The sequence below is a fragment of the Ailuropoda melanoleuca genome, chromosome 4 (assembly GCF_002007445.2).
Source record: "Ailuropoda melanoleuca isolate Jingjing chromosome 4, ASM200744v2, whole genome shotgun sequence".
NCBI classification, from domain to species: Eukaryota; Metazoa; Chordata; class Mammalia; order Carnivora; family Ursidae; genus Ailuropoda; species Ailuropoda melanoleuca.
Window position 1 is genome coordinate 8,460,657 of NC_048221.1, and position 72,089 is coordinate 8,532,745.

Consider the following 72,089-nt stretch of genomic DNA (forward strand, 5'->3'; position numbering starts at 1 on the left):
ATAGAGCTACCCCATGACCCAGCAATTGCACTACTGGGTATTTACCCCAAAGATACAAATGTAATGATCTGAAGGGACACCTGCACCCCAATGTTTATAGCAGCGATGTCCACAATAGCCAAACTATGGAAAGAGCCCAGATGTCCATCAACAGATGAATGAATGAATGAATAAAGAAAATGTGGTATATATAGGATGGAATATTACGTAGCCATCAAAAAAATGAAATCTTGCCATTTGCAACAACGTGGATGGAACTAGAGGTTATTATGCTAAGCGAAATAAGTCAATCAGAGAAAGACAGTTATCAATATGATTTCACTCGTGGAATTTAAGAAATAAAACAGAGGAACACAGGGGAAGGGACGGGAAAAATAAAACAAGATGAAATCAGAGAGGGAGACAAACCATAAGAGACTTTTTTTTCTTTTTTCCAAAGGAGGCTCTTTTTTTTTTTAAGATTTTATTTATTTATTTGACACAGAGAGAGAGAGACAGCCAGCGAGAGAGGGAACACAAGCAGGGGGAGTGGGAGAGGAAAAAGCAAGCTCCCAGCAGAGGAGCCTGACGTGGGGCTCGATCCCAGAACGCCGGGATCATGCCCTGAGCCGAAGTCAGATGCTTAACAACTGAGCCACCCAGGCGCCCCTCCAGAGGAGGCTCTTAATCACAGGAAACAAACTGAGGGTTGCTGGAGGGGAGGAGGCCGGGGGGATGGGGTGAGGTGTATTAAGGAGGACGTGTGATGTAATGAGCACTGGGTGTTATATACAACTGACGAATCACTGAACTCTACCTCTGACACTAATAATACACTATATATTAATTGAGTTTAAATTAAAAACTTAAATTACATTTAAAAAAAAGAAACCCTAACAGGAAGCTCAAAAAATTATCAAAACTGTTATTTGGGGGCACCTGGGCGGCTCAGTTGGTTAAGAACCTGCCTTTGGCTCAGGTCATGATCCTAGAGTCCCAGGATGGAGTCCTGCATTGGGCTCCCTGAGCAGCAGGCAGTCTGCTTCTCCCTCTGACCCCCCCTTCTCATGCTCTCTCTCTCTGTCTCATTCTCTCAAAAAAATAAATAAAATCCTAAAAAACAAACAAAAAAAACCCCCACAGAACTGTTATTTGGGATGGCTAAGTTAACAGTGCTGGAGGATTTATAAGCACTATGTCTTAAGTTAGACATCCTATCTTACAGATTTATTTAAAATAAAGGCATATTTATATTCTTTATTTTTAATTTTTATACATAAGAAGCCATTCTAAGGGGCGGCTGGGTGGCTCAGTCAGTTAGGCTTCCAACTCTTGATTTCAGCTCAGGTCAAGATTGCGTGGTCATGGGATCAAGCCCAGGATCCACTCACATGACGGGCTCCAGGCTCAGCGCTGAGTCTATTCCAGGTTCTCTCTCCCCCTCTCACCTGCACCACCACCCCCTCCCCGTTTCTCTCTCTCTCTCTCTGAAATAAATTAATTAATTAAATCTTTAAAAAAAAAAGCCATTTTAAGATTTAATTCCTTGTAACACTAACGGATACAAAGTGTAAACCATACAAAATGAAAATCCCCAAGTCTCTTTCTAACATGACATGGGGCATTGTAGTTTGTCCTTCCCCTAAATCACCACTTGGGATATTTTCTATTTTCCGGGATAAGCAGCATATTCTAATGCTTTAGGGGTTTGAGCTTAGATCCTTAATGCACTGGATTTTCAAAGACCTATTTACATAAGCTTTCAGTAGTTTTCCTCACATCAATTAAAATTGGAATTCAGGGGCGTCTGGGTGGCTCAGTTGGTTGAGCATCTGACTTTGTCTCAGGTCATGATCACAGGGTCCTGGGATCGAGCCCCACCAAGGGGCTCGTCACTCAGTGAGGAGTCTGTTTCTCCCTCTCCCTCTCCCTCTGTCCCTGCCCCCACTTGTGTGTGTGCGCGTGTGTGTGCGTGTACGTGCACATGCAAGCATACTCTCTCATGTAAAATAAAATTAAAAACAGCAAAAAAAAGGAATTCCATTGCTTTAGCCTGTTGAATGTCAGAGTTCTCTAGGTACACATGCAAACAAAAGCTGATCCAAAAATGAAAAACGACCTGAGAACTTAAACAAATGCATCTCACATCTCACACAAATTCTATTTGGTTCCACAATTTTCTAGCTTTCCTCACGCCCTATCTCCCAATCAACTTACAGTTTAGCAGCCCAGGTGCTAAGGGAAAGGAGAGCCAACGGGCTACACTATTTAATCAATAAAGGAATCCAAAGGAAACAAACATCGGACTCAGCACAGAGGAGCAGCCTGCTTCCCCCAGGATGGAAGGAAAGCCACATTCTGAAGGTTTCACATTCTAGACTCTCCCGGTGGTGACAGAAGCCCTGGAGTGGGTCAGTCCCTGGGGAGGGAGGGCAGGGACACCTGAGCAGCCACAGGCATGAACTCTGGGAGCCCCGCACACCCTCCCCCTCCCTGGGGCATAATGGAACCGCTCCCTCCCTCAGGCTTCCATTCCATTCTCCCAGGTGAGGAAACTCTCAGCAGGATTCAGTTCAAGCTTCTGACCCAAATAAACTCCCAGTCACTGACCCTAATCCAGAACACAGAACTGGCCTTCACAGACTTTCTCAACGTAAACAATTTACACTCTGAGGCGCACAATTTACACACTGTGGATGCAAAACTCCAATTTATGTCTAGAAAAGGTCCAAGGGCACAACAGTCACAACCTCAGACAGGTTTCCGTTGCCCCTTCGCCTGAACACACCCACCTCACATGTGCGTTCCCAGATCTCCAGGCCTCTGTAACTTCAGCATACAGAGCTCATTCCGTGGGTTAGGACTCCAGCAGGGGAGGCTCCCCAAGACCAAGGAGGCCTTCAACTGCTTCCCTTTTCAAGTTGGGCGGGGGGGGGGGCTTATCTTAGAAACACTGACCTCAGGCCTCTGCTTCCCCCTGGAGGTGCTCTGGACCACCACTGACATTTTAAGTGACACAAGCTCATTGTTTGAACAATCCAGCAAAATTACTCAAACCTGGCATTTTTATAAGGAGAGAAGAAAATTGCAAGGCACTCTGACAGCTCAATATGAAACCCCACAAGTAATTTTTAGATTAAAAAAAAGACTAAGGGCACGTAGGTGGCTCAAGTTGGTTAAGGGGCCGACTTAGGCTCAGGTCAGGATCTCAGGGTCCTGGGATTGAGCCCCATGTAGAGCTCCCCGCTCAGCAGGGAGTCTGCTTGTGCCTCTCCCTCTGCTCCTCCCCCTCCTTGTGCACTCTCTCTCAAATAAATAAATAAAGTATTTATTTGCTTTGAGGGGCAGAGCTAAAGAACCAGGACTGATCTCAACGGAGACAAGGAGGGCCAGTTTTCAACCAGTACTCCTCACACAAAGGGGACACTGCAGCCAGTGGTATCGTCAGTCAGTCACCTGTATAACAGAAGAAAAGGTCTTACTCCGCTTCAAGAACCAGGAGATGGAGAAGATACTTCCATTTCAGGATCTGTTTTTCATCATCCCTTTCAAAACTATCTGGAAAATAGCTTGGGAGCAGGTTCCCAGGAAATCACTGATTTCCTAAGGTTAGGAACACCTTTGTTTTTTCATTTTATCTGCTATCTCCTCGTCTCCATCTCATAAGATATACTAAGAATGTGCATTCACCGGAGATGTGTAATCTGCTCCTCTCACACCACTGGGCTTCAGGAAGATGGTGCTGAGAAAGCTGCAGTTCCTCTCTGCATGCCCCTGCCCTGCTTTCACTGGCACGGGTGGGAATGGCACAGTTGCAGGAGTGGCCCCATCTGGACAGAAAAGGCTGATGTGCTTCCTGCACAAATAATCATGAATCGCTCTACTTCTGAGGGTGCCTGGGTGGCTCAGTTGGCTAAGCATCCGACTCTTGAATTTGGCTCAGGTCTTGATCTCAGGGTTGTGAGTTCAAGCCACATGATGGGCTCCATGCTTGGTGTGAAGCCTACTTAAAAACAAAAAATATACGGACACCTGGATGGCTCAGTCGGTTAAGCCCCTGTCTTCGGCTCGAGTCATGATCCAGGACCTTGGGATGGAGTCCCGTATAGGGCTCCTTGCTTAGCGGGGAGCCTGCTCTCCCCTCTGCCTGCCGCTCCCCCTGCTTGTGCATTTGCTGATATAACTTAAATTTATATGTAAATATATATAAATATTTATATATATATTTTACAATATACAAATTTTACAACATATATTATAAAATTATATATTATATTATAGGATATTAAATTATATATTAAATATTATATATCAATTATTACTATATATAAAACGAACTGTTCTGCTCAGGTAACAATACAGTCTGGTCCTGTCCTGAGGTCACATCATGATGCTCTCAAGGGCCCTTTTATCACTGTGGTTGGCGTACTAGACATGGTACCTTTTTCTTTTTTTTTTAAGATTTTATTTATTTGACAGAGAGAGAGACAGCCAACGAGAGAGGGAACACAAGCAGGGGGAGTGGGAGAGGAAGAAGCAGGCTCCTAGCAGAGCAGGGAGCCCGGTGCAGGGCTCAATCCCAGGATCACGCCCTGAGCCAAAGGCAGACGCTTAACAACTGAGCCACCCAGGCGCCCCCAAACATGGTATCTTGAGGTTGTGCTTGGTAAGAGCACGCGGTTGTTGCTGACCTATAACCATGGCACATGAGGGCCAGAATGTACTCAAGGGTGTTGGTGCGTCCGCCTGCAATGAGGAAAGCCTGTGAAAACTCAAGGCCCATTCTATGGTCTCCTAAGCCAAACAAAGGTCTCCACTTACAGAACTCAGGGAATTCTTTGTACATATAGAGGTATTTTTTCCATGACATTTAGCTATGCCCCTAGCGGAATGAGTTACCCAGCTTCAAGAAGTTGCTCTCAGCTCTGAATAAAAGACAAGACAGTTCTTATGGGGGAAAGTATGATCTTTAAATGGAAGAACATCAAGATATAGATTTGTATTTTGGGGTGCGAGGGTGGCTCAGTTGGTTAAGCTGCTGATTCTTGATTTCAGCTCAGGTCATGATCTCAGGGTCCTGGGATCCAGCCCTGGGTCGGGGTCTGCACTAAGAAGGGAGTTAGCTTGAGGATTCTCTCCCTTAGCCTCCTCACCCCCTCCTTTTATTTTTTTTTAAGATTTTATTTATTTATTTGACAGAGACAGCCAGCGAGAGGACACAAGCAGGGGGAGTGGGAGAGGAAGAAGCAGGCTCCCAGCGGAGGAGCCTGACATGGGGCTGGATCCCAGAATGCTGGGGTCACGCCCTCAGCCAAAGGCAGACGCTTAACGACTGCGCCACCCAGGTGTCCATCCATCACCCCTTCCTTTTAAAAAATATTTTATTTGCCAAAGATAACACAAGCAAGGGGAGTGGCAGAGGGAGAGGGAGCAGCCGATCCCCCACTCAGCAGGGAACCTAATATGGAGCTCCACTGAGACCTTGCATCAGGGGCCCCCTAAGATAAATAAATAAATCTTAAGAAAAAAAAAAGCTATGTTTGGATGTTATTATTTTGTCTTCTAAGTAGGCTCCTTGGCCAACGAGGGGCGTGAGCTCACAACTTCAGGATCAAGAGTCGCGCACTCTAGGGACTGAGCCAACCAGATGCCCCTAGGTTTGCTTTTTTTTCTTTTTTTTTTAATTGTTTAATTTTTAATTGTTAATTTTTTAAATTGTTTTAATCCTTTTTTTCCCTTTTTTTTAAAATTGTTTCTTCATGGTCTGTTTGAAATACTGACATGGTGTCTGAGGTAGTAGTTGGAGGGAGAATTGACCAAATTGTTCTATCTGATGGAGAAGGCTTGAATTACCAAAAGCGAGCATCCCAGCAGGTACTTAGGGAAGGTTTCAAAGTATGGGAAAGCACCACCCAAAGAAATCGAAACAGTCATCACAAAATGGTATTAAAGACACTATCTGGGGGCGCCTGGGTGGCACAGCGGTTAAGCGTCTGCCTTCGGCTCAGGGCGTGATCCCGGCGTTATGGGATCGAGCCCCACATCAGGCTCCTCTGCTATGAGCCTGCTTCTTCCTCTCCCACTCCCCCTGCTTGTGTTCCCTCTCTCGCTGGCTGTCTCTATCTCTGTCGCATAAATAAATAAAATCTTTTTAAAAAATCAAATAGAATTGAGAATTCTATAAAAAAATAAATAAATAAAGACACTATCTCCAGGAGTTACACAGGCCAGGTGCACTCTTCCATGTCCAGGGACATCAATTCATCTGCAGTGTGAAATGTCATAGACACCACTCAAAGAAGTTTTGCTTCCTGATCTGAAGTCTTTATAGAGACGGTGAGGACACTGACAATGGGAGTAGTAACAGGAATGCTAACACTGATGACAGACACACCAGGGAGGCTCACGAGGTGTTAGGCACTCCCCTCAGCACTGTGGGTGGATCGGCTCGTTACTCTTCATCTTCACAGACTCCTTAGCAAGGAAGTGCTACTATGATCCCACTTGATGGGAGAGGACACTGAGACGTCTCACAGGGCAAAGCGACGGGTCTCACATTACAAAGGCCATCAGTAGGGCTGCCAGACTCAGACCCAGTTTTGCCACTGAACACACTTCACCTCTGGTTAGGTAATTGGGACAAATGCATTTATAATTGTTCCTATTCTCTTCCAAAATGAGTTTTATCTTCAAGGAGGTTCATACAAAGGACTTTAGGACAAATACAGGTTTTCAGATCTTTAAGATCAAAACTGAAATGGGTTAAGAATTTCCAGAACTAAAAGGCTGCATTCAAATTAAACAAGAATTAGTAACATGGGACTAAATAAACTAGAAAGATGCTTTTTCAAAACATTGCTGATTCTCTAATGTTTGCTCCCCCAGATTAACGAAACTTTCTCTTAAGACATACAGAAACATGGTAAGGTATTCATTTGTAAACATTGAAGCATTTAACTTTTCTCTCTACCTGAACCCTCTGAAATTCAAAAGGTCTCATAAGTATTCTTTCTTCCATGGCAATTATAGTCATTTGCGTAAGTTCAATAAGAATCTGTTCTCCTTGTAACAGGACATCACTGAAAACATTGGTTATTTTACCACAGCTTTGACTGGAATGTCATATTTGAGAGAGACATGCATAGCTTCAGATATGACCGAACAGCTTTAAGGAATGAAAGTTGGCTTTACAAAACATGGAGCCATAAATGCCCTTGAACTGCTGGCCTGACACCTTGCTTACAGAGTTCCCAGCAGCCTCACCAGGGGAGTAAAGAATGTCACCTCCTGGCAGGTGCAGGAACCTCAGGATATACTGGGGACCTCAGGAAGAGGAATCCGGAGGAATCCGCCCACATCCAGGTATTGCAGGCATGGCTGATGGCAAGCACTTGGCTTGGCTTCTGGCCTGGAGAGGCTACTAAAAGTTTAACCTAGAGATTCCTTATAAAAGTTCCAGCAAAACACATTCTGTTTTAAAACATCTGTATGATCAATCATTCTTGCTGAGCTTATGTAAATAATTACCATTTGTTAAACCGGTACTTGTTTTTTCAAAAAAATTAGTCTTATTTGGCTATCTCTGGAAATGAGGGTTATTACAGAGAGAAAAATTATGTTTCAATAACACATCTTTGTGGATGCCACATTTTAGTTCTGATTGTCTTTGAATGTTTGCCTAAGCTAGACAACTTGACATAAAACTTCAGAGGACCTGCCACAATAGCTCATGTACAATCTCCTTGCTTGTCATTCTGTGGGGATAACAGGACACTGTAGGCATGATTACTTTTTTTTTTTTTTTGAAGATTTTATTTGTCAGAGAGAGAGAGTGCACAAGCAGGGGGAGCGGCAGGCAGAAGCAGAGGGAGAAGCAGGGTCCCCACAGAGCAAGGAGCCCGATGTAGCTTGATCCCAGGACGCTGGGATCACGACCTGAGCTGAAGGCAGACCTTTAACAGACTGAGCCACCCAGGAATCCTGGGCATACGTTTACTTGAACAACTGGGAAATGGGACAGATTCCCCAAAAACTGTATAATTCAGCTATCACCTTGACCAATTCTATGTGGCTGGGATGACAAAATCGCTTTAAAACCCAGAGTGCACCCCACAAAGATAATGGATGGCCCCACTTTATGAGATTGGAAGATGATGCACTTGGGGATGCCCTTATCTCCTGAGACAAGTCTTCTCCCTTGCCAGTGATTCCTTATAATTAGGATAGTAAAGCTGGACCTCAAACAAAAAAGGGTTCCAGATGGTTTCATCCCTCACAGTCTTTTATCCTACCTAGAAGCCACCTCTACTGACATTACAATTGCAAACAAAGGCTTTAACCAAGCAAACAACAGTCCTCCTGGTAAAAAGAGCCTCAAAGCTCACTATGGGACTTCCAGGACTTAGGTTAGGACTGCAATATAAAATAAGCAAAACAGTATGCTTGCTCAGCAGGACTCTAAATGATACTTCCCAGGCACTAAACGCACTTCAGCCAAGAGTTAAATTCAGAGAAGGACTTCTCGAGAACCATTATTGACTGTCTACTATTGCTACACCATTTGGGGTGTGAAAAATTTCCTCGTTGTGTGTTCACATTGCAGTTAACTCCTGCAAGGTGTCCCAATTAAGAGGCAACATTTGTAATGAATCTAGATCAAGATAACCACTGATCTATTTGACAAAATTGGTAATTGGGGATCTTATCTAAGGGATGTGATCATAATTTTGGGCCTAATACTTGTTCATCCTCTTGCATGTGCTGATGCATATACCGTTTGCTGCCCATCATGACCCCCTGGAGCCATACCACAAGGCCCTGGACTGACCCCTGGGGATTCTAACTGCCACACAGCCCGCCGCCCCATTTCAGCAGGAAGGAGCCAGAGCGGTCACTGTCCCATTCCCTAACGGCAGTTAGGGTTACTATTCCAGGGGGAAGAATGAGTGAGGGACAGGCAGCGCTAGGTAGGGACAGACAGATAGGGACCTGTGATCAGGCTCACAGACATCCCAAAAATGTGGAGATGTGGGAAACCAGAGATAAGGGCACAAATCGGACCACCCTACCCCAGGCATGTGGGGTGGGTCCTGTGGGGTGTCTTTATGATAATCACCTGTGACCAAGAAATAACCAGCCCCTAAAAAGAAAGTTAAGCCATTGAAGGTGTTCCCTGGTTCAGCTTTCTATAAAAGACCAACCCTAAAGGCCCTCGTTGGCAACCCTACTGGAAGCCCTCTCACTCTTGAGAGCTTTTTCTGTATCTTCACTTAATAAACTTCTATCACTTTACTCACCAAAAAAAAGGGAAATTAGGACAAATGGTTCATTGCCTAGAGTGGACTCCTTCGTGTGACTCAGAGACATCTTTATTCTTCCCCTCTAGCCTTATTAAAATGCCACTAAAGGGGCACGTGGGAGGAACAGTGGCTTACATGTCCCACTCTTGGTTTCAGCTTGGGTTGTGATCTCGGGGTCGTGAGATCGAGCCCATGTTGGGTTCCATGCTCAGCAGAGTCTGCTTCAGATTCTCTCTCCCTCTCCCGCTTGTGTTCTCTCTAGAATAAATATATTTTTATTATATATCTTTTAAAAATAAGATAGAAGTCCCCGCTATGGAATTGATTTTGCTGGCCCCTGGTTGAAATCTGAGAAGGGTGCCACGGGAGTGAGAGTCACTTTTTGGTGCTCAGCTCCTGTGGTCACTTTCCCATACACTCAGTGCCCCGCCGAGGGCCTAGGACTCATTCAAGGTGTCGGGGAGCACAGCATGATGAGGGACGATGTGTGAGCAGCCTCCCACTGGAAGGAGGACCCAAACCCAAGTCCAACATGTTCATCCACACTCCAATTACTTACCACACCTTTCACCTTTAACTTCATGTCAGAACACACAACGGCCAATATGAGGAATAGGGTGGAAGAAGCAATTATCATTGGAGATGACGGTATTGTTTACTTAGCAAACTGAAGGTGAAATAACTGGAAAACTACTACCACTGATGAAGGAGTCGATCTGCTGAACATTGTGTACATGCATACCATACACATAGCACAGACTGGACTAAAATCACGTCTTGCAAAACATATATGAAATGTGGAGGTCGCAGTCTTACACCATGTGCAGGATCTATGTGGAGAAAAGTCTATCGTTTTCTCCTGATGAAGCAACAGAGGCATCACCTCCCAAGCTGACTTTGGCGCGTAGAAGACTCCTAACTCAATGATGCTCGTCTCCCTACATACAGCCACAAAACATGAAGAATTTTTTTCCGATCAAATGTGCCTCAGGATCTTCTTTTCTGCCCCATAATGAAATAATTCTAAATGATATCTCTGCAAATAAGTCCAAAAGATAGTCAGGAAATTGGTGCCACTAAAGGAGTTCAAGTTTCATCAGAGGCACCAAGCACAAAAATAATAAGAAATGATCATTTAATGGTCTGTTGCCACCACAGGAACTGACCGGTTGTGTGTCACGGGGCAGGGAGGGGGTTTCGCCACCCGGGGATATCTGGCAATACCTGGAAACAGCTTTGGGTGTCATGACTTGGGGAGGTGGTCGTGCTGCTGCAGACGTCTAGGGATCCTCTAAGACACAACACAGTGTTCCCTCTGACGAAGAACACTGTCTGATAAAAAAACAAAGTGTCAACGTTGCAAAACCATGAGCTACTCAGATGATCCCTTGAAGGTCTACAAACAAATAGAAGGATTTAATAAAATATATGATAAACTGTGCCAGTCTCTATCTACTACAGCTAAATAAATTCTTTATGTATCAAAGAGCTAAGTGTTAAAAATGATAAACATACTGAACACCAGAAAGCACTTCTGTATCCTGAGACAGTAAATCATGGCATCTGCATCTTTACTTATTTCCTGCATTTATCCACTCATCACAAGAACCATCCTGCTCATGTATAGTTTTTGTCCTTGGCTTATACAAAGCAACACTATTTCTTCTTTTGCTCGAATTATTGCAGCTCTGACATTATTGCAGCTCTGATCTCTCTCAGTTGACTCTCGGTCCCTTTGACATACCATCTCAACTGTGGTTTATTTAAGCACTTTCCAATTTTGTAAGATACTCCGAGTTCATCTATTTTCTTACTAGTCATAAAATCAGTGATTTCTCCCAAGTAGACAGATACACACAGACACACACGCCAAGAAGAACCATGTCTACACCTTCATCTTTCGGGGGAACCACTGTTGTTAATCCCAGGATACAGGACTTGAGGTGCTGCTGCCCCTGTTTACATCCACACACAAGCAGTTCCTCACACAGTGTTTAGTTTATATTAGTGGGAAGAAAATGATCAAGGACATTCTCACTCACTGAGGCCATGACCCTCTACAGACAAGATACACATCGCACCCCCCAGCTTCCCTATCTTACCTAGCATTTCTTTCCTTCAATGCCTTTAATTTTCTACTTAGAAAGCAAAGCTTTCCCATTTAACCAACTCATTTATCCCACAGAAACATAAGCACTAATACAAGAACTTCTTTCTTGGGCGTCTGGGTGGCTCAGCTGGTTGAACGTCTGACTCTTGATTTCAGCTCAGGTCATGACCATGTTGGGCTCCCTGCTTGGAGGGGAGTCTGCTTCTCTCCCACAGCCCCTCCCCTGGCTCACCTGTACTCCTCTAAAATAATCTTTAAAAAAGAAAACCAAAAACTTCATTCTTTCATGCCTACATATCCACATCCTAGAGTGCTTTGAATATTTGTGCTCAACTGGCTGTTTTTCAGTCCATACTGTCTAGCATAGGAGGTATCTTGAAATATTAGAACCAGGACCACAGTACCTGGGCTTTACTGGAAAAGAGATCCTGACTTTGTCTCTTGCTTGGTTTGTGTTCTTTGGCAATTTACCTAAACTTACAAGCCTCATCTGACTCACAAAAGAGGTAACAAAGCCATACAGTTTGCTAAGAATTACATGATTAGAAATACATGCATTTTCAGTGAGATACTTTATGGAAACCATCCACTACATTGCATGAACTATTTCAGTGTCTAGAAGAAAGCAGAATTGTTGCACAGGACTAGGAACTGACCTTTGCAGTGCCTACAAAGCCTAGATAAACACTGAACAGAATATCACATCATCAGAAAAGCTACTCTGTGGGGGTGCCTGGGTGGCTCAGTCGTTGGGCGTCTGCCTTCAGCTCAGGGCATGATCCCACGTCTCTGGGATCGAGCCCCGCATCAGGCTCCATGTTCCGCTGGAAGCCTGCTTCTTCCTCTCCCACTTCCCCTGTTTGTTTTCCCTCTCTCACTGGCTGTCTCTCTCTCTCTGTCAAATAAATAAAATCTTAAAAAAAAAAAAAAAAAGAAAAGAAAAGCTACTCTGTGACCACGACTGATCAAGACAAATGCTCTCTGCAACCATGTCTCTACAAATGGTTAAAGATAACATTCCAAGACTAAAAATGACCAAAATTCCCCTCTTCTAATGTAAATGGTGCTTATTACAAACCAGGTTTAGCAACACACCATTCCTTCTGCTGCGTAGATAAAAACTACTGTAAATGCCCAAGACAGAATTAATCTCCCTTCCTTAGGGCATCCAATACAAAAAATATGCTTCCTTGAACAGCATTCACCTAACACAAAATCCAGTTAAGAAGTCCTTTTGAGTGCACTGTTTCTGTTACACCCCACAGTCTTTTATACTTTGTTCTCTCTTAAAGCTAGAAATCATTATATCACTCTCTCTTACTATAGATATGATCCTGGTGGACTTTGGGAAGAGGGCACTGAAAAAAAATGAACTAAGTTTTTGGTATTATGAATGAGAAATGAGTCTTATGACAAAAATGAGTATAAAGAATAAAAAATAGGGTCGCCTGGGTGGCTCAGTCAGGTAAGCCACTGCCTTCGGCTCAGGTCAGGATCCGGATCAAGCCCCGCACCTGCTTGCTCTGTGGGGTCTGCCTCCGCCCCTCCCTCTGCTCTCCACCCCCCCACTTGCACGCATGCTCTCGAATAAATAACATCTTCAAAAAACAAAATCAAACACTTTTGGCCTTCAAGAGATATAAAGTCTCCCAAAAAACGTGCAGTTCACTCATTCACGTTTTGGTATTTAGGGCATCTGATCTCAAAACAAGGACTACATTTGGATCCAGACAAAAGTCCCTCATGACTGCTTAATGCTGACAAATTACCTTTTGATTCCCCCATGGAAACGTAGGCGAACTCCTCTAACACAGATTTTTTATGGTTTACTGATGATTCCTATTTGAAAGATGAAAACTATGGTGCTGGGTATGCTATTACAACTCCTTCTGAAGTCCCTGAGGGAGCACCTGTATTTCAGCTATTATGTAAGCCCATACACCAGTTTATACATTATCCAAGGGCAAAAGCACCAACACTTGTACTGATAGCCGGTATGCCCCCTTGGGGCAGCTCATGACTTCACACTATTATGGAAACAAGGTGTCCTTACCTCCAATAAAATGCAAAATTAAAAACGTCTCATATGCCCAAAAGTTATCAGATGTCACATATTAGCCAGCTGCTCTAGCTGTTATTAACATTCCCGGGGATTCCAGATTCAATTCCTGGAGGCCAAAGGAAACCACCTCACTGACATTTCCACACAAAAAAATGCCACTCGAGGAAATCAACAGCTAAACCTCTGTCATGTTCCAAAGGGATATTTATCAGATGATATCTGATATCCAAAATGATATCCCAAATGATAATCAGAAAAATTAAAGAGACACCCAACACTGGCCAGAGGAAATAAGATATTAGATATCTAATTAATTGTTGGTCTGGTAAGTAACAACTCAGTCCTATGAGAACTTCTAAAATCTCCACTACTTAACACTGCATATGCATTAAACAATTGGTCTACTAATGAAACGAAAGCAATCATGAACGAATTTTGGTGGGGAATTAAGGCCACAAAAAGTGCCTACCTCACTTATCCATACTCTTCTATGTATAATCCAGGGACATCAGTTCATGCAAAGTGGTTTCATACACTTTCCTATAACTTTAGGCATGGTTTGCATACTTTCTCCCTGGTCTGAAGCTCTCTCCCATGTAGTCAGGCCAATTCTTTCACTGTCACTAAAATTCTGTTAGAGAAGATTATCCCAACCTCGAGAGCCCCCCTTGAACTTCACAGTGATCAGGGAACCAATTTCACCAGTCAGGCGCTTCCACAAGTCTGTGTGGTCTGTCTGGTTTTACAAAGGTCATGCTGCTTATCACACTGAAACCTGAGGGTGAGGCGAGCACACTAATGACACTATTAAGACTCAATAGGCAAGTGGAGCCTGGGGGGCTCAGTTGGTTAAGCGGCTGCCTTCAGGTGAGGTCATGAGGCCAGGGTCCTGAGATCGACATCGGCATCAGGCTCCTTGCTCAGCCGGAAGCCTGCTTCTTCCTCTGACTGCAGCTCCCCCTGCTTGTGCTCTGATAAATAAACAAAAATCTTAAAAAAAGAAAACAAAACAAAAAACCCTCAATAGGCAAAATTTGTAGAGACCTTCCAAATACCGTGGCTGGTAACACTGCCATCAGTCCTTCTAAATCTCAGATCCACCCTCTCTGGAACTCAGATTCTCACCCTTTGAGAGTCACAGGACAGCCAATGCACTTGCCCCGCCTCCTCTGACCCACAGCTGATAAAAGGAAATATACTTCAATAGTGCGAAGGCTAATGGCTTCTATTACAAGTGCTTTGGTAGAACAATCTTTCTCCAGTGCACTTCCAGAGAGACAATCAAGCATTACACCCTACAACGTGGAGATTTCATGTGTTGGAGAAGACAACTCCAGAAAGACCCTTCAAACTCACTGAGAAGGCCCTTTTCAGGAACTGCTAACTAACCCTTGGGTTGCCAAACTTCAGGGAAGAGACTCTCGGATACTCATTATACATCTCAAGAAAGTACCAAACCCTGATTCGTCCCACACACCCTCTGGTGAATGGAAAGTGCAGATTTCCCAAAACTGAAGGGGCCAACATCGGACCAGACAGCTTTCCCGAATGGTCCAGACTGAGCCAGTATACCTTTTTCTCACTGTTGCTTCAGCTCCCCGCTTTTGTGGAAACACCAGACCCTCGTCTGCACATCCCAAACCCTTGCAAAATGGGGAAATCTCTTCTTTTAATTATGGCCTTTCAGAAATAGCCTAATCATAATCACGTGAGAAATTAATTTTTTGACAGCTTGTTCTGAAGGAGTTATAAAAAGTTCAAAATTCACAAGTCTTCTTGTGAAATGTTAACTGACTCTGGATTCTCCTCCAAATTCACCATCTGTGACTTAGAAACCTTACTGGATGTAACACATCGGGTTACAAACAGTTTGAGATAAGAATAGTCTTTTAAAGGTCTTTGAAGCTTTGCCATTCTACAAAGAAATTCATTAGCTATTGCGTCGATTGTATCTGTACTGTATCTTCCCAAATCCAGGTGGCTAATTATTTCCACGTGTTTCTGCAATATTCACTATTCTGCACTCGTGGCTGCTATAAGCAGAGACTTCTAAGAGGGATACAGGACTCCTGGTCTGTAGTCACAGAGGGCCCCTATTCCTCTAAGCTGGAGTAACTGTCAATACTGGCTACTCTGAGATCTAGAGTCCTGGTTCAGAACCACCATACAATTTGGAATTGTCATGTTACTTCTGTTGTATCTGGTTGCCTGTCAAGATGCTTAAAAATAATGTAACCAGGGGCACCTGGGTGCCCAGTCTGTGAAGCAGCTGCCTTTGGCTCAGGTCATGATCCCAGTGTCCTGGAATCAAGGCCTGCATCGGGCTCCCTGCTCAGTGGGGAAGTCTGCTTCTTCCTCTCCCTCTGTCCCTCCCCCTGCTCAGGCTCTCTCTTGCTCTCTCTCAAATAAATAAATAAAATCTTTAAAAACAAAGTCAAGTACCCAATAAGGTGACGCTGGCTCAACACTCCAAGATGATCTCCACTTCCAACCTTGAGAAGATACAGACTTCAGAGGGGAAATGCCTGAAGGTTCTCCCTCAAATTCAGCTCTCACTCCCTCTCTGACAAATAAATAAAATCTTCAAAAAAAAATAAAGATTTTATGTATTTATTTATCAAAGAGAGAGAACACAAACAGAGGGAGCAGCGGGCGGAGGGAGAAGCAGGCTCCCTGCTGAGCAAGAAGCCCGCTGGGGTCCTCAACCCCAGGACCCTGGGATCATGACCCAAGACGAAGGAAGACGCTTAACCAACTGAGCCACCCAGACGTCCCTGGAAAACCTTATTCTTCATCGGCAATGCTTTCAAAGACAGACCTTGATCAAAAAAAGAAATGTAAATACTAACAAAAGGAAACAGGAGCTGAAAATGGCATCAGGAGCTCAGCAGTGGAAGTTCCCAGCCCCACCCCTCCTCCTTAGTTGCACACTCAGCAGGGAGAGACATACCGTGAAACACCACGTTAGCGACCACTCTGTCATTCCACCAGGAAGAAAGGGTTCCTCCTCACACAGCAACAGCCCAGCCAATGACAGTCACGACTCAGCCAATGAAAAGCCACTATATTTTGAACTTCCCAGTTTATTCCAACCAATGTTTTGTTCATAACAGCCCCTTCCAAGTCCCCTTTCTCTTACAGGAGAGCATTCCTCTCCTTTGTTCTCCACAATTGCCTATGGCATTATGTAGCTTCCTTGTCCTGAACTGCATTCTCTGCTATAAACCCATTTTTGCTGGTAAAATAATTGGCAGTTTATTTTTAAGGGTAACATGTCATTCATTACTCAACAGTCGTATCCTTACCCCAAAAAATGAAAAAATTATATAAAAATTAAACATTTGCACGTTAACAAATACACTTCAGTTCATCCATGGATGAAAGAGTCTTCAAAATGGAAACACCAGTGTTTCACTGAGGGGAGAAAATTACCCGTTAAACTTAGAAACCACTGCTAAGTGAGAACCTACACTATTTTCCCACCTCAATGTTTCCTTGCAAAACTAAGTAGAAATCTGCAAAACAGAGAATCACTTTAAGAATGAGCCACTGTAACTTTTTCACAATGTACGTAAATCAAACCATCAGGCAACATGTCTTAAGCTTATCAGTAATAGGTCAACTTTTCTCAGTAAAACTGGAGAATGAAGAATAAGCCATTGATGAAGACAACATATGCATCACGTTAATAACATTTCTTTCATGTCATGAATCTGGGGGAGTACTTATTATACAGTAATTTGCACCAGGCTTACCCATATTACTTACATTGTTTCTTTCAGTGCATTTTTCAAATGACTTTCAACATATCTTTTTAAATTAAAAAGCTTCCCTTATTTTTCATTTATAAGGTATCTATCCATTATATACTCTCATGTGGTTTTTTTAGGAGGGTGGGGCAAGTGAATTTTCCTACAATGTTTACATTCAACAGAATTCTCTCCAGTGTGAGTTCTTCCATGGCTTCCCATGGAAATGCATGGATGGCTTTCCCTGATTCTTTACGTTTATATGGTTTCTCCCCTGTGTGCACTCACATGTCCTCAAAAGACTGTGTGATCAAAAGACAGCTTCCACAACTTTCCCTATATTGAGAGTTTCTCTCTGGTATGAATTCCATGTATATGAACATCATAGGGAGTAAAGACTTTACCACATTGTTTGTGTTCATTAGTTTTCTCTCCAGTTATTTTGTGTATTCAAGAATAACTGGGCCTGAAGAATTTTCCACATTCCTTCCATTCACATGGCTACTCTCCATTATGAGTTCTTTCATGGTTTCGTAAAGAACTAGAACGAGTGAAGGCTTTACTACAGTGTTTACACTGATAGGGTTTCTCCCCAGTGTGAGTACGTTCATGGGTTCGCAATGAACTGGGACAATCGAAGGCCTTCCCACACTCCTTACACTTACAGGGTCCGTCTCCAGTGTGCTTGATCATGTGCCTTTGAACGTTAGAGAGAGTAATGAAGGCTTTCCCGCACTGCTTACATTCATAGGGTTTCTCTCCACTATGAGTTCTTTCGTGTTTTTGCATAGAACTGAGATAAATGAAGGCTTTCCCACACTGCTTACATTCATAGGGTTTCTCCCCGCTATGCGTTCTTTCATGTTTTTGCATAGAACTGAGATAAGTGAAGGCTTTCCCGCACTGCTTACATTCATACGGTTTCTCCCCAGTATGACTTCTTTCATGTTTTTGAAGGGAACAGGGAAAACTGAAGGCTTTACCACATTCCTTACATTCATGAGGTTTTTTCCTACTGTGACTTCTCTCATGATTTTGAAGGGACATGGAGGAACTGAAGGCTTTGCCACATTCCTTACATTCATATGGCTTTTCTCCACTGTGTATCTTTTCATGACATCGAAAGTTATTGGGACAATCGAAGACCTTCCCACACTCCTTACACTTGTAAGGTCCATCTCCGCTGTGCTTCATCACGTGTCTTTGAAATACGGTGAGAGGGCTCAAGGTATTCTCACATTCATTACATTCACAGGGTTCCTCTCCTGTGTGACTTCTTTCATGTTTCCGAAAATACTTTGGACAACTGAAGGACTTACCGCATATTTTACACTCATAGGATTTTTCTCCACTGTGTCTCCTTTCATGATTTCGAAAGTAGATTGGACAACTGTAGGTTTTACCACATATTTTACATTCATAGGGCTTCTCGCCCCTGTGTCTCTTTTCATGACTTCGAAAGGATCTGGGACAACTGAAGCCTTTGCCACACTGCTTACACTCATAGGGTTTCTCTCCAGTGTGAGTCTTTTCGTGTTTCCGGAAGTAATTTGGACAACTGAAGGCTTTCCCACACTTCTTGCATTCATAGGGCTTTTCTCCAGTGTGAGTTCTCTCATGGATTCGAATGTAACTGGCATAACTGAAGGCTTTCCCACACTGCTTACATTCATAAGGTTTCTCTCCAGTGTGAGTCCTTTCATGAATTCGACAGTAACTGAGACAACTCAGGGCTTTCCCACAGTGCTTACATCTGTAAGGCTGCTCTCCAGTGTGAGTTCGCTCATGTTTCTGAAAGTTGTGGCGATACCGGAAGGTTTCTCCACATTGTTTGCATTTGTAGGGTTTCTCTCCAGTGTGAATCCTTTCATGCTTTCGAATGGACTGGCAATGCTTGAAGGCCTTCCCACAGTGCTTGCATTTGTACGGTTTCTCTCCAGTGTGAGTCCTCACATGTACTCGAATGGATTGGCGATGCTTGAAGGATTTCCCACATTCCTTACATTTGTAAGGTTTCTCTTCATATTCCTGATACTCATACAGTTTGTGGCCAGTGTGAGAGATCATGTGCCTGCTAAAGGATGAATGATGCCTGAACACTTGTCCACAGAAACTGCATTTACGTAGCTTTATTCCAGTAGGAGTTTTCTTTATCTGCTTATGATTTGGATTCTGGCTGAAGGATTCTTCACACAGACCACCTTCTTTATTTTTACAGGGTCTCTTTACCACAGGCCTGCTATAAAAATGAGAAGCATGTTATTAATGGCTTCTTAATAATTTCATGTTTATTAAGTTATTTCAACGACATTCTTACCATTTGCAAAAAAAAATGTGTTTTTTGTGTTTTCTGATTGTTTGAAGGTGAGTACGTGCTAACCATTCTGCAAGGAATTGATCATAGCTATAATCAAAAGTGATAGTCATGAATAGGGTTTCTGAATACTGACTCCACATTATTATTTTTCAACATTGAACATCTATGTCATACTAGAAAAAAACTTTTGATGAAAATATCCTAAAAATAAATAAACTTGAAAATGGTCTTATTTATTTTATCTGCTTTTTTTTTAACATTATGACAAAGATTTTCTCATGGAACAACTGTTCTTTTTCTTTCTTTCTTTTTTTTTTTTTAATAAGTAGACTCCACACCCAACTTGGGGATTGAACTCACAACCCTGAGGATAAGAGTCACATGCTCTACCAGACTAAGCCAGCCAGGCGCCCCCAGAGACACTTTTCTTATGTGAGTGGGACTCACCTTAGATTTGTCTGATGATGTTCATATAGACTTTTACTGTTACGGTCTTCCCATTTTTCTCCTAAAATGCAGATCGGGAAAAATCATAAAAGAATATTAAAGTTTTTTAGATTCTAGGTCCATGATGAATAGTCACCATGGCTGATTTATTTACCAACATATTTCCTTTCCACATTTCACCTCTTGAAACAGCACTGATGGGCAACTCACACTGGTTCTCTAACGGACTCATAAGATTGTCGTCACCCTTACCTATTGAGGCCAGGTTCCTGAGGGTTTCCTGCATCACGTCTCTGTAGAGTTTCTTCTGGGATGGATTCAGAAGAGCCCACTCCTCCAGGGTGAAGTTCACAGTCACATCTTCCAAGGCCACTGGGTCCTAAAACATCCCACATATGTGTACAGGAGGATGGGTGAGACGGACAGCAGTGGCGATCTCAAGTCAATTTGTAAGAAATTCACAGAGGACTTTGATTTCTCAACATTTATTCTATGATGGGGTCATCAGACTCTTCCTCTCTGGCCATACTCACTTCCTCATAAATTTAACAGCATCATAAACACAGGAATTTATTGCTGCATTTTTATTGTTATCATTTCAAGTCTCCATGTCTCTCTACTGTCAGGGAACAGAACACCTTGGAGAAATGCTGTACAAATGAAAGAAATATTTCCATCTTAAGACCATCAATTTTTTGTGAAAAAAACTTTCATCTCCTTCTTAAATACCCACATCACACAGCACTCCATGAAGCACAGGGTCAGAAGTGCATGATCAAAATCAGGGGAAAAAATGGAACCCTTTTCTTCTATTCCCATCCCCAAACACGAGAAGCCAGGAGAATGCAAACTGTTACAAGATCCAGCTGGTCAAAATGTCCTGAAATTCTCCAGGCCATTACAAACAGTCACATCCAGCTGCATGAACAACAATATTTTCATAAAAGAGTGTAATTATAATTTGTTTGTATAATATTTATCACAGGATCAGTTTTACCTTCCGTGATCTGTCTCGCTTCACGGGCCAGGAAGATATTCTGAATATACAACTCAGACATGAGAAGGAAAGGTGTGACAACTTAGACATCCCCCAAATTCATACAGTCACGAGCCTCAGAGTTGCCTCCCACCAATTTTTAAGACACAAAGACACACATACTGATAAGATACCAGAAGAGATTTTCTGACAGAATCCTATCACTGTAACCAGGGCCTTGGTGACCTTGAGGAACACGTAAAGACACGGAATTTGCAAGGGGCTACACGTAATTGCATGATAGCACTGACGGTGAATTTGACATGATGAGAAACATACAGAGCTCAGCAGTGCTTTCCTCCCCAAAACCCCACCAAATCCTTTTTGTCTGATTTCTGTTGCAAGTGATTCCCAACCAGCCACTCTGGAGGCTCTCCCCCCTCCTTCACTCATTGCTGAGTTCCTCTGCCGGGAAGGCAGCAGGATAGCCCCATCCCCAGCACAGGAATTTCTCAGTGGATTAATTCCCCTAAATGCTGGTCCCTGAAAGAGATCAGTCATCCAATGATGTCCATGCCTAGGGAACAGAGAAAAGCTCCCTCCAGCAATTCTAATGCTAGAATTGACAGTCAGTAGAGTGACAGCAAACTAGGAACACCTCTTGTCGTGGGTCCCGGGAGTAAGGAGCTGCCTGGGTCAGCCCTAATAACTTTCCACAACGGAACCCTAAACCATGTTCATAAAAAGTCCTATTATCCAAAAGAGTGAACGTTAGCAGGCCTGAGATTCCTTACCCTTAGAAATCCTGGATGACAAAGTTCATCCTTTGCTGGTATCCGGGACTGGAATTTTGGGAGTGACCCCAACAACCCTAAAGGTAAGTGTGCCCCAGTGTGCCTAAAGCGCTAATGCAAACATTACGGTACATGAAACTCCTACCTTCCCTTTGAGAGTCTGTAATTTGTTACAGATTTGGCAAACAGTGTTGACATGACCAGCCCCCAACAAACTCTGCAAACACTGAGTGTCTACAAAGCTTCCCTAGTAGACAATAATTTACATGTGTATTCACAAGTCATGGCTTGAAGAACTGAGCCCATCCTATGTGATCACACTGAGATGACATTTCAGTTTGCTCCTAATTTACTCACACCAATTTCAGCACCAAAGTAGTCTAAAGTGTATTTAATGATCCTGTAGGAAAATGTAAAAATAGTTGCTTAATGTCACAGTAGAAGAAAGTGAACGGATGCCAACTGTTCTTAACAAGAATTCAGTGTCACCCAGATGTCGCCACTCCCAAATAGTATTTTTTTATAAAGATTTTATTTGTCAGAGAGAGAGAGAGAGAGAGAGAGAAAGGGGGAGAAAGCACAGGCAGGGGGAGTGGCAGGGCAGAGTGAAAAGCAGGTTCCCCACTGAGCAAGGAGCCTAACATGGGGCTCAATCCTGGGATCATGACCTGAGCCGAAGGCAGATGCTTAATCAACTGAGCCACCGAGGGGTCCCCCAAATAGTATTTTTATAAAATCCCATAATCCCTCCAGATACTTTAGCAGTCAACAAAAGTACTTCTCCAAGTCCAACAGATAGAACAAATGTCGAGAAATGGACAGTCTTTTGAAGAACAAGGTGGTGGTCTACCTAATACACTAGGATTTTTAAGCTATACTATTCCAGACAATACAGTACTAACTAGCAGAGTGATAAGCAGACAGAGAAGGGTAGGAAGTGCCTTCAACAGGCTGGTATTTAATATGAGAAGTCAGTCAAGGGCACAGCAGTCATTGAAGCAAAGTGGCAAATATCATGAACACTTGGTAAACGCGCAGGCATACACTGTTAATCACTTCCAAAAACTCACTGTAGTCCCCCCAACAGTCCATGGAAAACAGCCAATTCATTTTAGATTTAAATGTGCAAGATAAGGAACAGCTGGGTGGCCCAGCTGATTGGGAGTTTGCTTTCCGCTCCAGTGGTGATCCCAGGGTCCTGGGATCGAGTCCTACATCAGGATCCTTGCTCAGCAGGGAGACTGCTTCTCCCCCTGCTTGTGTGTTCTCTCTTCCTCCTTCTCTCAGTCTCTCTGACAAATAAATAAATAAAATCTTTAAAAAAAAAAGTGCAAGATAAAACTAGGAAACTTTTAGAATTCACAGATATTTTATTGACACAGGGATAGGGAGAATTTTCTCGTAAGAAAGAAAGTGAGCCATAAACTCAGAGACAGGCAAATTCTACTATATTAAAATTGAGATAATTAAAAGACAATCAAGGAAAAGTATCAGCAACACCTGCAATATAAAAGGTCAACTGGCAGAGTTAAAATGAACAGATGCATATTCGAAAGGAAAAAAGTCAAACATATTGAACAGAGGACGAAATACCATATATTAAAAAAGTCCATCACCTTGGTAATGAGATAAAAGGGAAAATAAAATGTCCAGCAGAGGGGTGCCCGGGTGGCTCAGTCAGTTAAATGGCTGCCTTCACCTTATGTCATGATCTCAGGGTCCTGGGATCAACCCCACATTGGCTCCCTGCTCAGCGGGGAGCCTGCTTCTCCCTCTCCCTCTGGTTGTACTCCCTCTCCCTCTGCTTCCCCTGCTTGTGCTCTCTCAGGCTCTCTCTCTCTCAAGTAAATGAATAAAATCTAAAAAAAACAACAACAACAACAACAACAAAGTCCAGTAGATCCCATTTCACAGTGATTAGAATAAAAATTTGTGAACAGAAAAAAAACTCATCAATTTAATAATCCCAAGTGCTGAAGACCACATGAATCGTAACTTGTTACTCAATAAACAATGCAAGAATGTAGGAGGGTCAAGTGATTCAATCCACTGCTATTTCCCCGAAGTTTGATCTGATCACTATATACAGCCTAAGAATTTTTCAACCATGTCCACAGACTTTTTTGTGCATTTGCACTGAGAGACTCATACAAGGATGGAATACGCTAATATCAAAAGATCTGGAGGATTTATCAATAGAAAAAGAAAGCAAACAGGATTGCAAAATATGCAGCATTTGATTCAGATTGTCTACACTGACAACACACACATGCCTAGAGGGTATGGAAGCATTCTTACTTCCATAATGCAAGTGTTCAGGGAGGGCAGCGCAGGGCAGGCCTCCCAAGCAGGTGGGAAATGCCTGAGAGAAAGGAAAGCAGCCCGGCCTGGGTTTGGGGGTGGGCTAGGGTGAGAGCTGGGGTACAGGGGCAGGGCCTTCTGTGGACTGAATCACTTGCCAAAACCAAAGGAAGAAACACCCAGGCTGTCTGGTCCCCTCATAGAGATGTGGGGCACGAGGGGAGGAAGGAGAGATGAGGGTTGAAAGCTGTCAGCAGTCAAACATCAAAAGAGGAGTCAGAGACTTCTGGTCTCTGGTTGGGCACGTAAGGAGCTTAGAAGCCGGCTTCCAGTCCTCAGAAGACAAAAGCCAAGAAACCTGAAATCAACAACTCTTCCACCACAGACCTGAGGTACCAGGGTAAAGCACTGTCTCCAAAATTAAAGACAAAAAAGTAGCCATTTAAAAATATGTCCAGAATATACTAAGCTTCTTAACAAGGCCTGACCTCAAAACAATCTATTTCACAAGGGTGTCACTGAAGCTATCGAGGAGCTGGCCAAGAGTTGCCTCATTATTATAAAAAAAAAAAAAAAGATACTATCACCCTTATCACTCAAGTAATTCCAAGGGCTTCAAGAGGTTTTTATTAGGAACTAAGGACAAAGATGACACACCTTTCTCCCTATAGCACAGAAGGTCAAGTCCAGGTACATAGGCTCACTGGAGATTGAGACCAAATCACTGTAGTGGAGAATGCTTCCCCTTCTGCCCACACACCTGCCTCTACACCAAATGGACTCTTGTTTAATACAAGTGCACTACCCTGAAAGAACTATATGTTTTTTGGTAAAATCAAGAAGAATGCAAGATGTCCCCTCTCACCAATCCTTTTTTTTTTTTTTAAAGATTTTATTTTTTATTTATTCGACAGAAATAGAGACAGCCAGCGAGAGAGGGAACACAAGCAGGGGGAGCGGGATAGGAAGAAGCAGGCTCATAGCGGAGGAGCCTGATGTGGGGCTCGATCCCATAACGCTGGGATCACGCCCTGAGCCGAAGGCAGACGCTTAACCGCTGTGCCACCCAGGCGCCCCCCCCTCACCAATCCTAGTCGACCTTGTACTAGAATTCTTAACTAATGCAATTAGACCCAAAAACAAAAACAAAAACAAAAAACAGAACAACAACAACAACAAAAAAAAACAGTATGCAGACTGGGAAGCAAGAAATAAAACTTTTTAAAAGTAAATAAAATAAAGCTGCTTTTGTGGGGCACCAGCGTGGCTCAGATGGTTAAGCGTCTGCCTTTGGCTTGGGCAGTGATCTCTGGGTCCTGGGATGGAGCCCCACACCAGGCTCCCGGCTCAGCAGGGAGCCTGCTTCTCCCTCTCCCCCTGTCTTTCCCCCTGCTCATGCTCTCTGTGTCTCTCTGTATCCCTGTCTCAAATGAATAAATAAAATCTTTAAAAATAAATAAATTAATTAATTAATTAATAAAACTTATTTTTGTGGCAAAAGACAAGACTGTCTATGGAGAAAATCTCTAAGAGTCCCAAGTGGCAAGAAAACCCCCCCCTTTTTTTTAAGATCTTATTTATTTGTCAGAGAGAGAAAGAAAAAACAAGCAGGGGGAGCCGCAGGCAGAAGGAGAAGCAGTCTCCCTGCTAAGGAGGGAGCCCAATGTGGGACTCGCTCCCAGGACCCTGGGATCACAACCTGAGCTGAAGGCAGATGGCTCAACCGAGCCACCCAGGTGTCCCAAAATAAGCCCTTTAAACTAGAGTTGACCCTTGAACAACTCAAGAGTTAGGGACACCAACCCTTGGTCTGTCCAGTATCTGGGTTTATCTTTTGATTGCCCAAAAACTACTAACAGCCGACTACTGACCAGGAGCCTTACTGACGACATGAAGTCGATTAGCATGTAACTTTATATTCTACGTACTATATAATATCATCTTGCACTAAAATAAGCTAGAGTAAACAAAGTCATAAAGAAAAATTTATTGAGAAAAAAATCTGCCAATAGGTAGGCCCAGCTGGGCTGGATCAGGCCCAGACAAAGGGGGTGCGGGGGGGGGGGGGCTAGTGGCTGTGGGGCTGGCCCCAGGATGGCCATGTTCCCCAGCCTGGGAGCTTCATCTCAGCAGCTGCCACAGATCAAGCCTGAGGGAGGTGACAGCAGGCTGGAGGCACCATACAGCGCCCCCCCCCTCGGGGCTACACCACAGGCCCACGCCCATCAGCCCTTGCGGCCATACCTGAGGGCTCCTGCATCCAGGAGAACCTGGGCCAGGTCACAGGAAGGTTCCCAGTTGGGCCTGGGAGGGGCCCAGGGACTGAAGAGGTCCCAGTGCAGCCCCAGAGCACAACTTGCTTACAGGATACAGTGGGTGTGGCACTGGGGTGGGCCTTCTTGTGCAGTGTTGAGCCTGCCTCTGGGCGAGTTCCCCCCTGTCAGCCCAGCCTCCTGACCACCCGCACCAAGCCCTCGACCCGGCCACCCAGTCACTACACGGTCCCAGGGTCCCCAGGGGCTGCTAGAACCCCGGCCGCCCTCCGCTGGTATTCAGAAGGCAGCAAGCACTACCCCTGAGTGCGGCGCTTCTGATTCAGTCCAGGGGAGACTGGTGTGGGCAGCTGTAAGTAAGTACCCTGTGGCTTCAGCTATCACCTCTTCAAAAAAAATTTTTAGGGGTGCCTGGGTGGCTCAGTCGGTTAAGCGGCCAACTCTGGATTTCTGCTCAGGTCATGATTTCAGGGTGGTGAGAACAAGCCCCGCATCAGGATATGTGCTAAGCAGGGAATCAGAGCCTGCTTGAGATTCTCACCCTCTCCTTCTGCCCCTCCCCCTGCTTGTGTGCACACACTCTCTCTCTAAAATAAATCAATATTAAAAAAAAAAAACCACGTTCAAGGGTCAACTGCACCAAGAGAGTAAGCGAAGTCTGAAGGACAAAACATTAATATATAAAAGTCAATTACTTTCTATAGATCCACACAAGAATACAGAATCAATCTTTGAGAAAGGACCAAAGGCAATGCAATTCAACAGTAAATATAGTCTTTACAACAACAAATAGTGCAGGAAGAACTACACAACCATAAGTGTAAAAAAAATCTATACGAAGATTTTACACCTTTCACAAAAATTTAATAAAAATGGGTCACGACTTAGTATAAAATATAAAACGACAAAACTCCTAAAACGTAACGTAGGAGAAAATCTAGGGCATCTTGGTGATTATCTTTTGGACACAACAGTGAAAGCAAGATCCAAGAAAGAAAAAAAATAAAATTTTTGTTTTCATTAAAATGAAAAACTCCTGGGGCGCCTGGGTGGCACAGCGGTTGAGCGTCTGCCTTCGGCTCAGGGCGTGATCCCGGTGTTATGGGATCGAGCCCCACATCAGGCTCCTCCGCTATGAGCCTGCTTCTTCCTCTCCCACTCCCCCTGCTTGTGTTCCCTCTCTCGCTGGCTGTCTCTATCTCTGTCAAATAAATAAATAAAATCTTTNAAAATCTTTAAAAAAAAATAAAAAATAAAAAAAAAATAAAAAGAGTCATGTTTAAAAAAAAAAAAATGAAAAACTCCTGCTCAGAGAAAAGACTGTTAAGAAGATGAAAACACAAGACACGAACTGGCAGAAAATCTTTGTAAATCACTTACCTAATAAAGGGCTGGTATCTAAAACATCCAAAGAACTCTTTAAATTCAACAAAAGACAAACAACCCAATTAAAAACGGAACTGATCTGAACATGCACTTCGGTGATGATATGGAAATGGTCAAGAAGCACATGAAAACAATCTGAAAATCCAGTCATTGGGAAATTGCACAGAAAAGAAAGCGTTGTCCCCGGGCTCATGGTGTAAACACGACAGCTGTTTTTTGGTTGGCTGGTTGTAATGCAAGTGCCTGAATTAAGCACTGACCGCTCTGAGACATTCACTTCAAAGATGGCCATTTTACCATTTCAAACACACACACTCCCAGGCACCCCCCCACCCCCAGATAAAGAACAAGCTGCTGCCCAGCGAGGGGAGGGAGGGCGGGCTTTGTTGTAAACATCTTGATGGATTTCAATAACTATTTAGGCCACTTGCTTTTTCTCCTCCTGCCCTTTAAATTCCCACTCTTGGGTTTGAAATTCACCAAGCAAAAGAAAGCTCATGAAACCCTAGGCGCCCAACCTCACCCCAATAAAAGCAGATCCCAAGCCCCTTGCCTGCCCCCAGGTGGGCTGTGTATTTAACAGGTTCTCTAAGTAATAAATCCGTTTTGAGTGCTGCGAAGTGTCTTGCAATCCTAAGAACCACAAGGGCCAGTCCAACCACAACACTGGGGATTTGAAAGGCTGGGATCCACACAAAACAGCTGGCGTAGTTGGCCGGATTGCCATGACTGCCCTCGCAATTTATTAAGAGAAATGCCCTTTATCTGCAACTTGCTTACTAAGCACCTACCTCGGGGAGCTTCAGCCATCTGGGAGGGGCGTCTGTCACACTGCCAGTGCTCTCACACACTGCCCCAGTTGTGCGCTGCACCGGTGGGATCCAACCCAAAAGGTCATAGCTGCCACACTCATCAAAGGATCTCCCCAGAGTAGCGTGACTGAGGCCTTCTGTTCTAATGAGACAATTAGGGCACTAACTCTAAAGGCCTTAATTGACTATGAATATGCATAAGGGTCCTCCACACCTCAAGCCCAGGAGAGCTAAGGTGGGTGAACTGAATCAAAATACTATTGTCACATCCCAAGGAGAAGCTCCAGGCTAAAGGCAGGAGGAAAGTACTGTCTATGTGAGCAGTTCATGAGAACTCCACCTGTAACCACCGAGTCAGTGGGTCATGCCGGGACCCCATGTCCTAACCCAGAAGAGGGCAAACAGTCTTGCCCACAGAAACCAATGGCACCATGAGAGGAAAAACAGAACAGACCCTATGCTGTCTGTGTCTCTACACTCACTACACTCACTGCTGTGGTTCTTCATCCCCGGGACCAGATAGTATGTAGCTAGAATATAATGGACAAATATAAATGTCATCCAACATCTGGTAGGAGCACGAACTCCCTGATAAATGCAAAAGCCCAGGGACACTTCCTGGGTGTTTTTCAATGCCATGCATACCAACATGCCAACACTCCCATCCTATGTTTTAGAGGCCTATGAGCTTTTCTCAAAGACCCTGTGCATATCATACCGGTGGAGGCCGACCTCAAGCCAGAAGTCTCTTGGGACACCCTGGAGAGGAAAACTGCTAGCTATGAGGGCTCCCAGTGACGTCATCCCAAAGGGTCTGGTACCACCACACCAGATTACAGTAACAGGAGAAAATCTAGAAGTAGAAACGGAGATTGAAAACTATACCTTAACTAAAATTCAAACCTTTCTTTTAGATTTTATGCAGCAGGAAGGAGAGAGGGGAATTAACTGGCTAATTACGCGTTTTTGATTATTTGGAATGGGCTCTGAATTCTTACCCACAGCTGCCAAAATACATCAACTGGCTGGTACCTCCAAAGCCTCTAAAATCCATTAAGTTTTTAAAGATCCATCTGGGCTACATGCTTCTTTCCACTGATACACCACAGATCCTAAGCTCCATCAGCTTCCACCCCACTCGATGGGGCAGAACCAAGAATCACGCCTCACAAGCAATCCCGTCACCAAAGGAATCCCCTGTGAGGATTATCAAGGCCTCTGATGAGGAGAAAGAGGGAAAGGGGAAGGCAAAGGCTCCCAGAGCCACCAATATTCATACCAGAGACCTTCTCCAAACTTGGTATGTGTTGCCTCGCTCCGGGCCCATCCTGACACCACAGCGACCACAGCTAACGCTCACAGTGAATGGAAAACATTAAGATGAGCTTTACTACTTCCTCAAATGGAGGCCCCATTTGACCCTGAGTCCAGAGAATTATTCCTTGCAGGGCGCTCCCTCTAATTACAGGATGGCACTACTACATTTTTTTTTTTGAAGATTTTATTTATTATTTGACAGACAGAAAGAGCACAAGCAAGGGGAGTGGCAGGCAGGAGAGCGAGAAGCAGGCTCCCCGCTGAGCAAGGAGCCCAATGCAAGGAGCCCAATTCGGGGCTGGATCCCAGGACCCTGGGATCATGACCTGGGCTGAACACAGCCACTTAACCAACTGAAGTCACCCAGGCGCCCCAGCACTACTACATTTTAAATGGAACTGTGAAAACCACCCAAAATGCACTAAACCCTTAGGAGAAAACTTGCATTTTCTTTCCCTGTCCCTTGAAGATGTAAATCTTACCGTGCCTTTGAAATGTTAACACCCCAGCAGGTAACTAAAACTGCCCAGCATCGTTTGCAGCCAGAAGACAGACACAGACGGACAGAGGACATTAATTAGGCTTATCGGGTATGTTAAATTACATGGGAAGCACCTTCAAGTCAGTGATGATCAACTTACTGAGGTCACAAGGTATAGGTCAATGTTATTAAAGTAAGCGTTCTAGAAATTACATGAAATTCCTAAAAATCTGCCATGCCCCGCTATAATGTGATCTCCTGTAATTCTAGTTATCTTGGAATGTTATGTGCCACAGAAATAAACAAATTTTCTTGGCAACTGCATTATAATGAACTCTCATCAGATCTTTAACCACGGCCATTTTTAAGTCTTTGTCACTTACGGACAGTTGTTTTATTCTGATGCTTTTGCAAAAGTGTTTCATCCTCAGAGATATTCATGGAAAGAACTCTGACCGAAGTACTCTAGAATACATGTTTCTGGTAACTTTCAGATCATTCCACTGAACTGGGTAAGAATCTACAGTGCTCTAGGAAAAACTGGATCAGAAAATCTACTAACCAAAGAGCAAGAATTCATTACGTCGGACTGAGTGAACTGGTAAGGGTGATTATAATTTTTATGACTTTTGTTTAAAATACTGGGATTTTTAAATCTTTTGTTTTCTAGACATAAGGAAACCCTTCCTCTTAAATATACCTTTGGGAACAAAAAAGAAACAATCACCTTTTCTCCCTACCTGATCCCTCCAGAATTCAGAAACTTTTAGTGAGTATTCATATTGTCACAACAGTATGGTTAATTTACATAAAATCAGTCTAGTCTTCTTGTAAAAAGACACAATTGGAAACACTGATTACGTTACCAATGCTTTGACTGAAAAGTCATGTTTAACAGAGACACACATACATAGACTCAGGTATGACCAGACAGCTTTAAGGAACTAAGGCTGACTTTATGGAGCCAATAAAGCCCCGTGGAAAAATCAGGCCCAGTACCTTACAGGGATCCCAGCAGCCTTAGCAGGTGCATAGGGAAGGTCACTTCCCGGCAGGTGCAGGAACTTCTATTTTTGAGGACCCCGAGAAGAGAGGAATTAACCCCAATCCATATGTGTTGCATGCAGGCAGTTTGATAGGTTAAGTCCTAAGCTTGGCTTCCTAGCCACAAGAGATTTTTAAAAGTCCAACCTGAGATTCCTTTGAAAAGTTCCAACAAAGCAGATTTTAGACATTTAGGCGCCTGGGTGGCTCAGGTCATGATCTCGGGGTCCTGGGTTCAAGCCCTGTGTGGGGCTCCCCTGCTCATCGGAGAGCCTGCCCATCCCTCTGTCCCTCCCCACCCAGCTCAAGTGCTCACTCCTGCTCTCTCTCTTAAATAAATAAAATCTTTTTAAAAAGACATTTTATATGGTCAATCACTATTCTTATTGCACTTATGTAAATATCAGACCAAATTTATTAAAACTAGGCTTAATTTGCAAACAAATTAGTTTACTATGGTTATCTCTGATAGCAATGGGGGTGACTACACAGAAAAATTAGGTCATTAATACACCTTTATAGATATTAGATTCTAGTTATATTCATTGACTTTGAGGTTTTGTTGTTTACCTATGAACTGAACTGGATTCTAAATTCTTCTTGTTTCCTCCAACATCCGGCTACAACTCTCCAAACTAATGTTTCCAATTTTTCTCCCATTCTTCTGAGTTGGAATCACTGAGAACTAAAACTGCCCTTTTCCCAAAAGCACGAAAGCTAATGTGGGACAATCTTATACAAACTTGAGGGAAACCACTACAACAGCTCATATACGTATGGTCAATCTCCATGCCAGTGTTGTGTGGGCCACTCAGAAAGATCACAAAACACTCAAATTGCAAAGCAGGAAAATCTATCAGATTGTCCCTGCCTGCCCTCCCACTGTCTAAAGATGCTTCAATGCCAACATCAAGAAGCATCTTGACTGGCTGCCTTCAGAACTCAGAAACTGGGATTATAACCGGCTCCAATCATTAACCACTTTTTCTTTTGTTTCCACAGAAACACCTCTTACTAACCTGCAGCAAATACTTGTACCATTCAGGCCTAACGCTGGGAGCCCCCCTGCGTCACTGCCTCCTGAAACGAGACACACCCTTTACCTGAACTGATCCATTCTCAGGAGGAAGAAACTAGATCAACAAGTTATGGAGCTAATCTACCAACTCAGGACGGGTTCAAACCTACTTACACCACATGGCCCATGGTGTTAAAATATTCCACAATATTACCCAATTCTTTGAAAAGGATTTCCAGGGACCCTGAGATCACTGACTTAGTTTTATTGTGGGGGCTCTTCAAGCTTGGCAAGAAGGTTTTGGACTGGACTTCAGACTACTGCTTGTTCAATTATTACATATTTGCTACTACAATCCTACGTAGAGGTGTATTTTCTGGGTTTGGACAAACCCCACCCCTGACTTGTAGCACATCAGCTAACCAGGCGGTTAGTTAAGGTCCTCACCATAGACTCTGCGGCCTCCGCATCACAGGATGGATTGTAATGCAAACCAGGACAGTTTGGGGTTTTTTTTTTCTTTTTTGTAATGCAAGTGCCTGACCCAAGCTTTGATTGCTGAGGCATTCACTTCAAAGAGGCACCCACTTCAAAGACAGTATCTAGAATAAACACATTGCCAGCCACATGACTAGATAAAGAACCAAAACACCTCCTTTGTTTTAGAGATCTTGGTTGATTATGGTAACTGACCATTCGGCCACTCGTTTTGTTTTGTTTTTTTCTCTTGTGATTTAAATTCCTGCTCTTAAGTTTTAAATTCACCAATAATGAGGAAGCAGTGAAACCACAGCACCCCCCCCCCATAAACTAAGAACGCAAGCCTGTGTGCTGCCTCTCTCTACTGGGGACACTGATGTGTAGCCCTGGAGTGCTGTATAATTTCCAGATCCTCTAGGTTATACAAACTTTTTTTCAAAGTTTCCTGGTGGTTATTGCTGAAGGGAGTCTTACAGGAATAATAGGAACCACAAGGACCAGTCCAACCACAACAATTGGTACAGACAGGCTGAGACGAGCACAAATTATAGGCAAATGGGGATGCCTGGCTGGCTCCGTTGGTAGAGCACATTAACTCTTGATCTTGAGGTTGTGAGTTCGAGCCCAACGCTGGGGGTAGAGTTTACTTTAAAAAAACAAACAAAATAAACACAGGCAAATGGATAAACAATCACCGGTAAATTCATTGGATGATACATTCTTCAGTTATAAAAAGAGATGCGATTACAAAGCCAAGAACACAGGGAGAAACCTTAAAATCATATTCCTAAGTGAAAGATGCCAATATAACAAGGATACACACTGTTATGATTCCAAGCATGACATTCTGGAAAAGACAAGACACTAAAAGATCCTTGGTTGCCAGGGAATGAACGGAGCGGGAGGGAGGAGCACATGAGATTTTTAGGACAATGAAAATATTCTGTATATTACAGAAATAATGAAAATGTCTTTACGTATTAGCTGAAGACCTGAGACTGTATGAGTCAACCCGAACGTGAACTACTTCGAAGTTTGCTCATCAAATTTAACAAATGCACCAAAGTTAATACAAGACATAAAATATATAAAGGGGCACCTGGCTGGCTCAGCTGAAAGAGCATGCGACTCTTGATCCCTGGGTCATGAGTTCAAGCCCCACACTGGGTGTAGAGATAACCAAAAAAATAAAATAAACATTTTTTTTAATGCTGTAAAAAAAAAAAAGTGTGTGTGTGTGTGTGCGAGACAGTGTTCAGAAAGAGGGATTATATGGGAAGTCTCTGCACTTTCTGATCAAGTTTTTGGTAAACATAACTGCTCTTTAAAAAGAAGTCTACAAGGCAAAAAAAGATGAAGACAGATGCATTAATATTCTTCCCTGGTGACAGAAACAGAACATCTTTCATTTAATTAATCTGAACTCATTTCAATAACCCACTATGATATTTTTGAGGCCTGCATCCAGAGGCTTAGAAGAGAGGAGAAACTTCCACTCAAAGCCTTGTTCTACAGCCCAGCTTTACAAATGCTGAGAAGGCATGAAAAGCAGCAACTCTGTCTGAGCGCCAACACGTACAAATGCGGCGCTGTCATCCCTGAACTCTATGAACTCCCACTTATTTTCACTCACAGACGCCCAAGCAGCTCCCCAGGGAGCCTAAGGGTCCTGGAAAGGGGGGTCTCCTCCAGCACCATGGCACCTCATTTTTTTCACAGTGTAACCTCAGGACATGCACATACACAAACTAATCTAAAAATGAAAAAAAGACTTAACATGTTAAGATGAACCGAAACACTGTTCATCTCACATCTTGACATTCCTTGACTAAACAGATGACAAATTCTACTTGGTTTCCCTAATTTTCTAGCTCTCCCCACATTCTCTCTCTCAATCAACTGACAGTTGAGGAGCCCAAGTGCTGAGGGAAACCAGAGCCCTCTGCTGCACGATTTGATCAGGAAAGGAATCCAGGAAACAAACACCGGACTCAGCACTGAGGAGCAGCCTGCTTCCCCCAGGACGGAAGGAAAGTCACATTCAGAAGGTTCCACATTCTAGACTCTCCTGGTGGGGACAGAAGCCCTGGAGTGGGTCAGTCCCTGGGGAGGGAGGGCAGGGACACCTGAGCAGCCACAGGCGTGAACTCTGGGAGCCCCGCACACCCTCCCCCTCCCCAGGGCACAATGGAACCGCTCCCTCCCTCAGGCTTCCATTCCATTCTCCCAGGTGAGGAAACTCTCAGCAGGATTCAGTTCAAGCTTCTGACCCAAACAACCTCCCATTGTCTGATCCTAATCCAGAAGACAGAACCCCTGACTCACAGACTTTCTCAATGTACATCATTTATACTCTGAGCACACCTACAGGGCTACAACTTCCAAAAGGCATCACAGCCTCATCACTCCGCCCAGCCACTGATCCAAGTGCTATCCCAGGCCCAAGAGTCCGTAGCTTCTCCCAGAATAAAGGGCTCATTCCACGGTGGGTGTGAGCAAGTAGGACACCTGCTGGGAGAAGGCCCAGAACAACTGGGCCTTCAAGTATCTGCCTTGGCAGGCTTAAGAGGGTCTCAGTTTAAGGGGCACCTGGCTGACTCAGTCCACAGAGCACGCACCCCTTGATCTTGGGGGTCAGAAGTTCAAGCCCCACGTTGGGTACAGAGTTTACCTTAAAAAAAAAAAAGGATCTAATAAGGGGGTCTTAGCTTAGAGACACTGACCTCAGGCTTCTGCTTCCCCCTGAAAATGGGCTGGAAACCACGGGTATTTTAAATCACATGAACCCACAGTTTGAAGGCTCCAGCAAAATCACTCAGACCCAGGGTTTATGTGGAAAAGTGGGAAGAAAATTGTAAAGCACTCTGCTAGTTCAACAAAACCCCAAGTAATTCTTGCATTCCTGGCGGGGAAAAAATTCTTGCATTAATTATTGCATTAATTATTTCCATGGCAAGTAACTGTTTTATAAACTCTTAATCATACTGAACACTTCTGGTCTGCAAATCTTAAGCCCTGAAAATCCATTTGAACTCACCCAAAATAAGAGACCTCAGAGTTATTACTCGCTATGCTGTGAGGAAAAAAGGGAAACAAGAATTTTTAACACACGCGATGTAGTACCGGCGTATTTTTCTGAAATTACGTTTCTTGCCTCTTTGGAAATACTTCATACCGTGTTTCAAGCTCTACCGAGTACACGAAGTTTTACACATTGAAAAACTAGGACTAAAATTAAGTGAATAAATCTTTTAAAAGTGACTTACTCAGAGAGGGGCAGCGCTGACCTGGAACTGGGCTGACAGGACAGAACACCCGGGAAAGTCTCAAAGAGGCACCGCCACCCAAAGTACTTCCCACAGGATGTCTGTGCCCAGGAAAGATCCCGGGGGGAGAGGCACAAGGATTTCATACAAAAGTAGTTCCAGGTGATTATTCTCGGCATTTCTCTCAAGTAAAATATCCACACACGAAGAAAAAACAGCCATTCACTGACTGTGGCTAAATAATGAACAACTAACATATTGGGTCTGTTTGAAATACACCCATGGGATCAATGGTTGACAATGATGGTGTGAACTGGAAAAGGAAAGCTGGCGTTAGGGAAGGCGGGAAGGAGCTGGAAAAGTAGGTATTTAGTGCCTGCCCAAGGGAGAGCTGAGCTGGGGAGAGGAAGGGGAGGCAGGGTCAGAGGTTTCAGACCTTGCTTCCCAAACATCTGGACCTCTCAGGAAGAAACGGGCCCCCAGTGGGGGAAAAGAAGGGACTGGAGACCCGACAGACCACAGCTCCTCCCACGCACAAACCAGAACGAGTCACGACGGTCCCCTGACGACCCTCCCCGCGGTCACCGCTCCGTCGGAGGAGACGCGGCTGCGGGAGCAGAGCTGCCCTGACGATCCAGGGCCGAAGTCGCCGCGCACAGGACAGGGCACCCCGGACGCCAGGGTTCCCGCTGCCGGCCCAGCACCCAAGCCGCGCACCGGAGGTGACCGAGGTCCCAGCGGCGCCACCGACCGACTCGGGTCCGCAGACTCCAGAGATGACCGCGGGGGTCCCGCCACAGCCGGTTCCGGCCGGTTATAACCGGCCCCTCAGCGCCCTTCTCTGCACCCCACGAGGCACGCTCACCATTTCTAGGATTCCTGGGTCCCCCGGCGGCCCTCCTTAGAATACGCCGCACCGCAAGGCTCACAGCGCGAAATGAAACGGCGGCAGAGCAACGTGGCACCTTTAAATACAGGCGACCCGCGATCCCCAGAGAGGCTGGAAAAAGCAGCGACGTCCGGGGTGGTTGCGGAGCGTCGCCCCACCCACCGCTTCGCCGCCGCCACCCCTGATTGGACAGTTCGCGAGGCCTCGCCCCCTCACGCCTGAGTGACAGCGGGGCCCGAGGTTAGGTGTCTGAGCCTAACGGCGGCCAGGAGGCGCCCTGTCAGGAACATGTGCGTTGTAACGTAGGGCTGCTAGTCCACTCCTAGAAGTCTGATCCTTCTTTGCAAACACAGACACTTACAAGTGACTCTCCAGACGCAATAATGAGTCTAGCTTCATTTTGGTCTTTGTTGAACAACCGGAGTCTGACCTGGCGCTTCTGGCAAAAAGGTGCACAGGCGGATATCAGGGATGCATTAGGTGGGGGCATCCTTCCAAAACTTCAGTCAGATTGAGAAAAACATCATTGGAACCAAGACCAAACCATCACTTCAGATGAAAACTGACCTCTGGCGGGGCACCTGGGTGGCTGAGGCTGTTAAGCATCTGCCTTAAGCTTAAGTCATGATGTGCAGGTCCTGGGATCGAGCCCCACCTCTGGCTCCCCGCGCAAAGGGGAGTCTGCTTCTCCCTTTCCAGCGGCTTGCCACTCACTCTGTGCTTGTGCACTCGCTCTCTCTCTCTGTGTCAAATAAAGTCTTAAAAGAAAAAGAAGGGGCGCCTGTATGGCTCAGTTGGTTGAGCGTCTGCAGCTCTGGGGGTGTTCCCAGGCTCCAGCTCCCTGCTCAGCGAAGAGCCTGCTTCTGCCTCTCCTTCTGCTGCTCCCCCTGCTTGTGCTCGCTTGTGCTCTGTGAAATAAAATCTTTTTTAAAAAAAATTTTAAAAGTGACTTCTGGGTTTAGAATGGGTTACCTTTAGAAAATATTTCTGACATGAAAAATTGGGATCCCATGGAAAATATAAGCAGGGACTCTTTCTCCCCCATGATCCAATTCCTCCCATGGTCATGATCCGTCCCTTTCTTGGGATTACACGAATTAATCCTATCTATAATGAGATTTACCAGAAAACTGGGTTTCATCAAAATAATCCCACTGATGAGTGAGTCTAGGATATTAGAGAGTAAGTAGCCTTCATTCTGACGATGATGGAATCACTCAGAGATAACTACCTCTCAGTTCTCTGAGGAAATGGTCACCGTTAAGATCGTCTGAGTCAAACCGAGCCACCTAAACCCCCCCAGACTGCAGCAGTATCTGCATCGTGCCCAGGGAGTGGGAAGCATCCCTGGAGTCAACTGTCGGGTGGCTACTGAGGGGCAGAGCTAAAGAACCAGGACTGATCTCAACGGAGACAAGGAGGGCCAGTTTTCAACCAGTACTCCTCACACAAAGGGGACACTGCAGCCAGTGGTATCGTCAACCAGTTACCCGTACAACAGAAGAAAAGTTCTTACTCTGCTTCAAGAATTGAGAGGTGGAGGGGCACCTGGGCTGCCTTCAGCTCAGGTTCTGATCTCAGGGTCCTGGGATGGAGCCCGCAACTGGGCTTCCTGCTCAGAAGAGAGACTGCTTCAGCCGCTGGAGTGGCTCAGTTGGTTAAGCCTCTGCCTTTGACTTTGGTCATGATCCCAGGGTGGGACTGAGCCCCATGTCTGGCTCCCTGCCCAGAGGGGAGCCTGCTTCTCCCTCTGCCCCTTCCCCTGCTCATGCTGTCAAATAACTAAATAAAATCTTTTTTAAAAAATTGAGTATGGAGAAGATACTTCCATTTTTTTCCCCACTGTAATTAACATACAGTGTTGTATTAAATACGTTTCAGGTGTACGACATAATGGTTCAACAATTCTATATATTACTCAGTGTTCATCAAGGTACCTGTACTCTTTCTTTTTTTAAAGATTTTATTTAGCGGTGCCTGAGTGGCTCAGTGGTTAAACATCTGCCTTCCGCTCAGGGAGTGATACTGGATCCCTGGGATCAGCCCCACATCAGGCTCCTCTGCTGGGAGCCTGCTTCTTCCTCTACCACTCCCCCTGCTTGTGTTCCCTCTCTCACTGGCTATCTTTCTCTCTGTCAAATAAATAAATAAAATCTTTAAAATAAATAAATATTTTATTGATTTATGTGAGAAAGAGAGCACACAAGCACAACCAGGGGGAGCGGCAGGCAAGAAGAGGGAGAGGGAGAAGCAGGCTCCCCATTGAGCTAGGAGGAGCACGATGGAGGGCTTGATCCCAGGACCCTGGGATCATGACCTAAGCAGAAGGCAGACATTCAACCGACTGAGCCACCCAGCCTTGCCAGTAAGTGCACTCTAAATACCCATCACCTATGTCACCCATTCCCACCCACCACCCCTCTGGTTACCACCTGTTTTTTATGTATAGCTAAGAGTTTGGTTTTGGTCTGTCTCCTTTTTCTTGTCTATTTTGTTTCTCAAATTCCACACGAGTAAAATCATGGTATTTGTCTTTCTCTGACTTATTTCGCTTAGCGTTATACTCTCTAGCTCCATCGTGTTCTTCCAAATGGGAAGATTTCATTTTTTTTATGGCTGAATAATGTTCCATTGTACATATATACCACATATTTTTTAAAAAGATTTTATTTATTTGAAAGAGGGAGAGAGAGAGAGAGCACGCGCATGTGCACAAGCATGGGGAGGGGCAGAGGGACAAGCGGACTCCCCACTGAGCTGGGAGTCTGACCAGAACCAGAGCTCATCCCAGGACCCTGAGATTATGACCTGAGCTGAAGTCAGATGCTTACCCGACTAAGCCACCCAGGCACCCCCCACATCTTCATCCAGTCACCTGTCCGTGGGCACTTGGGCTTCTTCCATCATTTGGCTATTGTAGATAATGCTGCTAGAAATATCAGGGTGAATATATCCTTTCAAATTAGTGTCTTTTTATTCTTTGGGTAAATGCCCAGTAGTGTGATTACTGGATCACAGGGTCATTCTATTTTTAATTTTTCAGGAAACCTCCACACTGTCTTCCACAGTGGCTACACCTGTTTGCATTCCCACCAATGTGTACCAGGATTCCTTTTTCTCTACATCCTCACCGATATTTGTTTTTTCCTGTTTCTGAGCTTCATCATTCTGACAGGTGTGAGGTGGTTTTGATTTACATATCCCTGATAATAAGTGATATTGATCATCTTTTCATGTATCTGTTGGCCATCTGTATGTCTTCTTTGGAGAAACATCTGTTCGTGTATTCTGCCCATTTTTAATTGGATTATTTGGCATTTGGTGCTGAGCTCTATAAATTCTTTTTTTTAAGATTTTATTTATTTATTTGAGAGAGCATGGGGGGAGGGGCAGAGGGAGAGGAAGAAGACTCCCTGCTGAGCGTGATGATGTGGACTTGATCCTGAGCTGAATGCATATGCTTAACCGACTGAGCCACCCAGGCACCCTAAATTCTTTTTTTTTAAGAGTTTTATTTATTTATTTGAGAGAAAGAGAGAGAGAGAGCATGAGCGGGGGTGGGGGAGAGGAGAGAGGGGGACAAGCAGACTCTGAGCTGAATGCAGAGCCCAATCTCAGGACCCTGAGATCACATCCTGAGCCAAAACCAGGAGTCAGATGCTCAACTGACTGAGCCGCTCAGGGGCCCTGAGTTCTCTAAGTTCTTTATACATTTTGGATACTAACCATTTATCAGATACATCATTTGCAAATATCTCCTCCCATTTGGTGGGCTGTCTTCTGTTGCTCTGCAAAAGCTTTTTATTTTGATGACGTCCCAATTGTTTATTTTTGCTTTTATTTCCCTTGTCTCGGGAGACCTATCTAGGCAAATGTTGTTATGGCCAATGTCAGAGAAATTATTGCCTGTGCTTTCTTCTAGGACTTTTATGGTTTGAGAAGATATTTCCATTTCAGGATCTGTTTTTCATCTCCCCTTTTAGAACTATCTGGAAAACAATAATGTAGGAGCAGTTTTCTTGAAAGTCATGATTTCCTAATGTCAGGAACACCTCTGGGGTTTTTTTGTTTTATCTCCTAACTTTTCATCTCCACCTCATAAAACACCCCCCATACTAAGAACGGGCATTCACCGGAGAAGATGCCTAAGTCTGGTTCTCCCCCCCCCACCATTGAGCTTCGGGAACATGGTGCTGAGAAAGCTACATTTCATCTCTGCAGTTCCCCGCCCTACTTTCATTTGTGGGAATAGTACAGTTCCAGTACAGTTCCAGTACAACTGGACAGAAAGGGCTGGCGTGCCTCCTGCAGATAGGCATGAATTGTTCTGCTTCTCACAGGTAACAAGAGGGACAGTCTGGTCCTGTCCTGAGGTCACATCACAGTGCTTTCAAAGGCTCTTTAATCACTGTGGTTGGCATTCTAGACATGGTATCTTGAGGTTGTGCTTGGTAAGAGTGGGTGGTTGTTGTAGATCTCTAGTCATGGCAACATGGGGGCCAGAATTTACTAGAGTATTGTTGCATCCACCTGCAATGAGGAAAGTCTATGAAAACTCAAGACCCATCTACAAGACAATGTCCTAACCCAAAACAAAGAGCTCCCCTTATGGAACTCAGGGAGTTCTTTGAACATATGGAGATGTTTTCTCTATGACCTTGAACTATGCCCCTAATGGAAAGGGCTCAAAAAGCTGTTCTTGGCTCTGAATGAAAGACAAGGGAGCAGTTGATCCTTCCTGTAGTGGAAAATATAAACTATTCTTAAATGGCAGAACATAGGTGTACATTTTTCAAAAAACTGGTTCTTCATGGTCTGTTTGAAATACTGACATGGTGTCTGAGGTAGTAGTTGGAGGGAGAATCGACCAAATTGTTCTATCTGATGGAGAAGGCTTGAATTACCAAAAGCGAGCATCACAGCAGGCACTTAGGGAAGGTTTCAAAGTATGGGAAAGCACCACCCAAAGAAATCGAAACAGTCATCACAGAATGGTATTAAAGGCACTATCTCCAGGAGTTACACAGGCCAGGTGCACTCTTCCATGTCCAGGGACATCAATTCATCTGCAGTGTGAAATGTCGTAGACACCACTCAAAGAAGTTTTGCTTCCTGATCCGAAATCTTTATAGAGACGGTGAGGACACTGACAATGGGAGTAGTAACAGGAACGCTAACACTGATGACAGACACGCCAGGGAGGCTCACGAGGTGTTAGGCACTCCCCTCAGCACTGTGGGTGGATCGGCTCGTTACTCTTCATCTTCACAGACTCCTTAGCAAGGAAGTGCTACTATGATCCCACTTGATGGGAGAGGACACTGAGACGTCTCACAGGGCAAAGCGACAGGTCTTACATTACAAAGGCCATCAGTAGGGCTGCCAGACTCAGACCCAGTTTTGCCACTGAACACACTTCACCTCTGGTTAGGAAACTGGGACAAATGGATCATTGCCTAGGGTGGACTCCTTTGTGCGACTCAGAAACATCTTTATTCTTCCCCTCCAGCCTTATTAAAATCCCCGCTATGGAATTGATTTTGCTGGCCCCTGGTTGAAATCTGAGAAGGGTGCCACGGGAGTGAGAGTCACTTTTTGGTGCTCAGCTCCTGTGGTCACTTTCCCATACACTCAGTGCCCCGCCGAGGGCCTAGGACTCATTCAAGGTGTCGGGGAGCACAGCATGATGAGGGACGATGTGTGAGCAGCCTCCCACTGGAAGGAGGACCCAAACCCAAGTCCAACATGTTCATCCACACTCCAATTACTTACCACACCTTTCACCTTTAACTTCACGTCAGAACACCCAACGGCCAATATGAGGAATAGGGTGGAAGAAGCAATTATCATTGGAGATGACGGTATTGTTTACTTAACAAACTGAAGATGAAATAACTGGAAAACTACTACCACTGATGAAGGAGTCGATTTGCTGAACATTGTGTAAATACATACCATACACATAGCACAGATTATTGGACTAAAAACAGGGACGCCTGGCTGGCTCAGTTGGTTAAGTGTCTGCCTTCGGCCCAGGTCATGATCCTGGGAGCCTGGGATCGAGCCCCATGTCAGGCTCTCTGCTCAACAGGGTGCCTGCTTCTCCCTCTCCCTCTGTCCCCCACTAGTGCTTGCTCCCTCTCTCATGCTCTCAGTCTCTCAAATACATAAATAAATAAAAATTAAAAAAATAAGAACACAGATGCAAACTATATATAAAAACTGCAGTCTGCCGTTTAACACCACATGTGAGATCTACATGGAAAGAAGTCTAGTGTTTCCTGATGAAACAACAGAAGCATTGCCCCCACAGTCATATAATCGACTCTGGTGCATGGAAGATTCTTGAACTCGGTGATGCACATCTCCCTACATACAGCCACAAAACTTAAATTTCCAATCAAATCTACCCCAGGATCTTCTTTTGTGCCTCATAATGAAATAATTCTAAATGATATCTCTGCAAATAAGTCCAAAGGGTAGTCAGGAAATTAGTGCACCTAAAGGAGTTCAAGTTTCATCAGAGGCACCAAGCACAAAAATAACGAGAAATGATGATTTAATGGTCTGTTGCCACCACAGGAACTGACCGGTTGTGTGTCATGGGGCAGGCAGGGGGTTTCACCGCTCAGGGATATTTGGCAATACCTGGAAACAGCTTTGGTTGTCATGACTTGGGAAGGTGGTCATGCTGCTGCAGACGTCTAGGGATCCTCTAGGACACAGCACAGTGTTCCCTTTGACAAAGAACATTGTCTGATAAAAAAGGTCAGTAGTGTCAACGTTGCAAAACTGTGAGCTACTCAGATGAACTCTTGAAGGTCATAGGCAGAAGATGTAGCAAAATATATGATAAATTGTGCCAGTCTATAACTCTATCTGCTATATCCAAATAAATTCTATATGGATTAAAGAGTTGAATGTTCAAAAAGATAAAACAAAAAAAAACTAAAATAAAAATCAGAAAGTATTTTTGGGGTGCCTGGGTGGCTCAGTCGTTAAGCGTCTGCTATCGGCTCAGATCATGATCCTGGAGTCCCGGGCTTGAGCCCCAAGTCGCACCAAGTCAGGCTCCCTGCTCAGTTGGAAGTCTGCTTCTCCTTCTGCCCCTCACCCTGCTCTCTCTCTCTCAAATAAATAAATAAAATCTTTAAAATAATAAAGAAAATATTTTTGTATGGTTTGGCAGTGAAAGTCCTGGCATACAAACAAAAAAAATGTAAATAAAAGATAAATACATTTGAAAAACTGAAAACTGTAACTATATCATTGATAATAATAAAAGCTATAGAAACACCACCTGGGAAAATGTTTTCAATAATATAAAAGGAAAGGTAATATTATTAAGCATTTAAATTGTTTTTATAAATCAAAAAAATTAATTTTTCAGTAAAGACATTCAAAGATCATTTGTAAATCTTATAACATTATAAACTATAAGTGCCTAATAAAGTTATGAAAACAGATTAGCTTATTAGGCCCAAGATATATAGTTGGAAATCGATGTACTTATTGAGCAAAATATCTATGTTGGTTTCCTAATACTTTACTGAGTCATATTTTGGTGGGAAAAGCAAGTGGGTGCTTCTCGATCTGTTCCCCAGTGAAGATAGTAACCCAGAAGTAACACTTTATCCATGGAGGAATTTCAGAGATAAGTTTTATCATCAAAGACCTGAGAGATTACAGGGTTGTTTTTTTTTTCAACTACCTTCCTCTTTACTTTGCGTGTTTGTTTGTTACAAAACTATGGAGAGTGAGTTTAGAATATCACACACTTAAATAGGTGGGGGGTGTTCATCACAGCTGTTTCCCGTAGTGGTACCAGTACTGGAAGATATGAACAAGGTTTGTGGCACCTGGTATGCAGTGATGCTCTTTGCCTTTCTCTGCCAGTGTTGTGCATCAGATATGATTTTCCATTTCTGGGCAGTCACTGCAGCATATGTTCACTGTCTTGTCAACAAAGCTTATCAATGCTAGGTCAACAGTGCTTATCTTTGGCAAAAAGGGTACAGATACATGCACATCAGATGTTGGGATATAATGCTATGAATGTGCATGGCCCACGTATGTTTGTGCATTTTCTAGGGTTTCAGGTATCTGAGAACACGATCAAGTACCACCTGTAACGTGTGAGTTAAGTTATTGGCCTCCATAAGGTGGTTACTAAAGTCAATGGGAATGTTTAGATCTGGAGACATTTGAGCCTGCTACTCAGATTCATTTACAGGGTGACATGTAAAATTACCAGTTTTGAGTGATGCCCAGAACAGAAAAAGTTCTGCATTATGGCCACATTTTGGGGCAACTGCCTTTCAGCTTGGGTCTTATTATACGGAACTGACGCTGTGTGGTGTTTATGGAAACCCCAAAGAGAAGAATCATAGTGCTGAACCCCTAAAACCTTACAGTGCGGTCATACCTTCTCCTGAAAACTTTTCTCCATTTGTAAAACAGCTTTGACTTCCCTCTGAGTTCTGGTAGAGACAATTTGTGGCCACCATCAATCATATTTTAAAAAGATAATAATGCCCATCACTTGCTGGGTGTCATCTAAGCCATTGAACAGCAGCAGGACATTTAAAATGGGGGAAAATATATATGACTGGGCCTGAGCATTTTGGGGAACACAAGCACTTTTTAAAAAGAATTTTTTTATTGAGGTATAATTGACATAGAACATTATATTAAAGTTGAGGAGGAAAAATGTCCTTCTAGCTTTCAAGGTTCTTTCAGCTGAGCCAAGAATGAAATTGATATGAAACTGATTAAGAAGAAAAAAAAACCCACAAAGTCTTATTATGTTTTGTAATAAAATTGAGACCTAAATAAATGACCACGGCTGAAAGTTTTTCCACGTTTTACACAAAGACAATTAAGTCTGTGAGGAATTGACAAGACAAAGAACACTTATGTTCAGGAGTTTCAATTAGTCAGGAATTCTAAACAGAATTTGGTCTGGGGTAGGAAATTAGTACGAAGTAACAAGGTTCGTTTATACAGCCTTCTTGGCTTCAAATTCCCTCTCTCTGCTGATAAGGGTGTCTCTTTACCTCCCAGGGCAGGGAGGGTACCATTCACAGGGAGGATTTACTTCCGGCTTTCTAGAGACAAAGCCGGGGTCTGGCTGTTGTTTCTGCACCGGCTTCCTGGCCTTAGCCCCTACATTAGTTTCAGGCACACAACATAATTATCCCTTATTAGCATATATTGTGGAATAATCTCCACAGTTAGTGTAGTTAACAGTCCTCACCACACAGTTACAAAATATTTTTTCTTGTCATGAGTACTTTGAGGATTTACTTTTAGCAACTTTAAAATATGCAGTACAGGGGAGCCTGTCTGGCTCAAGTGGCAGAACACGCAAGTGTTGATTTCGGGGTCGTGAGTTCAAGCCCCATGTGAGGTGTAGAGATTACTTAAAAATAAAATCTTAGGGGTGCCTGGGTGGCTCAGTCAGTTAAGTGTCTGCCTTCAGCTCAGGTCGTTATCGAGGAGTCGTGGGATCCAGCCCTGCATCAGGCTCTCCGCTCGGTGGGAGTCTGCTTCTCCCTCTGCCTGCTGCTCCCCCTGCTTGTGCTCTCTTTTTCAGTCAAATAAACAAAATCTAAAAAAACCAAACAACAAAAAACCAAAAAACCCTTTAAAAAATAAAATCTTAAAATAAATGAATAAATATGAAGTACAGTGTTATTAACTATAGTCACTGTGTTGTACATTATATCCCCATAACTTATTTACTTTATTTTTTAAATTTTATTTATTTATTTGAGATAGAGAGAGAACAAGAGAGAAAGCTCGAGCAGGGAGAGGGAGAAGTAGACTCCCCGCAGAGCAGGGAGCCCCCTGGGATCATGACCTAAGCCAAAGACGCTTAACCGACTGAGCCACCCAGGAGCCCCACTGATTTATTTTATAACTAGAAGTTTGTACCTTTTCACCCCCTTTACCCATTTCCCCTTCTCCAAATCTCCCTGGCCACCACCAGTGTTTCCTCTATAGCTATGAGCTCAATTTTTGTTGAACTGGTTTACTTTCGGGTTTTTTTGGATTCCACATGTAAGTGAGATCACATGGTATTTGATTTCCTCTGTCTGTTTTCTTTCACTTAATTATTTGTGCCAGTCTCAGCTTATAGATACTAATGCTATTGGTTATAAATGCCTGGGCCTCTCACCTGGGCCCAGGTGAGCTTCCCACATACATTCCCCTTTCCAAACCAAGGTTATGACTAGACCAAATCTTGTGGTTTTTATTGTAATCGCAAGATACCCTTCATCAACACTGATTTGGAAACTTTAAAAAATAAAGGTTTACTGCTTACAAGGCCTGGAAATTACACAGCACACCTGGGGCCACACAGCAAGGTCACCAGGAGACAGAAAGAACGCAAACCAGGGATTCTGCTTTTATTGAGCGAGCGTAGGGGCCTAGGGTTTCTCAGGCTCACTTGTTATGGATGAACTGAAAATAAAGGAGCAGGAATTTCAAGCTCAAGGCAAGTGCCCCAAATAGCTGGTTACTGAAATCAACCAAGATCTCTAAAACAATGGAGCCACGTGGGGGGAGATGGCCTGGTTCTTTCCCTGGTCGTGTGGCTGTTTTCTTCGAAATGCCTTCTTTGAAGTTCATACCTCTTTGAAGTGAAATGTCTTGGCAATCAAAACCTAAATCAGGCACTTGCATGACAAAAAAGAAAAACAAAAAAAACGAAAACCTGTCGGCGCTTACACTACAACCCACTCCCTGACGCACAGGTATCAAATCAGATGGTGAGGACATTACCTGCTGATGTAGCTGATGTGCTAAAAATCAGGGTTAGGACACGTTGTAACCCAGAAAGTACACATCTCAATAGGAGATGGGGCCACCTGGCTGGCTCAGTTAGTGGAGCAAGTGACTCTTGATCTCCAAGTTGGGAGTTCAAGCCCCATGCTGGTGTAGAGATTACTTAAAAGTAAAAAAATCTTAAAACAAATTAAAATAAATAGGATTATAGTAGCAAATCCTATGATATTGATACACACAATAGTCTGAAGTCCAGTCCCTAGTCATTATCCTAAACTTGAAAGGTCCCACAACAAAACTAAGTCAGAGAACTTGGGGGCCCCAGGAATCTGTTCAAAGATTTCAATAATACTGTGGAATATTTTAATATCTTGGGCCACCTGGAGAATGTAGGTTTGAACCTGTCCTGAGTTGGTAGATGGTCCAAAACTCATTGATCCAGTCTCTTAGTCCTGAGAATGGATCAGATCAGTTCAAAGTTGTGTCTCATTTCCAGAGACAGTGATGCAGGTGGGCCCCCAAGGTTAGACTATATGGTGCAGATAGCTGCATCAGATTGTTAAGAGGTACTTCTATGGAACCAACAGGAAAAAAAAATGGTTAATGATTAGTTTGCTAAGGTGGCTCACAGAGCTCAGAAAAACATGCACTAAGGCTTAATTATAAGAAGATATAACTCAGAATAGCCAGATGGAAGAGAAGCAAAGGACAAGGTATGGGGAAAGAGTCATGAAACTCACAGGCCTTACATTCTCCTCCAATCTCCACATGTTCACCAGCCCTAAAGCTCTCCAAACCCTGTCCTGAGTTTTTATCAAGTCTTCATTACACAGGCCCGATTGATGAAATCATTGGCCTTTGGGTATTGATTCAACCTCCAGGCCCTCCCCCATCCCTGGAGGTCAGGGGCTGGGACAGAAAATTACAACCTCACAATTCTACTCCCGTGACTGTTTCCCCTGACAACCAGCCCCCATTCTTAGGTAACCTAAGGGCTTTTCAAAAGTCACCTCATTAACATAACAAGAGACACCTTTATTGCTTTTAGCACAGGCAATTCCAAGGGATTTTAGGAGCTCCGCGCTAGGAACCAAAGACTATATATATATATATATTATATATATATATATATATATTCATAAATTACAAGTATGTATTCTCAACATGACTTATCTGGGCTTATATTGACCTTTAATACCGGGCCGAGGTCATGTTTGTCGAGTTTCGCCATTATAAGTTTCGCTCTTGTGCCCATTCCATACGGTACTCTTTCCAAGGTACCCATCGTGCAGAGACCACACACTTCAGAAGTGGGAGTTACGCCTCATCTCCTTCAGGAGGAATATCTCCCTACAATATTTGGAATTTTTCTGTATGGGATATTCACTCACCTCCTGCACTTATGTTTCTAGCCTCTCATTCAATAAACTGCGTGGATCAAGGATATTTGTTTTATACTTTGGATTAGAATACAATGTGACAGGACCCCTGGGTGGCTCAGTCAGTTAAGCAGCTGCCTTCAGCTCAGGTCATGATCCCAGGACCCTGGCATCGAGTCCCGCATAGGGCTTCCTGCTGAGGAAGGAGCCTGCTTCTCCCTCTGCCTGCCACTTCCCCTGCTGGTGCCCCATTCCCAGACAAATAAATAAATAACATTAAATTTTTTTAAAAAACAATATGACATTCATTTCTTGCTCAAATTGTTCCAGCTCTGGCATTTGGGAGCTCTCTCAGTCTTATAAGATGCTTCCAATTTTATAAGATGCTCCAGGCTCATCTGCTATATTTCTTTCCCAGTCTACAGTTAGCAATTTCTCTAAAAAGCCATGGTTCTTTTAAAATTATTATTATTTATTTAACAGAGAGAGTGAGAGAGCGCAAGCAGGGAGAGTAGCAGGGAGAGGGAGAAGCAGACTCCTCGTTGAGCAGGGAGCCCAATGCGGGGTTTGATCCCAGGAACCCTGGGATCATGTCCTGAGCCAAAGGCAGACGCTTAACAACTGAGCCACCCAGGTGTCCCAAAAGCCATGGTTCTGATATAGGAAAAGATGTTAGGGTTCGAAGCCCACAGCCAAGAAAGAATTCTTAAGACGTCTTTGGTGCAAAGAGGTGGTTTTATTCAAGCACGGGGACAAGACCCATGGGCAGAAAGAGCTGCACTGGGGTCATGAGGAGTGGCCCGTTATATATTTCAGGTTGAGAGAAGGTTAGGGATAGCGTAAGTCTCTCCGAAATTTGGAAGCAAGGTTTCCAAGACCTTGAGGGGGCCAGCTCTTGTTGGGAAAAGGTCATTTATTACTGTCTAATAAAACCTTAGTCATGAGACCCTTCAGATGTCTATCGGTGGGCTACATGCTTGGGGGATGATTGCCAACATGTATTTGGGGGGTTTGGAGATAAAGGAAATTTCTAAAGGAATTGTTATAAGCTAACGTAGACTTAACAGGATCCTGGGGGTTGGGCTAAGATTGCCTTTTGCCCTTAGCAAAATATTAACATCGAGGCAGTTGAGTCCCTAGAAGAATGTCACTCTGCCTGTTTCGAGGACTTGTCAGTGGGCTGTAGGTAGTAAGGACATTTAGTCATTTCTCTTCTGCTTTTGTTTCCCACCTCAGTTCCTTTTTGTTCTTTTTTTATTGTGTTCAAATCACAGAACATTCACCATCACATTGCTCTGCAGGATTCAATGCCGTCTGTCCCCATAATAATTGTCATCTTGTAAATCTGAAACTCCATACCTATTAAACCCTGACTCTCCTTTCTTCCCCACCCCCCAGCCTCAGCAGCCACTATTATTATACTCTTTGTTTCTGTGATTTTGACTAATATAAGTACCTCATATAAGCAGAATTATACAGGGGCACCTGGGTGTCTTGTCAGTTAAGCATCTGCCTTCGGCTCAGGTCATGATCCCAGGGTCCTGGAATTGAGTCCTGCATCAGGCTCCCTGCTCAGCGGCAAGCCTGTTTCTCCCTCTGCCTGCTGCTCCCCCTGCTTGTGCTCTCTCTCACACACAAATAAATAAATAAATCTTAAATTAAAAAAAAGGGGACGCCTGGGTAGCGCAGTTGTTAGGTGTCTGCCTTCGGCTCGGCGTGATCCCAGCGTTCCGGGATCGAGTCCCACATCGGGCTCCTCTGCTGGGAGCCTGCTTCTTCCTCTCCCACTCCCCCTGCTTGTGTTTCCTCTCTCGCTGGCTGTCTCTGTCAAATAAATAAATAAATAATCTTTAAAAAAAAAAAAAGAAACATAAAAGCTTTAAAAAAAAATAAGTAGACTAATACAATATTTATGGTTTTTTTTTCCTGACTGGCTTATTTCACAGAGTATAATGTCCTCAATCTCCATCCACATTGTAGCATACTGCATATTTTCCTTCCTTTTTAAGGCCGAATACTACTCCATTGTATGAATACACCACATTTTGTTTATCCATTCATCAGTGGATGGGTCCTTGCGCTGCTCCTATGTTTTAGCTATTGTGAATAAATGCTGCTATGAACAGGGATGTACACACACTATAGTTCCTTTTTACATTTTTTTTTAATAGTAGCAAGGGGGCGCCTGGCTGGCTCTGTTGGTAGAGCATATATGGCTTTTGATCTTGGGGTTGTGAGTTGGGGGCAGGGATTTACTTAAACATAAGATATTTTATTTTTAAAAAGATTTTATCTATCTATCTATCTATCTACCTATTTATTTATTTATTTATTTATTTATTTATTTATTTATTCATAGAAGGCTCATGCGAGCAAGGGGAGGGGTAGACGGAGAGGGAGAGATAGAATGTCAAGGGCACGATGTGCTGAGCCCAGAGCCTGACTCCGGGCTCAATCCCACCACCCGGAAATCATGACCTGAGCCGAAATCAAGAGTCAGGTACTTTACCAACTGAGCCACCCAGGCACCCCCCAAGTAAGATATTTTTTAAAAATAATTTAAAAATACAGCAATAGTAGTAGGTACCAAAGTGTGGGTACTAGGTGCGCTTTTTTGTGACTATGGTGTCATTTTTTCTAGACATCATAAGGCTTCTAATTACCTAAATTTTGTTTTTCTCTATGAAGTATTTTCTGTGCTATTTTTGCAATTTGAGAATATAGAGGTCACTTTTATTTATTTATATTTTTAAAAGATTTTTATTTATTTGACAGAGAGAAAAAGAGAGCACGAGCAGGAGGGAGGGGCAGAGGGAGAGGGAGAAGCAGGCTCCCGACGCTGAGCAGGGAGCCGGATGCGGGACTCGATCCCACACCCTACGATCATGACCTGAGCCGAAATCAAGAGTCAGGTGCTTAACCGACTGAGCCATCTTAGCGCCCCTAGAGGCCACTTTTAGACAACAGGCTTGATCAGTGGAAACTTGATCAAGACACAATGCCCAGAGTGACCCCCTGGCTGGAGAGAGACAGGCCCATCGGTCGACTCACCTCAAAATATCAATTGGCCCTAACTCACCAATGGGCTACTTACAACCAGGTACAGTTCCCAAAAGAGGCTGCATTCCGTGTGTCGCCATACCGCCTCCCCTTCCCTGTCTAAAAACATCCCCCACCCACTGCCTCGAGGCAGACAGCCTCTCCTCTGCTGTCCCTTGTGTTTTCAATAAACTTCTATCTCCTTTGTTCTGCCTTAAGTGAATTCTTGTCACCGGCTTCCACCCGATTGTCACCCCACATTTGGGGGTCCCCATCCCCTCAAGAGAGACATCACAAAGAAAGTTGCCATTTTTGTACAGTGGTTTTCTTTGTGCTTTTCCCTTTGTAATACCCCTTTTTCTGTTTCCTTATCTAACTGGTCACTATCTGGTTATCAGGTTTGGCTTTAGGTCCTTTAAAACCCATTGGATTGCCTCCTCATCAATACCCCATTTCTCTATCTTCCTTTTCCTCTCACAGGTACATTGTTTCCACCTTGTCAGAATGTGTACTGTTTGTTTGACATTTGTGTTCCGCCCCCATACCAGTAGGGGCGCGGGGGAGGCTGCCCCCAAATGTACCACGATGGCATATTTATTATTTTGAATTGGAACTACTTGGGAAACAGCACAAGGGCATCCAGCCCCTCCCTTGTCCCCCCCAGACAGGAAATAAATCTCCCATATGAAAGGTACCCTCCCCGTACTGAGAAGTAAAGATACCCTTATCACCAGAAATGGGGACTTTAAGGATAAGAAAGCCATGGAAATAAACCTTGTTACTTTTTTCCTTACCTACTACCTCAGCCCAGATTCCACTTAGAATTCCTTATTTGTAAAAAGTTTACTTATTTATTTTTAAGTAATCTCTACACCCAACATGGGGCTCAAACTCACAATCCCCAGATCAAGAGTCACATGCTTTTCCCACTGAGCCTGCCAGGCGCCCCAAAAATTCCTTACTAATGAACACTTTCAAATATCTGTTTTCCTTATTCTGTCAATTCCTCACAAGTGTATTGTGTCTTTGTCTAAAATGTATACAAACTGCCTGCATTTGTGTTTTCAATTTCCTTTGGGCCTCCGAGCACACACAATGAAACTGGTTTTTCTCACGTTAATCTGCTCATGTCAATTTAATTCCTAAACCAGCTATTAGAAGCTTGGAGGAAAGAAGGGCATTTCTTCTTCCCCTACATACCCGTGTTTGTTTTCATCTTAAATGTTTATTTATCTATTTTAAGTGCCCACCCCTCCTTTTCTGTGGTTTCTGTGTTGTCACTTGTTTTGAGGAAAGAGGCCTGATGGCGGATGAATCCTCTACCTTGTGTGTTGAAAGTCATGTTCCCACAAACTTGGTAGCTGAAGGAAGGCTTGGCTCGGTACCGAACCCTTTGTTCACAGAAGTGGATAAATGCTTTAGGAGTTTTGTAATGCAAAAGAGCCTTGCAATCCAATCTTTTGTGCATATTAATATTCCCCAGGGACGTCTCATGTTTACATAACCTTTTCTTGTTTTTTCTTCTAGCAGTCCAAAAGAACCCATTAAAAATGACCTAAAATTAAGTTCCTTCCAATGGGAAAGGAATACATCTAAGAATGTAAGGAGCGCATCTCCTACGTTGTGGTTAGACGGTGCCGTCTCTGCGCTCTGCTCCCAGCGTCCGGGTTAGGGTGGCGAGTTTCCCACTTCCCATCAGAGCCCAGGGTTTGAGAGGCCACAGGATTTTTCGAAGTACGAAGTGTGTGGGGGTAGGGAAGTCGTGGATGGAGGTCTCAACACTGTCAACAAAGATCAAAATGGAGCCAGACTCATTATGGCATCTGGTGAGGTGACTTGGAAGCGTGTTTGCAAACAAGGATCACGTGTTTGCAAACAAGGATCACGGTTCCACGAGGGGCGAGAACATTGCTTTTCAATGCAAACCTCCCTCCAGAGAATCACTGCGGGGTCCCGCTGGGCTCAGACAGGGAACCCCAGACCAGTTGTCACACGCGGGGGGGGGGGGGGGGGGGAGGTGCGGGTGCAAGGTCGCAAATGGTCGGATCAGGACCCCGGGCGGTGCAGGGGGCGGGGGCGCTCTGCAACCGCCCCTGACAGCGCAGCTACCTCCAGCCTCGCAGGGACTCGCGAGTCGCCTGCCCTTACGGGCCCCACGTTGCTCTGCCGTCGCCTCTGTCGTGCTGGGATGGGCACTGGTCGTCGGAGCCCTAGGAGGGACGCAGGGGGACCCAGGAAACCTAGAAAAGGTGAATGGTGAGCATGCTTCCTGGGGTGCCCAGAAAGGGGCTGGTGGGCGGGTTTCAAACAGCCTGAACGGGCGGTGGCAGGGACCCCCGTTCCATCATCTCCCGAGTCTGCGGAGCCCAGTACCCGTGGCGCCGCTCGGACCTCACTCCCTCCTGGGCGCGGCGTGCGGGCTGGGCGGACAGCCGGGACCTGGGCGCCCTGTCCCGTCCCTGCGCGCGACCGCGTCTCCCCCGATCGTGCGGTGACCACGGGGAGGGTCGTCAGGAGACAGTCGTGACTCGGTCTCTGGGGTTCATGTGCGGGAGGTGCTGTGGTCTGTGGGGTCCCCAGTTCCTCCTTTGTCGCGAGGGGCACCCGTTTTCTCCTGAGTGTTCCCGATGTTTGGGATGCAGAGTCTCAAATCCAGGATCCTTTCCCCCAGCCTATCCTTTCCTTGGAATGGCAATAAATCCCTAAATTCCCGGATGTCTCCCCACCTTCCCAAGAGCAAATTTCTCCTCTCAGATTCAGAGCATCATCAATTATTTGTCCTTCGTGGTGCATTTCAAACAGTCCCAATCTTCTGTTAATCATTTTCCCAGTCAGTGGATGGCTCCCTTTACCAGGTTTGTTTTTTGTCTGTGGATATTTTACGCGAGAGAAACGAGGAGAATAATTAGCTGGAACTACGTTGTATGAAATCCTTGTGCCTCTCCCCCCAGGATCTTTTCTGGGCACAGACATCCTATGGGAAGTCTCTAGGTGGAAGTTCGTCTTTCTAACTTTCCAAGGTGATCTGTGGTGTCGGCGCTGTCCCAACCTGAGTTATAAGATTTCCTTTTTTTTTTTTTTAGATGTTCTATTTATTTATTTGAGAGAGAGAGCAGAGTGAGCGGGAACATAAGTAGGGAGAAGAGGGAGAAGCAGACTCCCCGCTGAGCAGGAAGCCCAATGCAGGGCTGGATCCCAGGACCCCAAGATCATGACCTGAGCGGAAGGCAGATGCTTAACCGAGTCACCCAGGCGCCCCTGAGTTATAAGATTAACTTTAGTCTCAGCTTTTCGGTAAATATTATTTAAAACTTTATTTAATCACAACTCAAAACAGTGTAAAATATTTCCAAAGAGGCAAATAGGTGAATTTCAGAAAAAAAATAAATATTCCAAGATTACATTGCATGTATCAAATATTATTTATTTCCCTTTAGTCTTCCTTTGATCCTGTTGGTAACTATTCTGAGGTCAGAATAGTTGGGTGGGTTCAAAAGAATTTAAAGGGTTTAGATTTGCAGACTTAAGTGTTCACGTATGATGAACAGTGTATAAAAATTTCTCCCAATGGAAATAATAATGTGACTTATTTTTCCCCTCAGAATGCAATAGATACTTGGGGGTTTTCTTGTTGAGCTAGCAAACTGCCTTACAATTTTCTTCCCTCTTTCCACATAAATTATGCTGGATTGTTCAAATGCTGGGTTTGTGTCATTTAAAATAACATTCGTCATGGGGTGCCTGGGTGGCTCGGCCGGTTGAACCTCCGACTCTTGGTTTCGACTCAGGTCAGGATCTCATTAGGATCCTGGGCGGAAACCGCTATGGGGCTTTGCACTCAGGGCGGAGACCGCTTGTCCTTGTCCCTCTCCCTGTGCCCCCCCATCTAAAAGAAATAAACAAATAAAATTTTAAAAATAACACTTGTCATGTGACTCTTGACCTTGGGGGTTGTGAGTTCCAGCCCCACGTTGGACATAGAGATTATTTAAAATTAAAATCTCAAAAAATAAAATAACATTCATAGTCCAAAGCAATTCCAGGGGGGTGGAGCAGAAGCCTCAGGGCTCTAAGCTCAGGCCCCCCTGGAGCCCGGAGAGGGAAGTACTTGAAGGCCAAGTTATTCTTCCTGGGGAAGCCTCGCCCTGCAGGTGTCCTGCCTGCTCACACCCACCTGAGCAGGAGCCCTTTATATGGAGAAGCTTCTGCGCCTGGGGGGGCTGGGGATGCACCTGTAGGGGTGGGGTGGGGGGTGGGAGGACACCTGTGCCTTCTCTGAAGTTGTCGGTGAGGTTCCCTTAAGCCTCAGAACTCACATGGGTTAGAATTGTGCATCAGTCGTGTGGGGGAACTCAGAGCGTAAACTGTTTACATTTAAAAGTCTGAAATTCTGTTCTGGATTAGGGTCAGCGACGCTATTTGGGCTTGAAATGAATCCTTTTTTTTTTTTTTTTAAGATTTTATTTATTCTTTTGAGAGTGAGAGAGACAGAAAGAGCAGGGAGAGGAAGGAGCAGACTCCCTGCTGAGCGGGAAGCCCGGATGTGGGGCTTGATCCGACGACCTTGAGATCGTGACCTGAGTGGAAGGCAGCCACTTAACCGATTGAGCCACCCAGACGCCCCATATGGTTTACATTTTTGTAACCTACAGTGTTTAAAGAAATTAGATCTTAGAATGGTTTCATATGTACAATGTTAAATTAATGAAAGAATAGTAAATAGAAAAATATGGCGGCGCGTGGGTGTCTCAGTGAAGCGTCTGCCTTTGGCTCAGGTCATGATCCCAGGGTCCTGGGATCAAGTCCTGCCTCAGGCTCCCTGCTCAGCAGGGAGTCTGCTTCTCCCTCTCCCTCTGCTTGCTGCTCCCCCCTGCTTGTGCTCTCTCTCTCAAATTAATAAATAAAATATTTTTTTAAAAAAGAAAAATATGGTATAAATTTATTTGAAATAAATTCGTAAGACAGAAAAGTCTAACTTGCGAAAATCACTGAGAAGCTCTCCTGGTCCCTCCAGTGCTGTTACTCCAGCCACCCCCAAATACACCGTGTTGATCCATTCTTGAGCCTCCTGTGTGGGTTTCTTTTTATAAAATCAAGCAATCGTGAATCATATTTTTCTTACATTGTTCCTTGGGATGAGCAGTCAGACTTTGTATTTTTGGGTGTTTGAGTGCTGACAGCTTAAGCCTCACCCCACCCTCTGAGCCGCACCCGCCCTTCCTGCCCCTTGTGCTCCCAGCTGGACGAGCTGATGAGAAAGCCTGGGTGGTCTCCTCTCCCACTCCCATCCCCCCACAGTGAACACTCGGCAGGCTCTCCTTCCTTGCTTTCTGAAGCCATTTCAGAGCTGCTTGTGAGGCCTGCCTACCTTCCCCCAATACTCCTGTTCTCAAGTCCTAAGCCTCTTCCTACTCTGTGTGTGTGTGTGTGTGATGGGATGGGGTGTTCACGGTCATCTTTCTCAACAGTTGAACCAGCCCTGTGCAGGTGACCATAATTATTGGCACCGTGAGCCATGTCCGGACAGGACTGCTAGGTTGTGGGTCTGCTTCTCTTGCTCTCACTTGCTCACCTGCTCTGACGTCTGATGGCGCGTGTTCCGCAGGCGCTCGGGGCGGGGGAGCTTGTGCTGTGACCTGTGCTGCCCCATGTGGCATGGGTGACCCTCCCAAGCCCCAGCTGTGTTCAGCCTACCGAGTCAGGAGTTTACAGAATCCCTAGGCCTGTGGGAGCAGGAGTGTAAGATCGAGGCCCTCCTTAAAGTGGTCCTGGGTCGATGTGTTTGCTGGTTTATTTCTGTGTTGGGGTGACGCTGTGACAGGAGCTGGGTTGGCCCCACATACCTGAGGGTGGGGTGGCAGAAGGGACTCTATCCTGTGCAAGACAGGGGGCCTCCTGGGTGGTCACTCCTGAAATAGTCATTTATAGAGAGAAAGAGAAGGTAAAAGGCAGCCAGCAGATGGCGGGCTGGGTCCACACTCCTGCTATTGGGAAGCTCAGCAGGACCTTTCAGACCCTCTGCAGCGGCCACCCCTGCGTCTACTGCAGCGAAGATCCTGAGCCTTGGGCTCCAGGGGACGACACTCATGGTCCCCCTATGGCAAAGCAAAGGGATTAGTTCAAAGCTGACAAAAGCCCATGGCCCGTAAACCCAGTAAAGCCACTAGTTGTCGTGGGAGGGGCTCCTACCCCTGATGGAGTGGTTAGACTCTCAAGAGGAAAAATGTATAAATACCAGGGTAGAGAGACACCCGCTCCCTTGAAGTATATCTGGTGACAAAGAAAGAAAACAGGGATGGTCAAGGGTAAGGAACTAATAGATCAAATACTGAAACAAAAATCCACAATTTGACAAAATTGTAAATCCAAAAGACACTAAAAGAATTTCCCGCGATACTCCAGGGAGAGGAGGGTGTTTAGAAACTTTATTTACATAACACAGCAGATTAAGGTACACTGCTTGGCTTTTAGCCTCTACAACATAAGTTCTGGATTAATTTTACTATCTGCCATAATGCATTAATAAGAAACCCTCAGTTAATCAATACTAAGTCTCAGGGCGCCTGAGTGGCTCAGTTGGTTAAGTGTCCAACTCTTGGTTTTGGCTCAGGGTCATGAGATCAAGCCTGTGTCTGGCTCCGTGCTGCTCATGCAGCCTGCTTAAGATTCTCTCTCTGCCTCCACCCCCAAAATAAAATAAAATAAAAATACTAGGTCTTAAATTAACAGGTATACCTGGGATCCCACTCCATTTAAGAAGGGTACTCCGGATGATCTCAGGGCTGTTACTGACTAGTATTTGGCGACAAAGAAGATAGCTGTTTCTTCTTGACCATCAGAAGTATGGTCCTTGTGGGGACACTCTGATCAGATGGGGGAGCCACCAAATGTGGGGCGTCCCAATCAGATGGGGGCTAGGGGCTTGGGCAGTGAAAGAATTAGGGAGCAGTGGGCAGGACAGCAAAGGAGAGTCTGTCTGCCTCGAGGCAGTGGTGAAGGGACATAGATATAGGGTGGGATGAGGGAGTATGGGGACTGGAGACAAGTGGAATTTTCCCTATTTTGATAATCTTAGAAACTGTGCCTGGTTGTAATTGGTCAGTTAGGGCCTATAGCTATTTTGAGGTGGATCGCTGAATGGGCCTATTTCATTCAGCTCTGTGGTCAATGTGGGCCCTGTTTGCTTGCTTGAGTTTCCACCGCTCAAGCCTGTTGCCTAAAAGTGGCCTCTACAGTCCTGTCTAAACCCCCATGGTCATAGCACCCATTGTCCTAAAATATCCCACAGTGAGTTGGGAAGCTCTGAACAAATGATTCATAAACTAAAAGAAAGCCAGTGCCACTTACAAATGATCTTGAAAAAGATGGGACCCCATGAACCTTACCCTTCAAATAAAGTGGCTAATATGGCCCAGTGGAAATTGCACAGGTCTTTGAAGGCCTGAAACCATATGCAAAGTCTAGTGAGTGAAGGGTTGATATTCCCCATGCCTCTCCTGGGAACAGCTGAATTTGGCCTGTTAAATCTGGAATGAACAGGGATCCCTGGGTGGCTCAGTTGGTAAGGGTCTGCCTTTGGCTCAGGTCATGATCCCAGAGTTCTGGGATTGAGCCCTGCATTGGGCTCCCTGCTGAGCGGGGAGTCTGCTTCTCCCTCTCCCTCTGCTGCTCCCCTTGCTTGTGCTCTAGCTCTGTCAAATAAATAAAATCTTTAAAAAAAAATCTGGTACAACTCCAAGAGGAGGCATTGGAGAGAAGCAAGCTGGGTCTGCAAGAGATCTCACATGAGATGGCCCACATATTTATGCTACATGAAGGTCACGTGCTTGTATCCTTTCACTCTGTAAACATCCCTACTACTGGAACAGGAGACATATTTTACTGGGGAAATGATTTTTCTCTGTTACTATGCTTCTGCACCAGTATGTTGGTTCAGTAATAAATAAATATGTGAGGACTTTGTTTAAAAAAGAAAAAAGTATATTGGTTACATCTAAGTTTAAAAAATAAAATATAACATTTGAGGGGAAAAATGCCTGAACTTTTATGAAGGTGATAATATTGACTTAGAATGTATGACTATGTCTACAAGCTGACATGAAAATTCATAATTACAATTGGACATGCTAACATGTCCCCACAGGAAATTAGAAACATAATATTTCTTAGCATATGAAGACATGGAAAACATAATATTTCTCAGAAAAAAATATAGAAATATTCATTAGGGGAAAACATGCATATACTTTTAATCACAGAGACTCCAACTTAATTGAAAATGGACTGAGGGGATTACACTCTGTTATGAGTCAAAACACTAAACACCCAGGGGCGCCTGGGTGGCACAGCGGTTAAGCATCTGCCTTCGGCTCAGGGCGTGATCCCGGAAGGCGTTATGGGATCGAGCCCCACATCAGACTCCTCCGCTATGAGCCTGCTTCTTCCTCTCCCACTCCCCCCTGCTTGTGTTCCCTCTCTCGCTGGCTGTCTCCATCTCTGTTGAATAAATATAATCTTTAAAAAAAAAAAAAAAAAAAAAGAAAATTGGAATATATATGTAGATAAAAATGGGCAAGACATATCCACTACTTGCCATAGGAGGACAGTAAGGAAGAATAAGTACACACCAAAGCGTCATTTTTCTTTTTCTTTTTTTAAAGATTTTATTTATTTTTATTTTTATTTTATTATTTTTATTTTATTTATTATATCTTATATTATTTTAGTATTTATTTTATTATTTATTTTATTATTTATTTTTATTTTTAAAGATTATTTATTTGAGAGAGGGAGCATGGGGGGGAAGGGCAGAGGGAGAGGGAGAAACAGACTCCCCACTGAGCAGAGAGCCTGAGGCAGCAGGGCTCAACCCCAGAACCCTAGGATCTTGACTTGAGCTGAAGCTGGCACTTAACTGAGCCACCCAGGCGCCCCTGATTTTATTCATTTTTTAAAGTAATCTCTACATCCAATATGGGGCTCAAACCCATGACCCCGAGATCAAGAGCCTCACGCTCCACCAACTGAGCCAGCCAGGGGTCCCCCCAAAGTGTCATTTTTCTGTGTTCCTTTCTGAGACAACAATTACAAAATTATATAAAAATTAAACTACTTGCATGTTAGAAATATACTTCAATTTGCCCCTGGATCCGAAAGATTTCAAAATAGGAATAAAAAATGCTACTAACTGACTGAAGGAAAAAAATTACCTATTAAACTTAAGAACTCTTGCTTAAATTGTGCCTACAGTATTATCTCACCTCAATACATACTTGCTCACTTGAGTGAGCAGAGCTCCGTGTACCACGGTGAATTGCTTTAAAAATAGTCACTGATAAGGACCATATATTCATAACATTTCTTCCATGCTGTGAACTTCTGTCAGTATTCTCCCTGAATTAATGTTCACCAGACCTACTCATATTACTGACATTATTATGACTTCTTTCCCATACAGTTTTCACACTTCTTTGAAATATTTGTTAAAATGCAGAAGGTTGGGGCGCCTGGGTGGCTCAGTCAGTCAAGTGTCTGCCTTTGGCTCAGGTTATGCCCCCCGAATCCTGGGATCGAGCCCACATTGGGCTCCCTGCTCAGTGGGGAGTCTGCTTCTCCCTCTGCCCTTCACCCTGCTTGTGCTCTCTCTTGCTCTCTTTCAAATAAATAAAATCTTTTAAAAAATGCAAAAGTTGGATTTATTTTTTAGTCATACAATACGTACCCAGTGTACATTCTCACATGGCTTTGTAGTGACATGGGGTAAGTGAAGGTTTCCTGTATTTACACATTCAATACAATTCTCTCCAGTAGGCGTTCATGCGTGGCTTCCCAAGGGAAATGGGGCTACTAAAGGCTTTCCTACATTTCTAGTTTCTGTCCAGTGTGCATTCTTACCTGTTCATGAAAGATTGTGCAAATGAAGGCTTTGCCATACTTTTTATATTCACAGACTCTGTTAGGTAGGAGCTCTTTCACGATTTTGTGAAGAGCTGGGACGCCTGAAGGCTTTACAACAATTTTTACATTGATAGGGTTTCCACTGTGAGTCCTTCCGTGTGTTTGTGATGCCCTGGGAGAAGCGAACGCTTTCTTACACGCCTCACATTTATAAGATCCATCTCCAGTGTGGACCATGTGTGACTGAACACCTGAGGGAGAAGTGAAGGCTTTCTCGCCTTCACAGAGTTTCCATTCATGGAGTTTCCCTTCAGTGTGAGTTCTTTCATGGTTTTGAACATCACAGTGAAGGCTGAAAGCCTTACCACATAGTTTACACTCACAGGGTTACTCCCCAGTAGGACTTCTTTCATGTTTTCCAAGGGAACTGGGATAATGGAAAGCCTTACCACATTCCTTACGTTCATGAGGTTTCTTCCTATTATGCATTCTTTTATGTTTTTCAAGAGACCTGGAAGAAGGGAAGGCTTTACCACATTCCTTATAGTCATAGGGCTTCTCTCACTGTGTGCCCATTCGTGTCTTTGGTTTTTGTTGTTGTTTTGTTTTTAAAGATTTTTTTATTTATTCATTTATTTGAGAGAGAGAGAAAGTGTGTACAAGCAGGGCTGGGAGAGAGAGAGATTCTGAAGCAGACTCCACAGTGGGTGCGGAGCTGAATGTGGGGCTTGATCTCACAACCCTGAGATCATGACCTGAGCCAAAACCAAGGGCCGGTCGTTGAACTGACTGAGCCCCCCGGGCACCCCGGGTTCATATCTTTGAAAGGATCTGGGACACCTGAAGGCTTTCTCACACTTCCTACATTTATAAAATCCATCTCCATTTTGCTTGATCATGTATCTTCAAAATTTGGTAAAAGAATCCAACGTTTTCCCACTTTTCTTAACATTCACAGGGTTTCTCCCCACTGTGACTTCTCTGTTTACATAAATTACTTGAATAACTGAAGGTTTTACCACATTTTGTACATTCCTTAGGTTTTTTTGCACGGTGTTTCCTTTCATGTATTTGAAAGAACCTGAGACAACTGAAAGCTTTACCGCATTGCTTACATTCACTAGGTTTCTCTCCAATATGAGTCCTTTCATGTTTACGTGTTACTTGAATAACTCAAGGTTGTTGTTGTTTTTTAAGATTTTATTTATTTGAGAGAGAGAGACAGAGAGAGAGCATGAGTGGGGGGGCAGGGGCAGAGGGAGAGGGAGAATCAAGCTCTCCGCTGAGCAGGGAGCCCAACATGGGGCTCGATCCCAGGACCCTGGGATCATGACCCAAGATGAAGGCAGATGCTTAACCAACTGAGCCACCCAGGCGCCCCTTGGATAACTCAAGGTTTTACCACATTTTGCACACTTGTAGGGCTTTTCTCCACTGTGTGCCCTTTCATGAATCTGAATGTAATTGCGACACATGAAAGCTTTCCCACGGTGTTTACATTCATAGGGCCTCTGTCCAGTGTGTGTCCTTTCATGCATTCGAGTGGACTGGCGATGCTTGAAGGATTTCCCACATTTCTTACATTTATGAAGCCTCTCTTTTTTCAGATCTATTTATTTATTTATTTATATTATGTCAGTCACCGTACAGTACATCATTAGTTTTTTTTTTTTTTAAGATTTTATTTATTTATTTGACAGAGATAGAGACAGCCAGCGAGAGAGGGAACACAAGCAGGGGGAGTGGGAGAGGAAGAAGCAGGCTCATAGCAGAGGAGCCCGATGTGGGACTCGATCCCAGAACGCCGGGATCACGCCCTGAGCTGAAGGCAGACGCTTAACCGCTGTGCCACCCAGGCGCCCCAGTACATCATTAGTTTTTGATGTAGTGTTCCATGATTCATTATTTGCATATAACACCCAGTGCTCATTACAACACGTGCCCTCCCTTAATACCCATCACCAGGCCAACCCCCTACCCCCCTCTCCTCTGAAACCCTCAGATTGTTTCTCCAGAGTCCATAGTCTTTCATGGTTCGTCTCCCCCTCTAATTTCTCCCCCTTCTGATTTCTCTCCCTTCCCGTAATGTCTTGATGCTATTCCTAATGTTCCACATATGAGTGAAACCATGTGAGAATCGTCTTTCTCTGATTGACTTATTTCACTTAGCATAATCCCCTCCAGTTCCATCCATTTCGATGCAAATGGTGGGTATTCATCCTTTCTGATAGCTGAGTAATATTCCATTGTACATATGAACTACATCTTCTTTGTCCATTCATCTGTTGAAGGGCATCTCGGATCCTTCCACAGTTTGGCTATTGTGGACATTACTGCTACGAACATTGGGGTGCAGGTGCCCCTTCTTTTCACATCTGTATCTTTGGGGTAAATACCCAGTAGTGCAATTCCTGGGTCATAGGGTAGCTCTATTTTTAACTTTTTGAGGAAACTCCACACTGTTTTCCAAAGTGGCTGCACCAACTTGCATTTCTAGAGGCTTCTCTTCCCATTCCTGATACTCATGGTTTGTGACCAGCGTGAGAGCTCATGTGCTTGTTGAAGGATGAATGATACAAGAACACTTGTCCACACAAAGTGCATTTACATAGTTTTATTCCAGGAGTTTTCCTCTGATTACGATTTGGAATCTGGATGAAGGTTTTTCCTCACTGACAACCTTGTTTTCTTTTATAGAGTCTTTCTACTGTATGTCTGCTGTAAAAAATGAGAAGCATATTATTGTTAGCTTATTTATTAATAATTTTATATTTAATAACTGTAAAAATTACTTTTTAAACTATTTTCAAGGAAAGTATAGGTTTTCTATAATTTCTGCTTGTTTGAGAGTGAATATACAGCGGTTCCCTCCCTTCATCTGCAATTTCACTTTCTATGGTTTTGGTTACCAGTGGCCAACCACAGTCCAGAAGCAGATGATCCTCTTTCTGATGTGTGGTCAGAGGATCAATAGTGACCTGATGCTATAACAGTGCCTAACTCATTCGCCTCACTTCTCACTGTGTAGGCATTTTATCATCACATCATCATAAGAAGGGTGAGTACAGTATAAGATTTTGTTTTAAAGATTTTATTTATTTGAAAAAGAGAGAGAGGAGAGAGTGTGCAAGCAGGGGTGGAACAGAGGAAGAGAGAGGGAAGGGAAAGAATCTCAAGCCGACTCCACACTCAGCATGGAGCCCAATGCAGGGCTCCATCTCAAGTCCCTGAGATCACAGCCTGAGCCTAAATCAAGAGTCGGATGCTTAACTTACTGAGCCACCCAGGTGCCCCTAGGTCATATTTGATAAAAAATTTTGATGAAAATATTCTAAGAATCTACAAATTTGAAGCTGGGCTGATTTGCTTTACTTGCTTTTTAAAACTTTCATGACATCTCTGGATTTGCTCCTGGGACCTTGCTTTCTCATGTGAGTGGGACTCACCTCAGATTCATCCCAGAATTTTCGTCCTGATCTTCATTGTCATGGTCTTCCCATTTTTCTTCTAAAATGCACAATAATCTCTGCACTATAAATTATAAAAATTATTTATTTATTATATATTATATAATATATATTTATCATATATAATATATATTATATATTTATTATATATAAATTTATTATTAAGAGAGAATCTTAAGCAGGCTCCATGCCCAGCACAGAGCCTGATGTCAGTATCGATCTTATAACCCTGAGATCATGACCTGAGCCAAAATCTCATATAAATTATAGTAAACATAATTATTAAATATATTTAGATACAAATATATAATAATTACTAAATTATAATTTAATAAATTACAAAAATTTATTAAAAATTGTTAGATTCTAGGTCCATGAATATGGACCTATGACCATGCCTTGTTTATTTATCAACATTTTCCCTTTCCACATTTCACCTCATGGAATAGCATAGATGAACAACTCACACTGGTTCTCTAATGGACTCTTAAGTAAGAATGTCATCACCCTTACCTATTGAGGCCAGTTCCCGAGGGTTTCCTGCATCACATCTCTGTAGAGTTTCTTCTGGGATGGATTCAGGAGAGCCCACTCCTTCAGGGTGAAGTTCACAGTCACGTCCTCCAAGGCCACCGAGTCCTAAAACACCCCACGTATGTGTGCAGGAGGATGGGTGAGACGGACAGCAGTGGCGATCTCTACTCAATTCATAAAAGGTTCCCCCAGGGCTCTGAAATTTCCCAACATTTATTTTATGCCTTGGTCATGAGACTCTTGCTCTCTGGCCCACACTCGTTTCCTCATGAATTTAACAGCATTACGAACATGTGGGATTTGTGGCTACATTTTTATTGTGATCACTTCAAGTCTTCGTCAGTCTCTACTGTCAGGTACAGAACACCTTGGAGAAATGATATTCAAATAAAACTAATATTTCCATTTTAAGTACATCAAAACCTTGCAAGAAGTCTTCCCTCTCCTCTAGTATCACCTTCTCGTAAAGCACGTCATGAAGCACAGCACCATGTATGATTGAAGTGCTTTTTTTTAAGATTACATTTACTTATTTGAGAGCGAGCAAGCATGCTTGGCTGAGCCACCCAGGCGCCCAATTGAGGTTTTAATGAATAAAAACACAATGAAAAGCTGGAAATTTGTGCTTCTAGTCCCATCCCCAAACACGAGAGGCCAGGAGGCCTGTGGAAATCCAACTTATAACAAGCTGGCCAGACTGTCCTGAAGTCCTTCCAGGCCATTAGAAGTAGTCAGATCCAGCTGGCTAAACGAGCATATTCCTGTGGAGGTAGAATTTGTTCATATAATATTTATCAGTTTTATCTTCTTTTCCCTGTCTCATTTCATGGGGCCAGGGGGTTATTCAGAGTTAGAGCTCAGGCATAAGGAAGAACACGTAACAACTTAGACATCTGCAATATCACCAGCCTCGTGAGCCTCTGGGTATATTGGTATGAGATCACAGAGAAGTTCTTTCTAGCAGATTCCTAACACTGTAACGGGGGTGGGGGGGGATTCTTGAAGACCTTGCAGAACAGGGCAATACTTGGCATTTGCAAGGGAGGTCCTTGAAATCCACAATCCTTTGATGGTAAATTTGCATATGATTACAAAACACATAAAGACATCAACAACGCTTTTCTACCAAAATTACAAAATCCCCTTACTCTAGTTTCAGCAGCAAATGATACCCCACCACCACTCTAGAGGCTGTCCTCCCCATCTCTCTCATCTGAGAGCTCCCATGTGGTGCATGGCAGCAGACCCACCATGGCGGGGGGGACATAGGAATCCCCCTGAGGAATAATTCCCCTGAATGCTGGTCCTTGCAAGAGATCAATAGCACATGAGTGTTCTGTGGCAGGGAAGAGACAACACTCCCACCCAACAATTCTGATGCTAGAACTGATGTATTCAGTGGAGCAACAGCAAAATAGTAATGCCTCTCTTGCTGTGAGCTCAGGGAGTAAACTTAGCTGCCTGGGCCTGCCCCAATTGCTTTTTCTACAACTCGTCCGTAGCACCCACTGTAACAAGGTTCTACACCTTGCTGTGCAGGTGGACGTGAACATCAGGAGGCCCACGGCCATAGTTTATCCTGAGAAATGCCTGCTCACAAAGTTTGTATGGGATTTGGGGAGTGACCCAAAACCTTACAGATAGGAGTACCTCAGCGTGCCTTGAAGTTTTTATGCAAATAATACGGTAGATAGTAAACTCCTGTTTTCCTTTTTAGAGTCTGTAACTTTGTTACATGTTGGGCACACGGGGCCAATGAGCCCACATGATCAGCCCCCAGAAAACACTCTGGGCCCTGAGTCTCTACTGAGCTCCCTGGTGGAAAAAATTCAGGTGTACTCACAACTCCTTGTTTGGAGAGCGGAGCCCATCCTATGTGAGACCACATCTGGGAGCTTATCGCTGGTTTCCTCCACACCAAATTTAATTCAGTACTAAACAAGACTAATAAAGGCTATTTAATGATATTCATGAGAAAAAATAAAAATTGTTATTGAGAAGTGTCAAAGCAGAATAAAATAAGTGAAAAGATGGCAGTCTTAGAAAGAAATGTCACCCAGATGTCACCTCTCCCAAATGGTATCTTTGTAAAATTCCATAAATCCCCAAAACAGATTATTTAGGAGTCAACAAAAATTACTCCTCCAAACCTAATATGAGGAATGAATGTCGAGAAATGGACAGTCTTCAGAAGAACAAGGTGGTGGTCTACCTAACATAGATCAAGGATTGTTAAACTATGGTATTCCAGACCACACAGTTATTAGCAGAGAGAAAAACAGACCAAGGTAAAGGAAGTGTCTTCCACGGGCCGGTATTAAATATGGAAATCTGGTCAAGGACAGAGTAGACATTTTAGAGCAGTAGCACTTACCATGAACACACAGGGCAGGGATGGAGTGTTATCTGTTTGGAAAAAGGTCTTATATTCCCTTCTATTCCATGGAAAATACCCAATTCATTGTAGATTTAAATGTGAAAAACCAAACGAGGACACATGTAGAAGTTACTGGTAAAGGTTTTGTTGACACAAGAATAGGGAGAATATTCTCTTGCAAGAAAAAAGCACACCATAAAGCCAGAGACTGACAAATACAAATATATTAAAATTTAGCTAGTTAAAAGATAAACAGAAAGGGAAAGAAAAATATCAGCAATACATGCAATGTAAAAGGGTTATTAGTTTGCAGGGTAAAAAGAAACAGACAGAACTTAAAGATGGAAAAAGAAGCAAAATATATCTAACAGAAGATGAAAGATCATATAGGAAAAAATGTCTATCACCTTAATAATGAGGTAACAGGCCAATAAAATGCCCAGTAGACCCCATTTCACAGTGATTTAGAAGCCAGTGCCCTACCCGTTAGGCAACTGGGACAGCTCCATGTCAGTGGTTAGAACAAAAAGTAGTCAATTTAATAATCCCAAGTGTTAAAGACCACTGTGAACAATTCAGAAAGTTATACAAGAATGGAGGAGGGTTGAGATCCACTGTCATTTCCTATAAAATACAGCCCAGCAAATTTTCAGCAATGTCTGATGGGGAGAACAAAGGCAAGAGAAATGTAGCTAAAATTAAGTCTCTTTACAACTTGCGGCCCACTTATAAATCCCTGAGACATACAGGGTGTAACACTCCTGTAACTCCCTCAAGGATTTTTTTTTTAAGATTTATTTATTGGGGCGCCTGGGTGTCACAGTCAGTTAAGCATTTGCCTTCAGCTCAGGTCATGATCCCAGGGTCCTGGGATGGAGCCCCGCATCAGGCTCCCTCAGGGAGCCTGCTTCTCCCTCTGCCTGCTTTCCCCCCTGCTTGTGCCCTCTCTCTGTTAAATAAATAAAATCGTAAAAAAAAAAAAAGATTTTATTTATTATTTTAGAGAGGGAGGGAGGGGCACAGGAGGAGGGAGAGAGAGAATCTCAAGGAGGCTCCACGCCTAGCGCAGAGCCCAGTGTGGGGCTTGATCTCGTGACCCTGAGATCATGACCTAAGCAGAAATCAAGAATCTGATGCTTAACCGCCTGAGCCACCCAGGCGCCCCTCAAAGATTTTCTTTAATGTTTCACCACTGTAGCTTTGCTCTGGTTAGTATCCCTTGACTCTGACAACCACAACCTCCCAGGGTATGATCACAATCATCTTTCAAGGTATGGCCCACTGTCACACATCTAAAGAGTCTCACAACTAATGCTTTACTAAAAAGAACCACCTTATCTTAACAACAGCTAGCCTTCCAAGGTGCTAGAGACCCTGCTTTCAGCATACACGAATTCCTTAGAGACTTATGTTATCCCTAACCCCCCCCCAACTAAAAAGTGTATAATCAGTTACTCCTCACAATCCCACGGCAGCTCCTTCTGCCCACGGGTCCTGTCCCCCGTGCTTTAAGAAAAGCACCCTTTTGCATCAAAAACATCTCAAGAATTCTTTCTTGACCATTTGCTCGGCAGCCCCACAAAAATGTTCACAGCATTTTTTGTGCATTTGCACTCAGACTCATATGAGGATGGCACACACTAGTATCAAAAGATCTGGAGGATTTAAAGTAGAACAATAAAGCAAAGAGGATTGCAAAATATGCAGCAGGTTACCCATTCTGTGACTGTTATGGTCAAATGCACGGGCAGGTGGGCCCCCACCTGAGATTTGGTTCAGACTGTCTACACTGACAACACACACATGCCTAGAGGGTATGGAAGCATTTCTTACTTCCATAATGCAAGTGTCCAGGGAGGGCAGCACAGGGCAGGCCTCTCAAGCAGGTGGGAAATGCCTGGAGAGAGCAAGGAAAGCAGCCTGGCCTGGGTTTGGGAGTGGGCTAGGGTGAACTGAATCACTTGCCAAAACCAAAGGAGGGAGCACCCAGGCTGTCTGGTCCCCTCGTACAGATGTGGGGCACAAGGGGAGGAAGGAGAGAGGAAGGTTGAAAGTTGTCAGCAAACATTTAAAAAAAAGGGAGTCAGAGACTTCTGGTCTCTGGTTGGGCATGTAAGGAGCTTAGAAGCCGGCTTCCAGTCCTCAGAAGACAAAAGCTAAGAAACCTGGAATCAGCAACTCTTCCATCACAGACCTGAGGTACCAGGGTAAAGCACTGTCTCCAAAAATTAGAAAGACAGGCCAAAGAGTAGCCATTTAAAAATATGTCCAAAATATTTTGGCCTCAACACAATCTATCTCACAAGAGTGTCACTGACTGGGATTTTGCCAAAACCTGGGGAATGAAATAGCCAACCTGAGTCTCTTCCAGGCTTTTCCACAAGGCGGAACACTTATGAGGAGCATACAGTTTTTATCCTCTCCCTGATATCCAATGCATGGTATCTGTCCCAATGCCATCTCTCCAACTCTGTGTCACCAAACAGGGGTCCCACCGTTCAATTCAGTTCTAACACTAACACCCAGAGTTCATGTCAGACGCCACAGGTGAAGAGCTCAGTCCCATACATGGGCCCCACTTCAGGTGACAGTCACAGACAGGGAGTCCAGGCTGCCGACATTTCTGCTCGGCCGCCTACACATTCGGATTCCTTCCGTGTGCCATCACGTCTGGTAACTTACTGAAACAATTGTTAAGAACTCAGCAAAGCCCTTTACTTAACTATACTGATTTGCTCTAAAGGATACAACTCAGGGACAGACAAAGGTCGTGAGTCATAGGTCAAAGTAAGGTGGTCATACTGGTGAGGGGGGGTTGGAGGGGGAAAGGATGTTGCAGAGCATGTCACCCTGCCAGCGCCTGCATGTGCTTGCCAACCCAGAAACGCTCTGAATCCTGTCTTTCAGGGTTTTCATGGGGATTCACTGGCCATGGGTAATTAATTCAATCTCTAGTCCCTCTCCTCTCTCCAGAGACTGGGAGCTGGGGCTGAACATTTGCAGCCTGTAGTCAAGGCTTAGTATTTCCAGTGTCCAACCCCATCCCAAAGCTATCTAAAGGCTGGCCAATAGTTTCCTCATTAAAACAAAAGATATTCTGTCACCCTTATCACTCAATTCCAAGGGCTTCAAAAGGTTTTTGCTCGGAACTGGGGACAAAGACCAAATATCTTTCTTTTTTATTTTTCCTTTTTTTTAAGATTTTATTTATTTATTAGAAAGAGAGAGAAAGAGAGCACATAAGCAGGTAGAGAGGGAGAAGCAGGCTCCCCGCCAAGCAGAGGGCTAGACTCGGGGCTTGATCCCAGGATCATGACCTAAGCCGAAAGCAGACTTTTAATTGACTGAGCCACCCAGGCGCCCCCCAAATATCTTTCTTATTATATCTCAGAATGTCAAGCCTGGGAACACAGGCTCACTGAAAGATTGAGAGCAAACCACTGGAATAGAGAATGCTTCCCCTCTGCCCACACCTGCTTCTATATCAACTGGGCTCTTGTTTAACGCCAAGTGTACTACTCCGAAAGAATTAGATGCTTTCCGGTAGCACCGAAATAATGCAAAAATGTCCCCTCTCACCAATCCTAGTCAACCTTGTACTGGAA

General features: G+C 44.1%; 1 protein-coding gene and 1 long non-coding RNA gene across 3 annotated transcripts in view; both read right to left on the minus strand.

The window, feature by feature from the left end:
- Positions 1-16,517: 16,517 nt before the first annotated feature.
- Positions 16,518-37,120, minus strand: LOC100479034 (zinc finger protein 709-like). 2 transcript variants are annotated; one of them, XM_034657829.1, is made up of 4 exons: positions 36,977-37,120; positions 20,216-20,342; positions 19,964-20,024; positions 16,518-19,435 (listed from the first exon to the last, which is right to left on the minus strand). In XM_034657829.1, exons 1-4 carry the CDS (start codon positions 36,977-36,979, stop codon positions 17,701-17,703), a joined length of 1,926 nt encoding a protein of 641 aa, XP_034513720.1. In that variant the 5' UTR covers positions 36,980-37,120; the 3' UTR covers positions 16,518-17,700. The 2 variants fall into 2 exon arrangements, with proteins under 2 accessions (XP_034513720.1, XP_011215647.1); XM_011217345.3 differs by having other exon boundaries at positions 16,518-19,438.
- A 27,453-nt stretch (positions 37,121-64,573) lies between these two features.
- The window catches only part of LOC117801758, an 11,346-nt gene continuing 3,830 nt past the window's right edge, over positions 64,574-72,089 (minus strand). Inside the window, exons 3-5 of the long non-coding RNA XR_004624477.1 lie at positions 66,087-66,212; positions 65,553-65,637; positions 64,574-64,824 (exon numbers count right to left, since the gene is read on the minus strand). This is a non-coding gene — a long non-coding RNA (uncharacterized LOC117801758). The remainder of the gene's footprint in view (positions 64,825-65,552; positions 65,638-66,086; positions 66,213-72,089) is intronic.

Excerpts from the sequence above, each read along its gene's own strand:
- LOC100479034 (XM_011217345.3), bottom strand. Across the intron at positions 20,025-20,215 it reads CAGGAACCTGGCCTCAATAG|GAGAAAAATGGGAAGACCGT; the intron begins GTAAGGGTGACG and ends TCTGCATTTTAG. Across the intron at positions 19,439-19,963 it reads CATCATCAGACAAATCTAAG|CAGGCCTGTGGTAAAGAGAC; the intron begins GTGAGTCCCACT and ends TCATTTTTATAG.